This window comes from Phodopus roborovskii, unplaced genomic scaffold (assembly GCF_943737965.1).
Source record: "Phodopus roborovskii unplaced genomic scaffold, PHOROB, whole genome shotgun sequence".
NCBI classification, from domain to species: domain Eukaryota; kingdom Metazoa; phylum Chordata; class Mammalia; order Rodentia; family Cricetidae; genus Phodopus; species Phodopus roborovskii.
This window is the reverse complement of record NW_026126511.1, coordinates 11307522-11379610: the sequence shown is the minus strand read 5'-3', so window position 1 is coordinate 11379610 and position 72089 is coordinate 11307522.

Below are 72089 nucleotides of genomic sequence, written 5' to 3'. Positions count from 1 at the left end.
ACTAACATCCACATTCAGTGAGCCTGGGTCATTCCTATGCTGGTTTTCCAGCTGTCAGCCTGGAGTGCATGAACTCCTCCATGTTCAGGTCAGCAGTTTCTGGGGTTTTCTCCAGCCTGGTCTTGATGCCATTGCTCATCGCTCCTCCCTGTCTGCAACTGGATTCCAAGAGTTCGGCTTAGTGTTTAGCTGTGGGTGTCTGCTTCTTCTTCCAACAGTTACTAGATGAAGGCTATAGGATGCCAAATTAGGTAGTCATCAATCTCTTTATCAGGGAGGGACATTTTAGTAGTCTCTACACTATTGCTTAGGTTGTTAATTGGGGTCGTCCTTGTAGAGCTCTGGACATTTCCCTAGTGCCAGATTTCATTTAAAACCTATAGTGGATGCCTTTATTATGGTCTCTCTTTTCTTGCTCTCCTCTAATCTTTCCCTTACTCAATTTTCTTGCTCCCTCATGCCCACCTCACCCCTCCTCTTCCTCTTAACTCCCTCACCCTTCCCTCCATGCTCCCAATTTTCTTGGAAGATTTTATCCCCTTACCATTCTCCAGGGGACTGTGCCTGTCTCTTTGAGGGTCCTTCTTATTTCCTAGCTTTTCTGGTGGTGTGGATTGTAGGATGGTAATCCTTTGCTCTATGTCTAAAAGCCGTATATGAGTGAGTACATACCATGTTTGTCTTTTTGTGACTGGGTTACCTCAATTAGGGTGGTTTCCTCTAGTTCATCCATTTGCCTGCAAATTTCAAGATTCCATTATTTTTTTTTCCGCTAAGTAGCACTCCATTGTGTAAATGTACCATATTTTCTTCATCCATTCTTCAGTTGAGGGGCATTTGGGTTGTTTCCAGGTTGTGGTTGTTACAAAGAATGCTGCTATGAACATAATTGAATAGATGTTCTTCTTATATGAATGTGCATCTTTTGGGTATATGACTAAGAGTGGAACTACTGGGTCTTCTTGTAGACTGATTCCCATTTTCCTGAGGAATCGCCATATTGATTTCCAAGTGGCTGTACAAGTTCGCACTCCCACCAACAGTTTAAACTTTTGTCCTTCGCCTGTACATTCCATCCACGCCACAGTTTTAATTTCCTACACTTCCCCACCCCCACTCCTTTCCTCCTCCTAACCTTTTCCCTAGATCCATTCCTTTTCACTTTCCATTCAAAATTCTGAGCAGGTCTCCTGGAGAAATCCAGTGACTGCAACCAAAAAGACAAAATAAGACTAGGCAGAAATTCTCATATCAAGACTGGATAAAGTAACCTATGAAGAGAAAAAGGGTTCCATGTGCAGGCAACAGAGTCAGCCTCCTTCACCACCATTTTTGGGAGTGCCAAAAGAATACCAAGCTCCACAACCATAAGGTATATGCAGAGGAATTAGCTCAGACCCGTACAGGGTCTGTGTTTATTGCTTCCATCTCTCTTAGACCCTATGAACCTTGATTAGTTGTTTGCATTTCAAATTTTAAGAATAACATTGTGATATTTTACAATTTCTTTAAACTAGTGTTATTGGAGATTCTGGTCAATATGAGGGAATCGTATACCCTCGGTGACCTTCAACCTGATAACTACTAACAAAGTATCTGACATTGAAACCCATTTAAAGATCATCCAGGTAGATAATCTTCCATTTCTTTATTATTAACAATTTTATGTGCTTTTAAAAATTGAATGTTATGGGTCCTGTGATGCTTACAGGTGCAGATACTTAAAACTCCTAGACAATTTTCAAATTATATTTCATAAAAATTTAAAATAAGGAAAATTTTCATGAATATCAGCCTAACTAGAAAGAAATATTTCTTTAGAAGTAAGATCCAGTGAATGTTCTTAAATACCCACCTAAAACATAATAAAAATTTGTCTGTAGACATGGTGTTTCTTTTAATGGAAAAGCAATAATAGATATGCAGATTTTAAACAATAAACATTGTATTTGTGAAAATCTGTGAATATATTGTTATTTATGTGGTTATTCATCTGTGTATTAATGCTCACACATGTATATACACTCAAAGGCCTATGTAGGATGTCAGATGTCTTACTCTTTCATCTCTCCCTGAAACTGGAAGCCAGAACCATCAGAGAACCTATAGTCTCCCTCCTTGTTAGAATTGGAAAAATAGGCAACTTAAAAGAATCTAGCATATATGAATGCTTAGATACAATCTCATGTCTTATATCTGCACAGTATATGCAATTATACACTGACACATCTCTCCATACCTTAAACACAATTCTAACCCTAATATATTTCAAAAAATGAACCTATTTTAGATTTTTTTTTCACAATTTCAAATCTTGAGCAAAGCAGATTCTCACTATGTTCCAGCCTAGCTGTTGATTTCCTTTGGTGTGAGGTGACCTAACTAAACCTGTAATTTCTTTTCTTGTTCACTGATAATGAAGTACAAGTAGTGATTTTATTAACATATATTCATCAGTCCACACCTGTTCTAAGGATTATAAACAAGTGGTTAACGTGATAGTCATCCTAAACAAATTTCTAATTCTAAAATGAGACTAAATTAAAATGTTTCATGATTCAAGGTTGGTAAATGTAGATACTCAGTATGTCCAGCCTTTTTGTTGATTGCCTTTGGTATTCAGTGACCTAACTTACACCTTTAATTTCTTTTGTAGTTTGCTGATAATGAAGAACAAATGGTGATTTTATTAACATATACCCATCAGGCTACACCTGTTCTGGTGATTATAAACAAGTGATTAGTGAGATGGAGGCACTCTCTTTATGAGAGAATGCCATTCTCGCTTTCTCTGACACTTCATTGTGCCAGTCATCTTCAAACATAAGGTCACAGCTGTTCCGTGACATTTTTATACAATGGAAAAATCAGGGTGTTCCATAGAGAAATAAAAAAGGAAATTTAATAACCTGACATTTGAATGAGGAAATAAGCCATTTCAAATACAGGCAATTGTACATGGATCTTAGGTGATGTTTGAGAAATGGAACAGGTTGTTTTCCTGGGCCATTTCTAATACAGTGGCCTAACTGAGACATCATTGTTAGCCACTTTTTCATCCAGTGTGCGACATGATTAAGCTTATGATATCTCCGTGGCACCTTAAAACCACACATCTGTCTTTTATTTTAATACATAGTTAGAATTAGTGCTTACTTATAAATTTATAGCACACTACCAGTCATTTATATTTATTTCAATGTGGCATTGACATAAGCAGGTACTTTTTCAAAATTACAGATTTTACTGAACAGGATATACTTAGGAATATATATATATATATATATATATATATATATATATATATATATATATAAATCATTTAGTACAAGAGGAGGCCATTAATTTTAAGGAAATCAGGCAGGTGAAAAAGAAGGGCCATTATAAAAATATTTATGTATTTATTTTACACTCTACCTCAGTATATTTTACACTCTACCTCCTCCTCTTCTCCAAGTGCATGCCCCCCAGCCTTCATGACTTCCTCTCTGCCGCTGCCCCTTCCATGCCCTGTCAGTTTCCATTGAGAAAGGGGCATTCATCCCATGGATGTCAACATAACAAGCATATCAAGATGCAGTAAGACACAGCACTTTGCCTTGTGTTGAGTCTGAACAGAGCCACAAGATATGAGGCATGAGGTCCTAGAAGCCAGCAAAAGAGTCACCTATAGCCCCTGCTTCCAGTGTTAGGAGTCTCAAAGAACACCAAGCTACACAACTGTAACACATATGCAGAGGGCCCAGGTCAATCCCATGCAGGCTCCCTGATTTTCAATTCAGTCTCTTTGAGCTCCTACATGCCCAGGTTAGTTGATTTTGTGTGTTTTATTGTCATGTCATCACCTCTCTGGCTCCTACAATCCTTCTGCCCTCTCTTCAACAGGATTCCCTGAGCTTGGCCTAATGTTTGGCTATGAGTCTCGAAATGTTTCCGTTGTTTGCTGGATAAAGCTTCTCTGATGACAATTGGACTAGGTACCAAACTACGGGTATAGCAGAATATCATTAGGCTCCATTACATTAACATTTTCCTTTTGTACAGTCATGTTGTTTGGTTTATCCTGAACCAATGGGCTTAGGAAGAATGGTTTTGCTCCATGTCATTTTAGAACAAGTGACTGTACATTTTCCCTTTCTTAAAATAACTATACAGCTAGAAGCAACAGTTGTAAGACATTCCACAGGTTCAAACCTTTGTGAGAAAATTACTACTTGAGAGTCATTGCCAAGTAGAGGCCCCCCCAATAACAGGATGGTCTTCTCTAAGGGAACACGGGTGTAGGGGGTAGTAACCAAAGGTCAGTAGCCTATTTGCTGAGTAGTTGAGTCTTAAGAGTAGCCATTGAGGCCATAAGATGGTGAGTAGGCAACTCTGGAAGGATGTCTGTACTGAGGAGAGGTAGAGAGGATTTAAAATGTAGGGCCCACAGGAAACACTTAGATTAATAGAAATGGGTTAATAGCTAGCCATTAAAAAATGGTAGTAACAGGCCAACAGCTTTATATCTAATACAGTATCTCTGTGTGTTATTTTGGGGCTGACACAGCTTTGGGACAAGACTGGTGGGAAATTGTTTGTTACAAATGGATACTAAGAACTCACACTTAAAACTTGACAAAAGTTTACAAAGGGATTTTAAAAACAAACAAACAAAAAAGCAAGCACACAAACAAAAATAGAAAAACAAACAAAAACAGAGACATGCAAGGCTTTTTGGGAGCAGCATTTTCTCTGGTGAGCTCTGCTTTGCAACAGACAAGTAGAGATTCAGCAGCTCCTTTAAGGAAGGTTTCCTGACTTATCTTAAACAGAAAAAAAAAATGCAAGGCACTTTTAAGAGACCCCACTAACAATCAAATGGTGTGTATGAGCAGCTGGCTTTAATTTTAGCAAATAAAAGACTCACGGCCAGAAAAAAGATAAAGATTTACAGTAATGACAGATTAAGATAAAGAACACCCTCTAAAGGTTTAAAGTGTGTTTTAAAATATACATAAGCTTGGGAGAGAAAAGGAGACAGGATAAAGTGGTTTAAAAATTAGAAAGTAAGAGAATAACTGGGTGTGGTGGCACACACCTTTATTTCCAGCACTCAGGAGACAGAGCGAAGCAAATCTCTGATTTCAAATCGAACCTGGTGTACAGAGTGAATTTCAGGACATACAAAAATTCACAGAGAAACCCTGTTTCAGAAAATAAAAAAAAAAAAGTAAAATCAATAGAGTAATAAAATAGCCACCTAAAGATTAGAAATACACACAGAGTCTGGATACTGTATGCTATTGTGTTGTCTTTGAATAGCTCAGTTGCTATGGAAGGAACAATAATTGCTAAAAATCCACTTGATTGTTAATGCTGCTGAACTAATCCAAAATATATATTTTAAAAATGCTTCCACTTCAAAATTTAAGTCTAAGGTCAGGTTACCGGGGAAAAGAATTTCTATTGTATCCACAGAAAATAATTGTGTATCCTTCCGGACTGATATGGTTTGATCAAGAAAGACTCCCTGAAACAATGTCCCAGGTGATCCAACATTCAAAACAACTGGGACAAGGTAGCTTTGCAGATCACTGCAGCCAGGATTTCTGTGTCTTCTTAGGATCCCCAAAACAGCACCCCCTAACAGCACAAAGTAGTTTGGAAAGAACAATGCCCAAATTCCCAAATATTGTCTATAAATATTTGTTTTCATCTAAATGAAGTTGGTTGCAAATGGTTAATGTTCATACCAACCTCTTTTTAAAGGGCATTATGGAATAGAAATGAATGCTTTGTTTTGGAAATGATGTTCATTTATTGATACAAATTTAAGGTCAGTTTTGTGATATGTATATTTTCCTCTTGTTTAAGTATTGTGATTATAAAGATCATTTAAAAATGTAATGTAAAATTAAATACAGATTGTAGATAATTACCTATGATAGTCCAAACTTATATTGGGTTAGTCAGGTTTTCTATATAAATAGAGATGTCTTTGAGGTGGATCAACATTCTTCAAACATTTCAAAGACCTACAGAATATGGCATTTAAAACAATATATGGTTTTTCATAACAGTGAGGCCAACTACTCATGGCAACACCAACTGCATCAGGGAGTTTACTCCCAATATGGTAAGAATAGCCATTTGGGCAAGATACTGCACTTTTCTGGACTGTTTTACATTATGCTGTATAAACTGGACATGCAGTACCCACAGAAAAGTGACTGCTGAAATAAGATGACAGTGCTACATGGTTCCTGCTTCATGGAAGATTCTGCCAGATAGTCGACAGGACACAGAGAAAAGTGACTGACAAACTGCCAATACAGGTGGACATTTTAAAATTTCCTACTGTGCTGAGGAGTATGACAGACACACTGTGGCCTATAGTCTGAAAATGGAACTTTACAGAAGAACTTCAGGTGACTTCCTTGGCAGTGAGTTGTCTCTGTCAATTCTAGAGTTTATATGTTATTCTTCGGTGGTCTTTGATGGAATTGAAGATAGTTATGGTTATAAATTTCCTTAGTTAGAATTAAAGATAAGTTACATGTAAGACCTTAGACTCACAAAGATGGGATAGAGAATGGAATATTTTCTTTAAATCATTCTAAATGGTAATAGACTAAATAATGTTGACTGTAGTTCTTACTTGATAACTGTTTTGTTATATATTTTACTATGTCATTCTCCAAATTTGTTTTTCTAATTGGTTAATGAATAAAGCCCTGTGGGCCAATAGGAAAGTAAGATAGATGGAACTAAGAGATGAAGAGGATTCTGGGAAATGTAGTAGAGAAGGTTGGGAAATGTAGGACCAAGAGAAGTAAAAGGTCTGGATCCTCCCTCCAGTAAATTAAGACCACGCGGAAACACTTAGATTGATCAAAATGGGTTAATAGCTAAGACAGAGCTAGCAAAACAAGAAATGGTCGGAAGAGGCCAACATCTTTATATCTAATACAGTGTCTCTGTGTGTTATTTGGGGCTGATGAGGCTGTGGGACTACGCTGGTGGGAAACTGTTCATAACAGTCACCCACCATTCTCCAGGCCATATCTGTACATTTCCCATGGATCATTTTCAAATGCATATTTCAGATATCTTTTAATGGACTTAGTTATTAGTGTGTTTGTTGTATCAGGGATTCTGTTTGAACTCAGAATTGAACCCCACCATGATGTCCTCCTTGCTTAGATTCAATCAGTGCTGAATTCTGGTTCAATGACTAAAACACAATTAAGGTGTTCTGTCTATTCTGTTTTAAAGATAAATTTATTGTCTCTTAAAACTGACTGTAATTCATTTGATTTGTGGATGTTCTGTACATTTTATTTTCTAGATAGTTTTAATATAGGTTATTCTACTCATTTTCTGTGTTTAAGGGATATAAGCTGTCTCTTGGAAAAAGCGGCTAAAACATACCTGCTTCATACTGGAACTGCCCTTCCTTACTGCTCCCCTCCCCGCCCCACACTACTTGCCTTCTTTCTCCTGTTCTCATACCTTCTTACAAAGGCTTCTGTTCGGTTCGTGGCCTTTCCACAATCTGTGACTTTGTAAAATATTCTTTTCTTTGGTTACAAATTGCTATGATTTTGCTTAGCTCAATCTCTCCAACACTCCGGGTGGTTGCTCTGTGAAAGAAATATCTATCTGTCATTTGACATTGTTATCCGTGTACTCCCTTGCTTAAATTTTTAAATTCTCCATTTAAAATAAAATTGATTATCACCTTTAAAAGAGACTAAGCTGAAAACAAATGTGTCTGTATAAAGAACATTCACAGAAATTAATGTTTCTTGTGATACCTAACTGGAATACAAGGAATGTGGTAAAGACGCCTTAAATCTGAATTTTCACATTTTAGCTTATTGTTAATTCTGTTTTCTTTCTACTTTACCATTTTTATATGGAGTGGGAGTGATACCAAAATAAGAACAATGGAAACCGTTTATACGACTGTTTTAGCTACAATGATTGAGTTCAATAGAATGATTTTTATCCTAGCATAAGTATTTCCACGTGTGTTTGTGTGCTATCATCCTTTTCATTTTTCTTCTCTGTTTCCTCCAGCACTATTCCATTTTTTTTTTCACTTTTAGATTTAGTCCTGGACATAATAGTAAGAACATGATTTATTAATGTGTCTTTCCATTTTTGTCATGTTCTCTGCATTTTATTAAAAACAATGCATCATTTTATGCTCATCCTCCAGTAACATCACAGTCTCCTGGAGGGTGTTATACAAGTAGATAACTTGTATGAAGAAGCCCGGGAAATGAGAATAAGTACAGTAGGGTGAATTGTTCTTCCCTCAGAGGTCAAATTCCTCTACTGTTTTTCTCTAGACTGTATGCTGTGGTATCTAGAGACCACCTGAATGACTTTCTTGCATCACCCTTGATTTTCTTTATAAGCACAAATCATCTTGTCTTACTCTTACTAATACCTGGTGCATTAATATCTAACTTGCCTATTCTAATCATTAGTACAAACCCAAAATATTTCACAGCTGGGGTTGGCTACAAAAGAAATAATATTACTATCTATTTAAAAAATTCTATGTTAGAAATGTAGTCATTGAGGAAGACTTTTATTTGATTTCAGTCTATAGGAATTGGAATTTATGATTCTCCAAATGATTAGAACCTGAAACCAGATAGCAAATTGTGTACAAACCATTGAAATTAACAAATTTAAAATAATATACCAATAATTCTTTGAGGGAAGGGAACAAAATTTTTAAAATTTTTAAAGTAGAAATATCGTGTATAATTGGTTTAAGGTAAAAATAGATAAGTGAAAACCAAAGAGAAAAAGAGAGGAAGAAAAAAAACTAAAGAGTGTCCTGTCACATACCAAGATCAAGTAGTTTTAGGTTTGTCCTTTAGTGTGATTCATTAACTTTTCCAATCCATAAACTTCTATGCTGTTTTTAAAGGAGGGTTTAATTCTGTCTGGAATGAATTTACATGGATGCATTTTAAATGTTTGATATTTTATAACAAAATTATAAATTTTGGTAGACTAAGTTATGAACAATTTCCACAATGTTAATTCATATTCAGTTTTGAAAAGTGAGTATTTAATACATCCCTTTTGACATCATTTTTGTCTTAGTATTATGTGTGTTTCATTCCTGATAATATTATTTTCCACACTTTCTGAAAAGATGTACTTGTCTGCCTTGTGCTGAAGTGAACATTATTACCCTATTTGTATTTATTTTGATCTGAATTTTTGTCAGGTAACATTGGTCTTGACATGATTAATTTTTAAGACGTTTCTCTTATATTATGACTTTCTTATGCTGTTTATTGTATTGGTTTAATTAATTGAATTGCTTTTCAGAATTGCTATATATGTATATATTCAATTTCCACTTGTACTTAAAAATTAAATTTCATTCATCAAGCAAGTAAAATTAAGAATATTATGTCTACTTTGATACATAGTCATTTGTCTTTTATCTTTGAAAATGTTAATTATTTTCCTGATGATTCAGTTCTGTTTCTTATAACTGTTTTAGTGTCCTGTTTTGGGTTTTATTGAAAGTTCTCTTGTGTATCCTTTAATCATTATCCAGCTTAACATAACATTGAGTTGCAGTTTGTGGTATTAGAATCTTTGTTTGCTGTCTCTGAAGTGCTTTTATATACCTTACTAACTCTTTGTTTAGTTCCAAGATCAAAAAGGATAGCATTCATCATTTGCTTTGAGTCACTGTAGAAAGAATTACTAATTTTGAAATTCATTTTAAATATGTGTTTATTTTTGAGAGGTTTACTTTTGGTTTATTGATATATTTATGTTCATGATCATGTTATCATTCATAACTTTGTTCATATATCTGTGCTGGGCTATTTTTGACCTTGTTTTCAGTATAATATATTCATTTATTCTTCTTGTTCAGGATTTCTCAAAACTGCTCCTAGTCTTATTGAAAGCATTACCATTTTTGTTGTTGTTACCAGAATGACTGTATTCAATCTCCAAGTTATCTTATGCAGATACTGATGATAAATTCTCAAAAAGAGATTTCTACTGAATGATACTGTTTCTTATGTTAGATGATGCTTTATTTATTAGATGTTTTTCAATTTTTTTTTTTTGAGACAGAGTTTCTATGTATTATCTTGGAGCCTATCCTGGAACTAGCTCAATAGACCAGCTTGGAACTCATAGAGATTGGCCTGTGTCTGCCTCTGCCTCTGCATCCCAAGTGCTTAGAAAAAGGCATGAGCCACCAACACCTGGAATGTTTTTTCAAATTTTATGTTAATATTTCAAACACAGAATGAGGTAAAATTATTAGTATATATTTAATAGAAAAATAGTCACTTAGCAAATTACATGATAAGTATTCCAAAAGAAAAAGACCTGAGCATTTAAAAATCAAAAGAAGCAAAAACAAAACAAAACAAAACAAAACAAAACAAAACAAAAAAACAAAAAGCATATTTATACATAAATACAAGGTTCAATTGTAACTCTCCTATGACAAGGCTCACTTACCATCCCGATATAGTAAATTCTTCAATTAAATTTTCTCCACTCTAGATTTTTTGTCTGATAATTAGCACAGTCAATAATGATACACAAATCATTATATTATATTATATTATTAAATTATATTACATTATAAAAGCCATTTTGAAATAATTTTGTTTACTTATTAACTTGTCCATATATGATGTGTTGTACTATTTTTATTAGTTCTTATATGCTTCCTTTTGTTAGTCTTTGTCATGAGTTATACCAATTACTATAACTAGTCAATACACTCATTTTTGAGCATCAGAAACAAATATTAATGTCTGAACAAAGGATTAAATTCAGAAATATAGGTTTGTGGACTTTGAGACCAAAGGAATGAGATTAACCTATTCCTGGAGAACCACAGAGTACAATTATACATTTATTTCTTTTTGACAAGGAATCACAGTGCTATGATTGTAACGGCAAAATATAAGTCAAGTTTCTTTTAAAATTTCAGGTTTACAAACAACAGTTTTTTTTCTTTATTTTTATTCTTATTACTTTTTATTTAATTTATTATTTTACATGTCTCTCCCAGTTCCCTCTCCCTCCCTCCCTCAATCCCTCATCCCCTACCTCCCTCTCTGCCCTCTCACATGCACACTAACCACCCTCCCCTCCCATCCCCCCACCCCAATTCCATATGTAGGGGAATGTCATCCAGTTGGGGTCATGTAGATCTGAAAGGTCATGTGAAGTAGGGACTAGGGCTTCTCGCCTGTCTCTATGTTAAGGCAGTTATCCCTCCACGGAGGATATGTTACCAAGGTCCTTTTGTGAACCAGGGATACATCCTGGCTCCACTGTCTGAGATCCCTTAGACTACTTAGTCCTTCTGGCTGAGACCCATGGGCCTGAGTCAGCCCCATGCTGGATTCCCAGCTATCAGTCTGGGGGCCTGTTAGCTCCTCCTTGTTCAGGTAAGCTGTCCCTATGTGTTTCTGCAGCCTGGTCTTGTCCTCTCCATCTGCATCTGGGTTCTAGTTCGACTCAGTGTTTATGTATGGGTGTTTGCTCCTGTTTCCAACAGGTATTAGATGAGAGTTCCATGATAAGTTAGTTGTCGATATCACTAACTAGGAAAGGCATTTATGGTAGCCTTTCCATGGATGCTCAAATTGTTAGTTGGCAGCAGTCTTGTAGTTCTCTAGACCTTTCTTTGTGTTCAATTTTATCTTCAAACCAATATTGGCTCCCTCTTTTATGTTCTCTGTCTCTCTCCCCTCCCCCCCCCAGTCTTCTATTCCTAACCAGGCTCAATCTTCCTAGTTGCACCTGTTTTCCTTTCCTTCCTCTAGTTTTCTCCTACTACTCTCTCCATTCGCTGCCCTCCCACTTCCTCGGTGCTCTGAGGGACTTGTCCCTTCCCGGTTCAGTGAGGGACTTTATATGAATCTCTTAGAATATACCTTGTGTTCTAGTTCCTCTGGTGGTGTGAATTATAGGCTGGTGATCCTTTGATCTAGGTCTAAAATCCATATATGAATGAGTACATACTATGTTCCTCTTTTTGTGACTGGGTTACCTCATTCAGGATGGTTTCTTCAAGTGCCATCAACTTAATTTCAAGATACCATTATTTTTTTTCTGCAGAGTAGTATTCCATTGTGTAGATGTGCCACATCTTCATTAACCATTCTTCAATTAAGGGGCATCTAGGTTGCTTCCAGGTTCTTGCTATTACAAATAGTGCTGCTATGAACATAGTTGAACAGATGTCTTTGTTGCATAGATGTGGATCATTCGGGTATACGCCTAAGAGGGGGATTGCCGGGTCCTGTGATAAACTAATTCCCATTTTCCTGAGGAACCACCATACTGATCTCCAAAATGGCTGTTTTCAGTCAAATCTCAAATGGATTGCATATTTTAATAATAGAGTATTCACTTGTCCAACCTAAAAATTCCTACTATAGTTAATTTAAAGACAATAGAGCAGATTATGGCCTAGTCAGGGTACTAGGATTAGAAAAACTGAGTTTTTAAAGAACATCATTTAGTTAAATATGAAGCTTTTTTTTTTTTTTTTTTTTTTTTTTTTTGCTATAACAGTTGAAATCTCTTTTGAAGTGATGCTGTAATAGAAGAGTTTATGAAACTTTATGGTAATCTATTTTTTCTAGATCTGCTTTTCTTTCAAACTATACCAAAATTATAAATTTATAACAGAGGTCAAGGGTTTTGAGACCACTTATTTTCGGTTCATTTTCCTGTGGTGTTTAAATGGTAGATTTGACAGAAATTTGGGGATTTCCTTTTCCTGGAATACTAGTATTGAGATGTGATATGTGAAACTTCATTGATATGAAGTGAAGTTTTTGGACAAGTTGAAAATGAAGCATAGGTCTTATGATATGATACTAGTCTTCACTGAAGTTTGCTTCGCTGAACTTCACTGGGAGAAGTACAAATTGAGATTTGAAGATATCTTAGAAAACATACAAATTATATCCACAATCACATATTGATTTCATGTTGAATACCAATTTCAATATGTCACTAAAATTAATTTTATTTGTTTTCTTTGGACTTTTCTTATAGCTCAAAGCAAATTTAAAATTATGTTTACTTCTTTCAATTAAGGTTTTATTGGATTGTACTGAGCAAAAATTTAGCCTGTGGTAACTTGTCTAAAGTCCTCTAACTGAAGAATGCAGAAAAGCAAATGAAAATTTAAAACGACACATAGAATACTATGATGCATTTGAATACTTTAAAACCTTGGAGAGAATGTTGACAAGGAAGGAATTATTCAGAAAAGACAGGTACATTTTTAATTTGAGAAATCTATAAACACTTTGTAACAGCAGTAAACAAGTAAATTTCTAATTGAAAGAAGTTAAACTGATGTCCAACTATTAATCAGTCTTAAGTCATTTAGTATGTTTTATTGATGCAGAGAGTATAAAACTGTTTACCTGCTATGTTAAATAATTATCTGTGTTCTATTAATGCTTAAACAAATAGAAAATTGGTAGATCTGGCTGAAACATTTATACTAGTACAGTAGACTGTTTAAGAATGTTACAAGAACAGTGAAATATGTTCAAGAGACATCTATGAAAGTATGCTTTTCTCTCTATATTTGCTATAGGTAATTTACTATATATAAATATACTCATTATGTATGATTTACCATATTTTTGCTAAGATGATACAAGGCTAGTGTTCTTACAAAAATCAACTACAGCATTTAATTGTTGTCTTCATTATGAATTAAGGCACACCAGAATATTTTTATTTAAGTGGAGAGTGTATTCTGTTTAACAATGTGATGTGCTATTGAACATCAATGGGAAGGAGTACATTTCCATGGAAAAGAACATTGGGAGGGCTTTCTACATCGTTGTTGTCAAAACCCATGTTATTACTTGCAAATCTCAAAATAAATAATAAATTGTTTGAGGTAACACCTGTGACTCTGAACTCATGAGAAAATGACATTTCATTCATAACATACTACATTATAATGTGGGACTTCAAATAGTATTGATTAAACATCCTTTCATTATTTTCAAGAAAAAGTCACAGATCTTACAGAGAAGTAACACATGAACTAATGATCAAAATCCCCGAAAAGCTGACTATGAAATAAAAGGATGTGAACATTTAATAGTGAGCCATTCTGTGAAGATAAGATATTGAGATGAAATTCAATAACAATGTAGCTATTAAAATTTCTCTATGTAATATCCTGGAAACTAGAGTCTTAGATGAACACTCACTAGAAAACTATGGCATGATTCTTTCACTTATCCAGACAAGGATTGATATTCATGTATGGTGTTTTTTTTAACCTTCCTAATGAAGTAACCCTTTAATAAAGTTCCTCATGTTATGGTGACCCCAAATCATAAAATTATTTTAAATGTTACTTCATAAATCTAATTTTGCTAATGTTATGAATATTAATGTTATGAATATTAATCTATTTTTGGAAATAGAAGTTTGGCAAAGGGGCCATGACACACAACTGGTGTCTATTGAAAGGCTGATGTATCTGCTCATTTTATAAAGACCATATCAGTGTATGATTCATGCAGAAATTCAGGCGTACATCCAACAACTTCAAATAAAATTATCATCACAAGATTTTGAGTCAATAGGATGCCAGATATAACTACATGATTTTGGGAGGTGAATGTTTAATCAAGAGGAACATTGCCCAAAAGAAAGACAAAAGATATAGACACAGCTAATTGAATTCAAGCCATGATCACACAGGAATATGACAGTCCTAGATCTTTTACCTAGTAAAAACATAATTATAGAACAATAAATAGAAGACCTAGATGATGAAACATGTCATTCTGTAAATATTAAGGGAAGGAAGATGGGCAGGAATAGAAGAAAAGGAGGAATCTGGGAGATGTAGTAGAGAGGAGTCGAAATGTAGGATCCAAGAAGAATAAGAGGTCTGGACTCTGTCTCCAGTAGGGTAAGACCACGTGGAAACACTTAGCTGGATAGAAATGAGTTAATGTTTAAGGCATAGCTAGCCAATAAGAAATGCTAGTAACAGGGAAACATTTTCATACTAATACAATATCTCTGTGTGTTATTTGTGGCTGACATGGCTGGCGGGATAGTGGTCATAAAATATAGGGGAGGATATTGGGGTTGAAGCTTCAACCTGAAGATCAAATAAGCATTCCAGACAATCCACTACATCTACCTCAAACTGAAAGGGCTTATCCTGTCTCTAAAAGCTCTCACCAAGGCCTAAATCACGGCATCTCCTCAGCATAAGTGGAGAATGAAGCCCCACATGAGAGCCTTTGCCTTTTGTCTTTTAACCTCCCTAGTGCTGTTATTAAAACCATGTGATGCCAAGTGCTAAGATCATCTTTTTGTGAACTGTTTCTCTTTAGGACTGTATCACTCCTTTGTATATCAGCGTGACCTTGAACAAATAATGATGTGTCCACCTCTACCTCCCAAGTGGTGGTATTAATGGTGTGTGCCACCACCACCTGACTTCTATAGCTAACTGGTGTGGCTGCTTTCCTATTGCTATTTTTGTCTCCATTAGCTTTAATAAATCATAAACAATACATCACCACATACAATTACTTACTGTGGAGTTAGGTCTACATAAAGGCAGTATTGAAAAATAAATGAAAGAATATAGTTTCACAGCTCTTCAGTTAGTAGAGGAAGAAAATATTTTTGGAAAAAATTAAGGAAGCATTTTATTTTCTTGACTGAAAAGGTAATTCATTAGATGATATTTTTTTGCTTGAGGTTTTATGTCACTCAGTGGAGAAAAATGTTCTGATAATGAAGTAGATTGAGTGAATCCGCTGATAGCATATGGTGAAAGCTCTTGAATTCAATTGATTTCTCTTGTTATCACTGAGAAGAAAAAATGAAGTGGCACAAAGTTTTGGTAGTCATAGCAACTGTGATACTTCATTATGTTAGGGAAGTATCAAAACATAATTTTAGAAATAATTGAATGAGTGACTGAGTAAAACTCATTGCGATCTCATAGAAAACATAAATGTGGATATGCATACTGTGATACCGTGACATATATATGTATATATGTACATGTATAATTGCCTTATATAACACTATACAAAAGCTTGGTAAATGGAGACCATACTGTCTATAAATGTATTTGCAATACCTGTCAATATTGTTAAAATTAAAATGTTGTATTACTGTTAAAAGAAACACTATTATTTTATAATTTTCACAATACTTGAAATAGAATATGCCCAATATTTTACATTTACTGTCCCTCATAACCAAGCCTGTTCTTTCTGTGGCATGTTCAAAGAGTACATTGTAAATGCAACACTCCTGGATTTGTTAACAGTAAACATTTTATTTGTTAATTTCTACATCATATTCTTGGACATTGTTTCTCTTTTTCTTTGCTTGAAGAAAACCCATATTACCTAAATACAAGGCAGTCATCCTATAACATTGGGAGAAAGTTCTTCACATATCATGTATGACTAGGAAAAATGTTATGTAAAACACAAACATTGACTTAATACTTTAAGTTTTAAAAGTGGTTCACAATAATTGCATATATTTAATTGGCAGCAAAAGGACATTTCATGCTTATATAGGATAGAAATAATCATTTTTTTATCAGGCAAGATCCCATAAATCTGCAAGTTACTATTTCCTACCATTGGTATTTGAAATGCTTCATTGTATTGAATAAATACAGGTAGAACTCTTTTTTTTAACATTTTAATTTACATTAGGTAAGTAATCACTCACAGTTCAACCAGAACTCATTCAATCAGAATCTATATTGCATAAATGTTGACTGGAAATGAAGGTTTTTCATGGAATATCAGATCATGCTCTAAATACAGGTTGTTAAATGGAAATGTATATCTAGAGTGCAATCTACTACACTTCAAAGAAAGGTAATTCAAACTGATTAAATATTTCTTAATGAACTTTGAAAAGTACTAATGGATTTTAATCACTAACAGACTTATATATTAGTATATTAAAGAGATTTGATAGTAACAGGATTGATCTGATAATAGTCCTGCTTAGTAAGGACAAAATCTTGAAAGCTACTAGGCACATTCTCAGCTCCTCCAGTACTATGTCTGCCTGTGTGCCATCATTTTTCCTACCATGATAAAAGTGGAATAAGTCTATGCCCTGTAAACCAGCCACAATTAATTGTTTTCCATTATAAGAGTTGTAGTGCTCATGTTGTCTCTTCACAGAAATATAAAGCATTGATTAAGACAGAATTTGGTATCAGGAACTATTATTTTTCTGTGACATATTGGACCATGATTTTAATTGGAAGAACACAGAACACTTTAGGAGTTTGAACTGAAAAAGAGTTGAAGGTTTTTAGTGCTTCATAATGGGCCATATAAGTAGGAATGCAGAAGTCTGATTCTGAGGATGATTTCAACTGTGGGGGCCTAGCCCAAATGGCTTCAGAAGAGAAGAATTTTAGTATGTGGTTCAGACACTAATCTTGTGATATTTTGGTGGATAATGTGACTACTTCTTGCCCTTATAAAAAGAAGAAAAGAAAAAAGTAAAAAAAAAAACCCAAACTCCCTGAAACGAAAATGAAGAATTGTGGTGTATTAACAAAAACGGGAAATGGCAGAGGAGAGTTCAAAATAACTAGTGTAGGGGGTGTTATGTGGTTATTAGAGTTGCAAGCCAAATAAGAATAAAAAATTGTACTGTTAGAAGAGAAAAAGAGCACTTGGAAAAAATAAAGAAAGGAAGAAAGAAAAGCATGATTCTAAAAGGAATAAAGATTGAGGTGATTCAGGACAATAACCAACATAGCTAAATTTCCAACTTGTGAAAAAAAAAAAAAAAAACTCAAAGAAAATGTAAGGGTCAAGTGTAGTGAGATAGTCCTTCTGTGGCACTGACCACGCCCATTGGGGGTGGAGCCATGGGCGGAAGTGACCTGTGGTAGGAGGTCGGAGGGGGCCAGGAACGATCTCTTTCTGGCGTGACTCGGACAGGAGAGGATTGGGTTGAATTTCCTGGTGTTCATCTGTCTAGGTTGTAAGTTATTTCTCCCTGAATAAACATCTATTCGGCCTATTTGTTTATCCTGATCCTTATTTACCGCAATAGTCAAGCATTTAGAAGGCAGAGGCAGGCTTATATTTGAGTTTGAGGCTAGCCTGATCTAAAGAAGTAATTACAAAAAAGCCAAGCTTAAACAGTGGACAAAACCACCCCAAACAAAAAGTTGATGCAATTTCACAATGGAGCCATATTCCAGCCCCAGTAAACAACAGAACTTGACAGCATCGTTCATGTGGTTCTGGCTTTAAGCCAAAAATATAAGAAAGGCATTATGAAGTCTCTCTCGTTGACTATGAGAGCAATTGAGGTTAAAAATACATCAAGGTATCCCTGCATTGAAGGCCTATAAGGCCATTTAATGAAGCTATGAAGATGAAGCTTGGATGGCCTTGGACACCCGAAAATGTTAGAGATATGAGAGTTGTGGGAAACTGTCAAGGAAAACAGTCAGCAGGGAGTAGAAGCAACCTAAGAGAATGAAGGATGTTGCAGTCAACAAACCTGACAGGAGTCAAAGATCTCAAGAGCATTTTGACATCAGACATGGAGAAGCAGAACTTGCATTTTGCCTAGATGGTTTTCTGTCTTGCTTTACTTTATTCTATTTCTTTCTTCCATTTTGAACTGGTAATATATATATTGTGGCAATGCATATTGAAGGTAACCTATCAGCCTTTTCGGTTTTATTTTACAAAGGGTCATGATTTAGAGATTGGCGTTAGTACCAGACTTTGAACTGTGGATATGGGATAGACTTTGGGGATTTTTGAATTTGGAGTAAATTTGTATAATTCATATTGCATTATGATATGGCTTTAAGTCACCGGGGTGTCAGGGAGGCCTTTATCATTTTAGTTATGGGATTACTGGTGTTTGCCATCACACTTGGGTTATGCTGTGATAGGGCTTGAATCCCCAGGCTTTCCACACCAGAGAAGCACTCTATTAAATAAGGTATATCTCCAACAACCTCAAGGAGGCTTTTGAAAATGTGGGGAGGGAGGATCCCTAGACGGGATCTAGCCCAGGCACAGTGGAAATGTGAGCAGATCAAGAATGACTGAAGGCTCTCTACATATGTGACAGTTGTGTAGCATTGTTTATCTACCTGTGGAACTTATAACAATGGGAGCAGGGAATGTCCCTAGTGCTTTTTGCTAACTCTTGCGAACCTGTTCTTCATACTGCACTACCTTGGCTAGCTGTAAAATAGAGAAGGGTGTTCTTAGTCTTACTGTGACTTGATACACCATACTTTGTTGAAACCTATTGGAGGCCTGACAGGTTCTGAACAGCACTAGAGGAGAAACGGATTCTGAAAGAAGAGGGAGCAGGAGGAGAAGAGGGAGAGGAAACATTGGTCATTATGTAAAATAAATAGATTACTTAATTAAAAAAACGAGTGACTAATAGATCAGTAGGAAAAATTGCATAGGGGAAATGTTGGCAAACACAATTAACCTTGCTTGAATAAAAAATAATAGTGGGCACTTTTTCAACTTATATATAGTTTCTTTTTAATCATCATTTATAATTTTAATTGTACACATATTAAAAATCTATGTATTAAGCCATGTTCAAAGTCTAGGAAGATGGAGTTAAAGTCCAATAATCATAACATTTTCATCTACAATTGATTTCCATTTCTTTTCCTGTTGTTGTAATAAAAATTCCTGACCAAAGCAACTTGTGGGGAATAAATATTTATTCTGCATACAGTTAATTTGCATGGTCTATAGTTGCATAGAAGTCAAGATGGCAGGAATTTGAAGAAGGTGATCCTAAAATATGGGTCTTATAAGCCATATCAAGAAATAAATTCTATCTTGGTAAACAAACACAGCATCAGGAATACAGGGCAGCTCTAAATGGAATCTGTAGTTAGAAGGAAAAGAATGGTTACTGCTTGTGGCTCAACTTGATTTCTCACATTTTTCTATAGTTCAGAAACACAGCCCAACCAGTATTGTTTCCCAAGTTTAGTATAGATATTCCAATTTGAGTTAACTTAATCTTCAAAGATCCTATGGATAGATCTTTCCATTATGACTCAAAATAACATCAAATTGAGTATCAAGATTAACCATGGCAGTGCTTAGCTGCGGTAATCATGCCATGAGTTCATTTGCCATTTTTCTGTTTCAGTTTACAAAGCACAGATTTAAATTTGACAATTTCATATGGCATACTTTGAATGTAATCATTTGCTTCCTCAGCTCCTCCCAGATCCAATTTCTGCCTCTTCCTTTCTCTCTCATCATTGGATTCTTTCTGATTTCCTTGTTTTTGTAATTCTTTGAATCCAATTTTTGCTATCCATATTTTCTGGTATGTGGCCTTCTATTGGAGCATAATAAGCCAACCTGGGACTATTGCCATAAAGAAAATGGACTTTCCCTTTCCCATAAGCTATTAATTGCAACAGCTCCTCAGTGCTGGATGGGATTTTGTAACCAATATTTGTATTCCATACTTTGAATTTGTTGTTTGGTTGGCTTCTGTTGATAACATCACATTCTTGATTTGTATAACTTGGATAAAGCAAGATGATATTCATAAGGTTCCTCACTTTGGCGTATCTTCCATAGTGCTCAGAAAAGATTAGCATGGATATCAAGTTCAAGGTAATAGTGAATTTTACTGATCTGTAAACCTTTCCATATTCAATAATGAATGGCCAAAATGATACATCCACTGTATCAGTGGGATGAATAAAAAAGGGGGAACCAAACACTTTTCTTACTGCACTGAAGGTCTGTTCTATAAGACAACGCCCCCTCTTTCTTTCTTTCTTTCTTTCTTTTTTTTTTTTTTTTAGAAATAGATCATTTTTTTCATACAATATACCCTCTCTTTCTACACCTCCTAATTCCTCCTTCCCTGTCCTGCCCTCTGGGTCCACTCTCTTTTTGTCTCTCGTTAGAAAAGAACATAGCTATTTCTTTCATTTTTCTACTTTGCTCTTTACTTTAAGAAATGTGGTACATATTGTGATAAAATATTATGAAATTATCTCCTGTGTTCTAAGAGACTGTAACTTTGGCTGGACCTCATAGTCAATGTTAGCAATATACTTTCAGGTCACATAATATTTAGATCTGATCATTGCGTGTATTCAGCATGCTTAACTACTTTAAGACAAAAATGTCATGCTTTGCATTTTCCAGGTAATCAAAATTTCAACGTAATCTAAGGCATAGCTCTTATGTACTCTTCCATGTCCCTGAACAAAAAACAATGTATATATTAACATAATAATTTTCTTTAAAAAATAGGTTAAATAATCTTCATAAGTGAATATGTACCACAAACACTGTAAATATCATAAGATAATGCTTGACAATGATATTTATAAAAGTATTTGTTATCTGGGTCATTTGGAGTTAAATCAGTGACTTAATCCCTAGTAAAATTCTTTTGAAATTTTTTGTTAAAATATTGAAACTTCCATTCCCATGAGATGCTTTTTTGCTGTTCCTCTCTCTTTTATCGAACGGCATTCAGGTATGCAGATTAAGACTCATATAACAGAAAAACAGAAACAATTGAACATGGGAAGAGTTAAGAAAAAAAATTCATTTATGGGTATATTCTTGGTTAAAAAATACCAAGAAGAAATTATTTTGTTAATGACACTGACTCCTTATTTGTAGATCAGAGCTAATTATTAATGTGTTCTGGACACCAAAAGTATATCTAAGTCTCTATATCTCTAAAGAGATGTTTACTTCTGGAAATTATTTTTAAGTATTAAACATTTGTTTTATTTACCAAAAAACATGCATTTTGTTGCTTTAATTATCAGTGTCTGGGAATAAAAGATGTATAATGATCTACCCTTTATATTTAAGTCTTGTTTTATACTTCCACTCAAATGAGCCAATCAAAAGTAAAAAACCACTAAAGTAATGCATTCAAGTTGTTCTTCAGTAACAAAAATCAATTTTCTAGCATTCTGGGTTAAATTTACTTAGTTTAATCAGTAACAATTAAATTCTGTTGTTTGTGTATCCTTAGAGAAGCAGTTAACAGGATATTTTATTATTTGTTAAGGCTACAACTTCAGTGCTCTTTTTTAAAAAAAAATGTTTCTTCCTTTATAGTTTTACAAGTTTATTTAAAGTACAGGCTTTAAAAATGATATTATTCAGTGGGAGTGTGTGTGTATGTATGTGTGTGTATGTGTGTGTGTGTGTGTTTGTGTGTGTGTGCTGAATAAAGTAAAACTCAAAAAATAACAGAAAATATGCTAAATTTAACCTAGAAATATTTTTACCTTATCCTTTTTAGATACATGTAATGTTTACAACTTGTTGAATGGATGTGTCTTCTTGAATTGTAATCCAAAATCAACCTCTTAGTCTTTGAGTTGACTTTGTTGGATACTTTTGCCTGTTTTATTCTATTTATTTGGTGTTCCTCTTTGTATGTGAACTGTGCCGTGTGTGTGTGTGTGTGTGTGTGTGTGTGTGTGTGTGTTTGAGAGAGACAGAGACACACACACAGAGAAAGAGAGAGAGAACACAGGATACAGGAGTTGATTATCTCAATAGATTCTATATGTTTTAATATAGAACTAAGATTTTCAGAGTAGGCACTGAATATCAATGGTCTGTACCATTTGAATTATCTCACCAAAACACTTTTTTCAAGTCCTTTGCTATGGTAATTAGAAAACAACTAATACATATCTCATCATGTTCACTATTTCATCTTGCTTTCTTTTTCATAACTTTATATTTTTAATATTTTTATTCATATGGAAGCATTTTTAAGCAGGTTTAATGAAATAGTGTCCCAGAAATTGTTATAGACTGATTATGAAATTTAAGTTTCCATTTTGCAAGCCTTTGTATTTTCAACTTTCGGGGATTTATGTAATCAGCATTAATCATTTGAAACAGCATATGCTCAAGCAATGAATATATATGTTAAAGGAAAGACATTTTTTATGAGTGTATAGGTGTGTATCTGTGCACTAAGCATGTAGAAGCCACTGTTAAAGCTTGTGTGTCATTCCTCAGGCACTGCCTACCCTGTTGCTTGAGGTTGGGACTCCTCACATACCTGAAAAATACCAGGTATGCTAGACTGGCTCGCTGGTTCTAGAACACACAGATCTGTATGTCTCCATCTTTCTATAGGACAAGTGACTACAACTCTACTTTTAAAAATCTGAGTTTTAGAGATCAAATCCATTCTCTCAAACTTTCACTGCAAACCCTTTAAAACTGAGTCAGGTGGCAGACTAAGGAAAGAGATTATACAATTAACTTTTGTTAGCTGTTACAATGTACTTCCTATAAAGACACTGTAATGATGCAATTACACAAATTGTAGTTTGAATATGTGTTCAGCAGTAATTGAGGATGTCTGAGAACTTCATTCTTTTTATTTTGAAATTGATTCAATTGTCGCAAGCAATACATACAATTTTGATGTGTTTTCTCTACCCCCTCTTCCTACCCCTCTCTGGTTCCTGCAGCTTTTTTGCCATCATCATCTAAAAATGTGAAAACATAAAACTTGTACGCTCTGGAATACAAAATTGTATTCCATATTGATTTGGAATTTTCTTGTTTATTATTTAAAAGCAAATTCAAAGAAAACATCATACAGCATATAAAAAAAATAAAAATTTTAATGAGTCATACTATAGGCCTGACAAAAAAGAATATGTTTTTGTTTATAACAAACATCATTTTTTGTTGTTTTTTTGAGACAGGGTTTCTCTTAGAAAAAAACATCTTTTTAAAGAGCAATAAAAATTAAAGATAAAGGTTATACAGAAGAATCAACTTTACATGTATAAGTTATGAAGGAAGGTGAAAAAAGAAAAATGTAAAATGTCTTCAGAACTAATAAATCACTGCATAAATATCTAATTCTTGCAACTAACTTTCAGTTGAGGGCATTTTATCATACAATTCTAATAACGTGTTTATATTATTACTTTATCTTCCTAATTAGTAGTAACATGCAAAACAAAGCAAAATATTCTTATTTAAAATGAACCAATCGATACATAATATACTTTTAAAGACACACTCTGGGGTATAGCAGTATTCTACAGTTTGAAGTCCAAAATTCAACAAAAAGGAAAGAAAAAGAGAGAAGCACGAAATCTGTATTGTGACTGGATACAGTGTGGTCAGATACAAAACATCCCAGCTTTCACACCTAACTCCACCATAATGAACTGTATGGTCAAACCATGAGTCAATATAATTTTTTTTAATTTCCTTTTTTAAAAAGGAAAGAAAGAAAATAAATCTGAGCTAAGAAATTAGTAAAGATCAAAAAAACAAAACAAAGATAAATCCTTTGTGAACCAGAACAAAAAACAAGACATAACAAAACTAGAAATCATTCAGTACAATTGACACTAAAGACTTCAAAGGAAGGAAGCAACTAACCATCCTACAGAGAAAGGTGAAATCAAAGATTTTGGAGAACCTACAACCAACACTTTACTAAACCAGTAGAATCACTAATTACATATTAAATATTTCTCTTTCTGTCTCACTTAGAAAACTTCTCTTTGCAGCAGACAAACAACTTGAGAAACCCACAACCAATCAAGAGAAAAATATTGTGGAGCAACATTCCAATACATACATCTATACTGTATCTCTCACATCTGAGGCTGAGCAATCATTCAGAAGAGGGGGTAGGATGACTGTAATAGCCAGAGAAACAGAGAGTTTGCTAAGAGTGTGTCCTCTTCATATCCAACTCAAATATTAATCCATATAATATATTCATCTAAATTTTTATCATTTAAAAATAATCACTAAAATGGATATGCTTTTTATCATTTGGACATATAGGGAGCTTCAGTATATCATAGGTATTTTTGCTTTTTTGAGTATCTTACCAATAGGAAAGGAAATAAAGTTAGACTTGACTATTAACAAAAACACAAATTAACACGTTAAAGAAAAATTTAGAATACAGAGCTTATATTTTCCTATGAACACAGGTTACCTCTGAAATTATCCTCACTGGATCTTATATTTAAGAATATAGGGATTTTTGTACATAAACAGTCAATAGAAATAATTTAAATGTCACCTTAATTAATGTTAGTCAACTAATTTTATATATTTGGAAGCAGTACTAGTAAAAAGTAAAAATATATTTTGTGTACTTCTATTGAATAAGATTAAACTACTAAATAACATTTATATATGACTTAGAGGAGCAACAAGTGTATCTTGATTGCTTACTTAATAAAATAATACTTTATATTGTTTGGTAATGGATCATTTGAAGTAACTAAACCAAATGAAGATGTTCATCTATCATTATCCACTTAAATAGAGTATCTAAATGCATACAAATTTTTATTCAATATAATGAAAATACTAAGTTATCTTTATGCCTTATTAATAAAATGATGTGTGAGTTTGTGTAGGCTTAGCAGGATTGTTCTCTAGATTTATTTGTTTTCTTAATCCTAGGCTCTTTGCTTGGTTACTATTTTCAGTGGGTTAAAATAATTGCTTCATGTGTTTGGGAACATGAGTATGAATCACCAGCACCCATGTGTAAAGCTGACTGTGTCTTTACATGTCTGAAACACAGAAAATAACAATTAGACACATGTCTGCCAATCTCTTCCAGGTTCTATGTGAAATCATATTTTCTGGGAAAAAGATAGAGAGAGAGAGCCTGGACACAATGATTTACTCATGTTAATGTGTGTTGTACTCTCCCAAATACAGGAGTATACAACATGCAAAATTATGCCATTTTAGGCAGACTCCACTGTATTGGATTTCCATAATCCCTTACAGTAATGTCCTATTACTCTATCATCCCTTGCTTCCCATTTACTTCCCATTTTGATCCTCATGTTTCAGTCCACCTGCCTTATTGCCTCATCTAAACACTTCAAATGATTAAAGATGACAATTTTAAGAATATTCATACAAAGCTTATAGGTCTTTGTTTGGACATTTAAGGATACATACCAGAACTATAGAAAGATAATTAAAAAATAAAGGAATAAAGAAATGAGATGTCTTGTCAGTTTGATGACTCCAGAAATACATACTCTGATTATTTGCAAAGAACATTGTACAAGAGAGTGAAGCAATTTTTCCTGTCACTCATGGATATCAAAGTACAAAACAGATCTGAGATTAAATCTACAAGAGTTTAGAATTATAGTATAATTTAAATGACATTGTGATAGGAGTGATTGAAATCTTTGACATATTCTTTGTAATCTGACCACTGATTGATAATGAATTTGTGAAGAGAACTTTGGACAAGGTAGAAACATCTCAAGGTTCTTTTTTTTTCCTTTCAGAGAATACATATGAGCCATATAAAAATATATAGTGTAATGTGTACGGTTTTTCCGCCTGCCACCGCTGGTCTTGTCCTGCTGCCAAATAACACAGCCCCAAATAACACACATAGACTCTGTATTTGATGTAATGCTGTTGGCCCATTATTTGTTTCTTATAGGCTAGCTCTGTCTTAAGTATTAACCCATTTCTATGTATTTCCACGTGGTCTCCTTAACAGGGAATGAGGCAGGCATCTGGTCTCCCTGGTCACTCCATGCTGACTCCTCCTATCTACTTCCTCTTTCCTCCTTGTCTCCTAGTCCCGCCTATCTTCCTTTCCTATTGGCCAACAGTGCTTTATTCAGTAACCAGTATGAGAAACATATACAGAATGACATCTCCCATCAATATAGATTGATTTTAACTTTATTTCTGTATATGTATGTAGTAAGTTTGTTTAAAATGGTCATTCATGTGTATGCAAGGGAACATGTGTATTAGGATGTGGAAACCAGGACAGAATATTTTGTGCTTTGATGTATGACTTTGCACTTTATTCTCCTGAGACAATACCTCTCCTTAAACTGGAAACTATTTAATTCTAATATTTTGAAACTGCAGCACTTATTTTCTTATTGGTAAAATGTGAAGACATTCCTCTTTCCATGGTAAAATGACAACAAATATATAAATAATACATAAATAAAGTCAGAAGATTTTGGTCACACTCACATAAGAAAAATACAATCAACTCATTTTATTTACAAGTTTGAGAAAAACAAAATTATAAATTAACTAAATAATTTCAAATTTCCTGTATTAATAACAAGACAGCTCAAACTATACATTACTTCAATTGCTTTAATTGCTGACTTCATTTACTCACATTTTCTTCTGATAGAGGATGAACTTCAACAAAAGAGTTCTTTACTTCACTTCAAATTTGAGCTGAAGTCCATGTACTTAGAATTCCACAACAATATAGATATGAAAAAATAAGATACCTACTCATTGTAAACACATATGAGCAAAATCATCTTTAGAAAGCAGGACAATTAATTTTAAGATTAGACCAGCTTTTGAATAGAAGACTCTCTTCAATTTCTAAGAGATATTAAAACTATATAAATAAAGTGGACTTGATTTCTAGTCACAGAAATTGCTCACTACAAAATGCATCTTAATAGAAAGAAAAGAATATCAAAATATTTAGTTAATATTTGTTGAATTTTTCTCAAAATATTGTAAAATATTATTCTTAAAACCTGATAGACTAAAATTCAGCAGTAGATGAGGGAACTCAGAACGTTCCTTCTCTATAAAAAGGAAAATACTTGACCTTGAGGCCTAGGGGTTATATAATACTTTTTTATGTTTCTGTTTTATTGATTTTTGCTCTTGCTTTTGTGCATTTCTCACTATTTGCCCAGCCTATCTTAAAATTTGCAGTAATCCCCTGTCTCAGTTCTAAGGGTATTAGGATTACAAGGGACTCTGCCTCCAAACTCTTGGCTATCTCAATGTTTTTGGAGTACTGGACTTCAGTGTGGATTCTTGTGTGTGACTACATTTTACATATCTGAATTAGTGAAAGGGTAATAAAGGTCATCATGTGTAACATAGAGGCATTTCATTGACACTCCTATGGAATATTTCAGCTCATTTTCTGTTAGTTTAACTGATACAGATACAATAGACATAGAGACCTGTTTGTGCATTTATTGCATTCCTTTCCTTATGTAACTAAATTATGATAGGAAAGTGTACATATTGAATCTCAAGCCTCTGTTAATTCTTCTCTTAAGTAACAAATTAGGAATAAAGGCCTTTGTAGATATTTTGTTGCTTGTCATTGGAGTAAGGTTTGCTACTTTGGAACCTAGAAAATTCCTGGTTATATATGTATAATGTATATTAGAAGGACATTAATCTATTCAGAACCCTCTCGTTAAGCAGACATTATCCCACAGTTGTACATAGTGATATAATGTGTGTAGAATTTCCACCAGCACTTCCTACTTTAGCAAAACTACTGTTTTTCTAACATTAAATTACATACTTGCCTATGTAGATGTGAGAGTCTAATATTTGCATTCTAGATCAGGGAATGAATTGTCATTGCCAGAGCTTCCTCAGTCTTTAAAGAAAAATGAGAAGTATCGATGAAAACCCTTCTGAAATTATTTGAAAACTTACCTTCTTAATTGAACTTGCAAGAGTGACAATCATGTCCTCTTGAGAGATACAATATAGGACTACTGAAATGAGCTTTATATAATAAATTATATCTATTCTAATATTTTACCTTCTCAATATTTCAGGTTTCTTGCTATGTAGTCAGCTTGGAAGTTGCAATATTTCAATGTCATTGTCTACAAACCATCAGGGAGTTATATTTACTATCCTAGAAGGTAACAATTTTCCTTCCTGTTAGTATACTGTATCCTGATAAATTCCTCCATATTTAAACCTTATGCCAATCAAATTGTGTATATTGACTCCCTGGATTCAATATTTTCATAACTGATTTTCATATTGTCTTTGTTATCTTTTGTCAGTACAGATATCACCCAAATAGCAATTACAATTGGGCCTTATTTTCCTGGCTAATAGCCAAGCATCTTCATATGGAGTATACTGGATTGTATTTATTATTATAGTTATTAATATGAGATGAGTAGATGATTTTTCCTGGAAAAGGGCAGATTTATAGGTTTCATTTTCTAGGATTCACAAGTATTCTCAAAATTCTCTGAATGCCATTCTGAGTTTCACTTGCTCATTAGTAAATCATTTTACTGATACTGATATCTCCACTGATTTGTTTTGTTCTCATCATCTTTACAAGTATACGCAATGGTACTGTAGAGACTGTTCCTCACTTAAAAGCAACTGTAGCATTTGTAGAGAATCCAGTCCAAGTTCCCAGTACCCACATATCAACTCACAACCGTTTATCACTCAGGTTTTGGGGAAATCTAACTCCTTCTTCTGGCCTCTACAAACACCCAAGATGAAGGTGTCCACAAACATACACATATGCACAGACTCACACACATTAAATTCATATGTATGTTATAATATAATTGTAGCAATGTCAAGCTTGGATAATTTGCTGCTGTGTTTGGTAGTAAATACACAAGCCTCCATTCTGTTACCACTCTAAATTGACTAAGGGCAGTTTTATGATTCAATAACTTTATTATCAGTTATCAGTGTTAATAACATTGAAATTCTACCAACAAATATGTTACAGGTATCTTATGCTTATACTGCATGGAATCAACTGGCTAACTGTTATACAGTGGTATTTTCCTATATGCAGTAACAAGGATGTTCTATTTCTTCCAAGAAGGAAACACTTTTTGTATATATGTATACAATTTGATTCCACCTTTCCATTTTAGAATCTTTTCCTGTGATTCTAATATAATTTATCATATTGGTGCAGAGATATGACTCTCACATTTTGATGTACAGATGCACTAAAAACAATTTACTGGACCGTTGAGATGGCTCCATGGGTAAAGGTGCTTCATGCTGTCTGTGATCCCTGAATTGGATATTCAGGTCATAAAGATTGGGGAGAGAAAACTTAATCCTGCCATTTCTTCTATCACATCCACAAGGATGCCATGGAATCTGAGCACCAGCACCACCCAATACACTCACTACATAAATGAATGTAATAAAATGAAGATTATTGATTTTAATATGATACCATATGTTTAATTTTTTATTGTGTTATAACTCATTATATATAAGATTACTTTGTTACTTTGACAATGTCAATTTCATGGCTGTGGCCCACCAAAGACTTATTAACACTGAGAATACATGCACAAATGATTACAAAAGGTACATGGATAACAGATTCTATTTTTAATCTAGTTTTATTCACAGTAATCATACAACTTTCTAAAACTGAGAGTACCTTGTGTATAAACATACAAGTAAAATGAACAAATAATCCTGTAGACTATTTTGAAGCTTAGAAAAATTGTTCAAAATGTCTATGAAAAAATAAAGTTTTAATGAAATAAATGATTGGAATACAGTGTGCTTGACAATGTGAATAAAGAAATGAAAAAATATAATAGTTTTATTTTGTAGTTTTCATAGCTATATTGACTTAATTTCATGTATATCAGTTGAATTATATTATGCCAGAGTATCAGGAAACCTATGACTTATATTGCAGTGACATCTTGCCTTGCCAATGTACTTGTTGTGGTGGCCACACAATTTGAGCATGATTTCAGATATCAATATGTTATTATGTTTTATGTGCACTTTTTTTTCTTTTTAGTTTGTAAATTTTATTTTATTGGTGTTTTGCTCATGTGTGTATCTGTGTGAGGGTGTTGAATCCTGGAGTTACAGACAACTGTGAGCTTTCATGTGGGTGCTGGGAATTGAACCTTGACCTCTGGAAAAGCAGTCAGTGCTCATAACCATTGAGACATCTCTCCAGCCCCTCAATATATTATTAAAATGTCATGCTGGCTAGTGTTGTTTGTTCATGCCAGTACTTAAGTCCATATGGCTCCCTCAATGTTCAATGTGTGAGAGGCCACTGACATCATCAGACATTGCCATGGCATAAAGTGAAGTATCACAAGCACAATGCCCAGAAGTGCCAGGAAAACATATATTATTCTTTCCTCACATTGAGAAAAATTAATTATGCATTTAGATTCTAAATTTGCAATGGATAAAAGTAAAATACTTCTCCTTAAGCAGAGGATTTAGCCTTGGAAATCCTGGTGCAATGAACTTGACTTCATTATATGTGAACACAGACTTACTGCATAATCTCTAAGTCTTCTCTTTTGAACCAGAAATAAACAGACAAAAATAGGATAAAATGTTCCTTTGAAAGTCCCCATCATTGCAATGAAATAGCGATATGCAAATTTCTGTTCTTTAGGTAACTATTATATTGAGTTAAACAGAGTAGCTTTATTTTCATATCCTCTTAACAATGTCCATCAATTTTGATGTGTTTATAACGTTTATATTTTCAGTTTATTTGAAGTTCATGAAAATGATGAAAACTAGACGAGATTACTAAATTAGATATTTTTGAACAATAAATTTTAATGCAATAGTAAAAAAAAAAAAAGAGATACAGGCACAAACAGTAACAAACATATTAGTAGCATACACAGAAAGAATTTTACCCAATGCCTTAAATGAACACAGTAATAAAAATAATTCTTAATATTAACTTATAGGATGAATTAAATGGAGAGGTTTGCATCTCTGAACCCATACCACATTTAGAAAAAGAAAAGATTGTTTATCAGTAACATGACTATTGATATATTTTATGCAGCAGTAGAAAAAAATTTATTTTTGAAAATAGATTACTTGCCAAAGAATACATCCTATGCCTGCTTTCCACTACTTTCGCTCTTTCCAGCTCTCCCAGCTTTTCTCTCTTGCCTGGATCCACTCTTCATCTTTCTGCCATTGGAAAGAAGCAGGCCTCATCGAGAAAGCAAACAAACATGCCAAAAGAAACATACAGCAAGACAAGGCAAAAGCCCTAACACTCAAGCGGGCCAGGGTGACCAAACAGGATGAAATGTCTCAAAAGAAGGCAGAAGAATCAAAGAGAAGCGGGCTCCCACAATACCCCCAAGGTAATAGCATGGAATATGTTAATCCTCACCAACATTAGCTGTCAAGTGTGTTACTCATCTTAGCTATTCTGACAGTTGTTAAGATGGAACCTCAAAGTAGTTTTGATGTAGATTTCCGTGATAGGTAAGAATGTAGAAATTTTCCTTTACACTTTCTCAGCCACTTGATAATCCTTTATTGTTAATTTTACTTAGACCTGTGTCCAACTTTTAAATGCAATATTTGTGTTTTTTGGTAGTTTTTCATATTATGGATACTATTCCTCCATTGCAGTAGAGTTGCTGAAAATTCTTTTCCCATTCTGTAGCTGCTGCTTTTCCCAGTTGATCATGTCCTTTGCCTTACAGAAGCTTTTCAAGTTCACGAAGTGACATTTATTAACTGTTGATCGCAGAGTCTGTGCTATCAGTGTCTGTTCAGAGTGTTATCTCTTTTGCCAACGTGTTCAAGGTTGTTTTCCACTGTCTTCTATCAGGTTCAGTGTGTCTTGTTTTATGTTGAAGTCTTTAGTTCATTTTGACCTGAATTTTGTGCAGGATAATCTCTTCATCTGGAATTCAGCTCAGGTCATGAGATTATAAGGTAGCCACTCATCACTGGCGTTGGAACCACTGGGTTTGGCGGATTCAGCTAACTCTCTCATTCAGATGGCTCCATTCCCTGGCTTCCAGCGATGTTAATTTCTCCTGCATATCCCGTGTCTGTCTTTCAGCTGACTCCCTCTATACATGGGTTGTGGGCTTTCCCTATCGCGCTATGAACAAATCTGAGGGATTGTGTCTAGGGGAAGAGAATAAGCAGAAAAGATTTTGGGGCAGGCATCTGAATAATTGCTTTAATATATTCTTGTAATTTTAGTTTTTTTTTCTTGCATTACTAAAGGCATACTACTTGCTAACCACTATTCTAATTGGTATGTATTAATTTAAGTTTTATAAAATGATACTACTGCTTTATCACTTTTATATGTTAGGAAAGCAGTCTCAATTCTTTAATTATTTTGATATTCAACCATAAAATATAAACAAATTGTTAAATATTTTTCTTTATATTATAAATCATGTTTGTATGTGAGAAATTTAAAGACAGATTATATTTTTTTCATGAGTAGTTTTCTATTGTACACTAGAATATTTTTGTATTATATGTCTTTCGTATAGTAATGAAACTTTAAAATACATGTAAATACTCATTGATTGAAAATATATTTCTGATTAAGTACGCTAAGTATACACTAATTGATTCATTAGTTAGTCTTATTTTCTTCAAGCTGTAAGCCTCTGAATCCCGCCTCTCCAGTTTGTAACCAATTTTGTTGACAGGATCATGGTTAGATATGACAAGTAAGAATCCCCAAGGAAAACACAATTCAATATCATGCATGAGTGTTTATCTTGTAGCTAACATACTGAAAAAGGGTAGGAATTAAAACTCATTCTCATGTTGAAAAAGTGTCAGCAATGATGCAGAGAGAAGCACAGAGGGCAGATGTCTGCCCTCACCCAGAAACTTGGTCAAATAAATTTATTGACCCTTTGCTAGAAACACTCTGTGTAAATAGAGTTCTAAATATTCAAATCAGACAAAGAAACTTAAGTGACTGTTCATTTTTTATCATTTTAGTCATATTACATTAGAGCCCTTTCTAGAATGGTCTGATATTATGCAGCACTCTGGTGTGGTGGGTGGGTGAAATCTTTCTGAATTCTAATAAGTTTTCATCTCACCACCTCTTTACACTTCAAAGTTATCAGCCTGAGTAGAATTGTTACTATCAATCATAGTGTCATGAAATTCTTGTAATCAGGAGTCAATTTTATGTATTTGAATGAAATTCTTCATACAGGAATAAAATTCAAAACTGTGTACTGTTTTGTTCTCTGTTTCAGATAATCAATTTATATAGATTTTAATTATGCCATTTTTATGTTATTTTAATTAACTAACTTTATAAGATATATTTAAACTTTATCAAATAGAAATACACACATATCCATCAATTTTATCACAATTTATATCAATAAAATAAATACACTTGTTCCTTTGTCTACTCATTTACATGTACTATATACACTGTGGCCCCTTGTCTTTGTGAACAAATTAAAACTAGAAAGTAGTGGTACCAATATCCTTTTAAACTTTGAGATTATTAGGGAGCCTACATTATGTTTACCCAATACTAAGGCTGACATATCTTATAGTATATATAATCAGACAATTTTTCCTCAATTTCTGTTGTTTTACATTTCTTTGCAGCTATGTATGAAATTGTTACTTTAGAATACACTCACTATCAATTTAATATTCCAGATTATTGTTTCTTAAACTTCCTAATTCTCCAGCCGACAAATACAGTTCCTCACGTGAACCCTAATCATAAAATTATTTCAATGATAGTTCATATTGTAACTTTGTTACTGTTGTGAACAAGAATATAAATATCTGATATGCAGGGCATCTGGAATATGATCTCGCAAAAAGGGTTGGTTACACATGCAAGTTGAGAACCACTGTTATAGATAGTTCTTTACAATCTTATGAAATGTATTCACACACAGAGAACAGGTTTCTGCTAGTGAATATTGAGAGGGTCCCTTTGGTGTCAGACAGGAAGCCATTCCAGCGAGAAGATGAGAGTGAAAACACAGTACAGACTGACCTCAAAACCAGATAATATTTCAGGGAATCTAATTATAGGTGCTTTATTTCCAATGTACTTAAGGACAGTACAGATCGGTAAAAAAGTTCCCTGGTGTTATATGACTAACCCCCATTGCTCAACTCAGGGACATGCCATTTCTTCCAGGAAGATGGTTTCTAGAGATATACACCCTATATTAGCTTAAGGGCCTAAAGGTCTGGCCTGGTCTCGGTCATACAGATTGAGTGGAGGTCATTTGAACTATACACCACCTCTGTTCCTGGTTGTGAGAGCTTTGGGTAATATTTGACCGAAAGGGTAATTTGACTTTTAGCCCCCTCCTGTTCTCACTCTAGGAACCTGACATGGCCTGACCGGATAGACAACACAGATCACTAGGCTGTTCATCACTTCTAATGATCAGTTTTCTTGATTGAAGAACAGGTTTTTCCAATTGGAAGACAATCCTCTATGCTTGACAGTCCTGGTTTCTCTGTGGGCACTAGGACTTTTGTGCTATGTTGCCAACAAAATATGTTTATAGAAATGAAACCACACCACTTTCTATTCTTGACATTCAGCCAGAACATGTGTACTCTTAATATTGAAAAATTTCAAATTTGGATATTACCCACCCTTGTTCGTAACTACTTTCTGAGAGAAAATACAATTTGTAAATTGATAGGTTTTGCATGTTGAGATCTGGGAAAGAAGGTTATCCAATGTAAGACATTTGTTCAATTTAGTCACCTTAACAAGACTAGTTGGAAATGGAATTGCATGGGCTCAGTGGAAGAAACAGGAAACTTGATGGCCTGGTAAAGCCTAAACCAACCTCATATGCAAGCACACTGTGAGCATCCCCATAGGAGATGCCATATTAAGGACCAAATCCTAGGACATTATACAACTGCCACAGAGTGATTAACTTTGAATTGTCAAAAGAAATAATTGACATCACTTTCTAAAAGTCGGTGGAGAGAAAAATATAATTATTGAAAGATTATCTCTGGGATTTGAGATCAGTCATGTTCAAAGTCCTTAAGCACTCTAGATAGTCTTTATTCAACTTTTCTGAGTGCAGCTTTTCTGCCAGGTCTGCCAAGATGCTAGACAGTTAAAGAGAGAAGGTTAAGACTCATCAAATCAGTGACAATGCCAGCTAAGTACGCTGAGAACCTTGTGTGGCAAAGGCTTATTACAGCTCTATGTTACTCAAACTTAAGCTTTTAGTTCACTGTGTATACAAATTCACAGGATGTCTCTTGTAATAAAACCCATTAATACTTGTCTTATTATAGATATTATTTCATATTAGTAGCAAGCATTTAAATAGGTAAGAAGCAAATTTACACATTTTTTTATGTTTATGTTGTGTTCATCCACTTCTAAGTGCAAAATTTAATTGTGCTTTCAATTTTTATTTAAATATTTTTAGAATTTTTAAATTTTTATGAATATCATAGTTTTGCCACTTCACTCTTCCGTTTTTACATGTTACTCCTCCAATTTCTCATACTTCCTCTTAAATTCATATCTTTTTATTTAATTATCATTGTTTTATACACATACAACTTATTGAGTATATTTAGTGTTTCTCTTATGAATAAGTGATTATTGCTGACCAATATGAATTTGATTAAAGGGGCCTTGCCCCTGGAGAAAAGTGATAAATTGTATTACTTATCTCTCAGCATCCATTGATTATCTGTATCAATTCATTTAGGAACAGACCTTATTAAATGTTTCCATGCATGGTGGAATGTTGGGAATGTTGTTGATTGATTTTTGTCATAACAAATTTTTTTTAAGTATCCATATTGTTTTCATGAGCTCATCTTCCCTGTTTGTCTAGAATTATACTATCTAGAATAATTCACAGTCTTTGGTCAAGGGTGACATCATACATTTCATACATTTACTAATTTTTGTTCACTACACACTACTTTATTCTCTGAGTTATACTAGTTGTGGATATCTGCAATAGGTCCCATAGGTTGTAAAATGAACTTCTTTGATAATGAGTGAGCTAAACTTATCAGGCTTGGCTGGTACATGATTACAATAATACCAACTAGCTCTTCAGTGTTTTATGTTTCTGTTTGCACTTTATTAGTTCTTTGAGAATTCAATGCATGAAGCAAGCTAGTATAAGCGTCTTCCCTTCATGGCCTCTGAATCAGCTTCTGCCTCTAGATCCCAGAACTGTTTGAGTTCCTATTCCAACCTCCTCCAAAGATGAAGAATGACCTGAAAGTGTAAGCCAAAGAAACACTTTCCTCACCAATTTGCTTTTTAGTCATGGTGTTTCACTGCAACAAAAGAAATCCTAAGAAAAATTGGTACCAGTCTTGTGGGGTTAGTGGCGTATTGCTTACTGACATGGCCATGTTCTTGAAGGATTATACAAGGACTTTAGAACTTATGGTTAGAAGATCTATTCAGTCATAAAGGTTCTTTGAAATGTTTTATGGCAGCTAGGAAGAGAAGAATGTTGAGAGCATTAAAGAGGATGGAGGCCATTGACTTTTGAGGAGAACATTTAAAGATTGTACTTGGACTATGTGTTGATATTTTGTTTGCTTGTTTTTACTTAAGATTCCGAGGTTCTAATTATCTGGAGCTGAAGAATCAGCTGTGACTAAGAAAACATCAGAATTAGTAAAGTGAGAATTGATGCTGGTCAACAGGTGCTATGAAATTTGCAGTGATTAAGAAGAGACTGGCATCATTGTCGTGAAATATTCTGATAAGTGTTTCTTGAGGGCAACCAGAAGTTGTGTTCCAGAGGTGGCCAAAGTTGTACCTTAGGTTGGCAGCCAGACTTGGTACCATGTGTGAGTCATCCAGGTGGTACTGGTTTTGTAAACTTGAAGGGGAAATGAAGAGCTGCTCAGACCTGACAGAGGAGGGCACTGATGAAGATACAGACACAGTGGCAGTTGAAGACCCAGGATTGAAGGGGTCATGCAGAGAATTTGAGGCTTGGCAGCATGAAGATAGCTAATGAGAGGCTATTTGTGAAAATGCAACCCAGTTGCAACAGAAGACCCAAATGATTTGGAGATGCCAGTAACATGGAATGATCACCAAGTACAGCAGCAGCAATAGAGTGGATCCAGATGGAGCTTGGAAAACAAGGTATGTGTTTAGGGTGTGTCAAAGCTAGAGAGATTTCTCAAGCCCTTTGGAGAAGTCCAGAAAATTATGAGTTGATCCCAGATATTGGAATATTGGAGTTTGGTTTCACTTTGATTTAATTGTGACTGTGCCCTGATTTTTTTTTCCTTTTGAAGTAAAGTATTTTACTGGAGCCAAAAATTGAGATTCTTTGAATGTTATATGATTTTGGATATTTAAACATATTAGCTAGAGGGAACTGGGATTGATATGTAAAATAAGATAAAAATAGAATATATAAAAAAAGAGTTGAAAGTTTAATTTGTTGAGATTTGTAAAGACTTAAAGTTATTCATGTTTTTAATATAAGAAATTCGGAATGGATAAGCAAAGAAGGGTTGTGTCTTAACAGCAACGTTTTTATGTCAAGTTGAAAAGAGGTTGATTTTATTGGCTGGTTTTGCATGCCAACTGATCACAAGAGTTATCAAAAATGAAGTCATCACTGTGGAGGAAACACCTCCATAACATCTAGTTGTAAGATATTTCCTCAATTAGTGATCAATATGGAGGGTCCAGCCCATGGCAGTAGTCCTGGGTTCTAAAAGGAAGCAGGTTGAGCAAGCCATGTTAAGTAAGTCAATAAGCAGCTCTGCTCTATGGCCCTGGCATTATCTCCTGCCTCCAGGTTCCAACTCTGCTTGAATTTGTATTCTGACTCACTCCAATTATGGACTATCATCTGGGAGTGGAACCAAATAAATCCTTCCTTCCCCAACTTACTTTCTAGTCATGGTGTTTCATTGAAGCAATAGAAACCCTAACTAAGAATCTAGTAATGAATCTCCATACTTATCTCCCATCTCTATGCTAGGATTTGGTATGGTTTGAGCATGCACAAGACCTGGGCATGTTTTCACAACTGATTTTTGTTTGTATGTGCATCTGTCCTATTGTGTCTATAAAACATTGCTTCTTCATAGTGAGCAAACTCCTATTGTCCATAAAATATTCCCATCTCTATTTTTTTGTTTTGACTTTTTGTTTTATTTTGGGTTCTTTATATATTCATATTATTAATCTACTGTCAGATGTGTAGCTGGCAAAGATTCCAATTCTGTGGGCTTTCTCTTCACTTGGTTGATGTTTCTTTAGCTGTAAAGAGATTTTAATTTTATGAAGTCCTACTTACCGATTGTTGAGCTTATCTTTGGCAAATGAAGTCCTAGTCAGAAAGTTCTTTCCTACATCTGTGTCTTGTAGGACACTTCCTATGTTGTCTTCCAGATGTTCTCATGTTTTATCTTTTAGTATTTAGGTCTTTTATCCTTTTGGAGAGAGTTTTTGAGCAAGGTGAGAGATACTGACCTAATTTCACTCTTCTACATGTGGACATCCAGTGTCCTCAGCACCATTTATTGATGATGTTTTCCTTTCTCCAGCATTCTTATTCTTATGTTACATTTATTCCCAAGATAATCAGGGAATACCACATTGAATATAAATGCCCAATGCCCGGGGCATTTTGTTCCTGGGATTTAGTCAGCCTTACACTTTAAAGCACAGGCTCCAGTAATTGATAGTCGTATGCAGATTAAAGTCGAAGTCTATAATCTTTCTCTTTATTTTTGGTGAAGTTATGGGAGGCTGAGCTTGTCACAAGAATATGTATGGGAATTTTTATATTCACAGCAAAAATTAAAAAAAAAAAAAAAAAACAAATCTGTGATACATCCCAAGTGGCTTGGATCCTAGAACCCTGAGTAGAGGCAGCAAGAGAAAGAAGTAAGGGCAGAAATATAGACATGTACAGTAAAGTCAGGTGGAGTCTTCTGCCACTTAAACCACAACCCAGAACCTCAGTTGAGCTTGCTCATTAGGGATATCTTATAGTGTCTGTCTGCCTGTCTGCCTGTCTATCTGTCTGCATATCTGTCTGGTTAAGAGTATTTGGTGCTCTTATAAAGGACCCAGATACCCACATTCGGGAGCTAACAACCACCTACAATTCCAATTTCAGGGGAGTGGACATTCTCTTCTAGTTTTCACAGGCACTGGATGCATATAACACACTTACCCTGTATAAATACAGGGTAAAAAATTAATATTATATTTGTGAGCTAAGAAGCATATTTTTGTGCTTGGAGGACTGGGGATGTTTGAGCGAGGTTAAGTATTTTTAGATGGAGGTCAGCTAAATTCAAGAGAACATCTGTGATACTTGCATGCAACATTCATCTCAAAGTATTAAAAAATTGATTTGGCTTTTCACTTAATGACAGTTGCCTCCGGGTGGACTCTGTGTCTAAAGAAAATTTTGCTGATCTTGAAGATCCAGCCTGTAATATACTTTACCTTTGAGAAGCCCATGCATTGTGCCTGAAAGAACATCAGTATTTTCAATGTCATAGACAGTAGACATTTGGATGGCAGGGGTGTGTTCAGAAAAGTGAGGTTCTAGTGGATGTGTTCAGATTTAGGTAAATAACTACAAATCTTCTTTTAGTTTTTTTTTTATTTTACTTTATTATTTTTTTCTTTTTATTATTACTTATTTTTTTTATTTTACATGTTGATCCCAGTTCTCTCTTCCTCTCTCCCTCTGTTTCGCCCTCTTAACCTCTCTCCCCACTCACATGCACCCTGACCACCCTCCCCTCCCATCCCTCTACCCCCATTCCACATGTAGAGCAATGCAATTCAGGTCAGGTCAAGGCATTTGAAGTAGGTACTAGGATTTCTCTCCTGTCTCTAGGTTAAGGCAGTATCCCTCCATGGGGGATGTGTCCACAAGGTCCTTTAGTGCACCAGGAATGCATCTTGCTTCTACTGTCTGAGGTCCCTTAGACTGCTCAGACCTTCTAGCTGAGACCCATATTCAGAGGGTCTCAGTCAGTCCCATGCTGGCTTCCCAGCTATCAATCTGGGGGTCCCATTATCTCTTCCTTGTTCAGGCCAGCTGTCTCTAGGTATTTCTGTAACCTCAGGGTAGGAATAGAAGACAGAAGAGAGAGAGAGAGAGACCATAAAAGAGGGAGTCAGTATTGGTTTGAAGAGAAAACTGAAACTAAAAGACTGACTCCAACTAACAATTTGAGCAACCCTTAAAAGGCTACCATAAATGTCCTTCACTGATAGTGAGATCAACAACTAACTTATCCTCCATGATGGAAACCTCATCTAGTACCTGTTGGAAACAGAAGAAAATACCCATAACTTAACACTGAGTCAAACTAGATAGAATCCAGATGCAGAGAGAGAGGACAAGACCAGGTTATTCCTATCTCTTTTGCTAAATGATCTGTGAGCATTGGGGCTAGAGGGTCCCACCTAGGATTTCACATTTTCCTCTCTTATCCTCTGTCCCTTAATAACATTTGGATCTCTGAGTTAATTACAATTTATTACAATTAGAAGCTTCTATGATGAGTTTTGAAATATATACTAGTTTATGAACATAACAATAATTAATTTATTAGGAGTATGATTAATTCTATGTCTATGTAACAAAGTGTTAATAATAATAGTGTCTTCTATAGGGACTATGACTTACCTAGTCACAGGATTCTGGAAATAACAGATAATTATTATGAGTGTCAACTTGTGCAGTGGCCCTAAATCAAATCACAACCTTGTTGGTTACTCATATGACATTGTGCCATCACTGCCCCAGGAGGAATGTCTTTTCTGTGTAGCCTGTCTAGTTGTTACTATAGTTGTTCACAGATGGGTTCACTGATAATTACTTTTATCCTTTAGCACTTTCCCTACTACCTTCAAGCAGTGTGAAAATTTTCCAGTGAATTCAAGGCTCCCTGATAAGCACAGCTTGATAGGTCCTTGTTATTTTTCTTCCTTTTGTTGAAAATAGATTGTTTTCTCCTGCAATATAGTTTCCTATCCCTATATTCCTCACAGTTCTTCCCTTCTTCTCCCCTCTGTATCCACCATCTTTCTGTCTTTCATTGGAAACCAACAGACTTATAAGGCATGACAACCAAACATAATAAAATAGAATATCTTAAGGTGAAACAAAAGTCATCCCATTGAAGCTAGACAAGTCAACTGAACAGAGGAAAAATATTGCAAAGAGTATCTACAAATATCACAGGGCCCCACGTTCACATGAGCATGGGTTCCATAAAAGTACTAAGCTGAAAGCTATAATGCACACACAGACACACTGATGGGGAATGGTCTTCTGTAATATGTTTCTCTTATCCGTTACTGAATGGCCAATGCATCAGGAATATGGGTGGGTCTAGGAGATGAGAAGTACATCATGAGATGTAGGACACAAGCAGTAAGAGGCCTGAACCCTTTCTGTGGTAAGACCACACGGAAATAGTTAGATTGAGAGAAATTGGTTAGAAATTCAGACAGAGCTAGCCAATAAAAAGCCCTAGTCATTGGACAACAGCCTTATAACTAATAGAGTATCTGTGTGTTATTTGGGGCTGACATGGCACTGGGACCAGGCTGGCGAGAAAGAAATTATAAGGTGAAGCAAAATCATCCTCCTTGTGAAGTGTGGGTGGGTGGGAGGGGAGGGTGGTCAGGGGGCGTGAGAGGAAGGGAGGCAGTGAGAGAAGGAGGGAGGGAGGAAGAGGGAACTGGGATCTATATGTAAAATAAGAAAAAAATAATAATAATCACCATACAGAGACTATACAAGTCAACTGAGCAGAGAAAAAAAAGATCCCAAAGAGCATCAACAAAAATCAGAGGCTCCCATGTTCACATGAGCATGAGTTCTATAAAAAATACTAAGCTGAAAACAATAGTACACAGACACAGACATATTTCTCTCTGAGAGACAGATAAATGATAGAGAGACAGACAGACAGACAGACAGACAGATAGATAAAGAGGACATACACAAGTTGGCAAGATGCTAGTTGCTTCGGGCTCTTTTTTTATATGAGCCTTGCCTTGCTTAGTTTATGTTCAAGTCCTTGTTTTTCTGATGTCCTCCATCCCCTTTGGCTGTTGTGTACCCTCCAATCCTTCCCTGATTCCCCCACCAACCTCCATCCCATCCCCTTTCTGCTTCCCAGGGAGGATGAGGCCTAGGCCCTCTCCCATGTGTCCATTCCTATACTAGGCATAAATACTGATCCAATACCAGAGGCCCCATAGACTTCCCAGTCCTGCTAACTAACATCCACGTTCATGGGGTCTGGTTCTGCCCAAGGTCACATGTTTTTGTTTGTTTGTTTTGTTTGTTTGCTTGCTTGTTTTTACTGCTAGCACTGAGAGCATGAACACTGTCTCTTAAAGGAGCTGTGAATTTGTTCACAGCTAGCAAACTGAGCACTCCTGAGGAAAAGCTGCTACAAAGAAGCTGTGCTTGACTCTTTTCTATGGTGTCTTTAGAATTCCTTTTTTAAACTCTCTTAGATTTTATGTGGTTGTAGTTGGGGAATGTTTGTGCAGAGTTTTCATTCCCCACAGTCACTCTCAAATAAACACACTGAGGCTTCTATTAATTATAATTACTTGGCCAATAGCTCAGGCTCGTTAATTGCTAACTCTTACACTTAAGTCAATCCATATTTCTTATCTAGTCCTTGCCATGTGACTTGGTACCTTTTGCCAATACAGAATTATTATCTTGTTTCTCCCTGCATGTGCTCTTGTCTTCAGACTATACCCTTCTTCCCATCATTCTCAGTTTGACCCTTCTACTTAACTTCATCCTGTTTAGCTACTGGCCAGTCAGCTTTATTATTAAACCAACCAAAGTGACATATATTCACATATGTGATGTAATATTCCACAGTAGTGTTAGAAGTAAAAGAGCAATTACTTAAATAGGAAGTCATAATTTATTTCTTGTTAAACTACAGATCTAATATCTCATAGGAAAGAAAACTTCAAATACTGGGGAAACCTATACCAATAGAATACTTAATTTCCCATGCATGACTTGGGGAACATAACTAAATGAGTTCTAGATAAGAAAAATATGTAGTATATCTTTATTTTATTTTGTTTTGTATGTGTTGCAATTGGGCATAAAGAACTTCTCAGAAAGAGAACTGGAAATGTGTGAGTACCTTCATAACTCCTTTAAAAACCTTTACTTACTATTGCAACACATTCTGTGTATAGCAGTGCATGACTTGATGTCTGGTGATTAAATTTTCAAGGCTAAAACACAAATAGAACAGGATTATACATGAGATTTGTTTTAACTAATTTTTAAAACATTCTTTCTTTTAAATTTTTAAATTATAATATTATCATTTCCTCCTTTCTTTAATTCATCACTATCTACATCAAACTTTGTCATCACTATAGCTAGAAACCTTGAATTTTCATTAACAATGGTTCTTCTATCTATCAACAGTTAGTTATTCAGAGATAACATTTTGTTCCCTGAGTTTACAATATTTGTTCAGGAGTCTTTTAGACTTTGTTTTGAATGTGTTTTAATGGTCAATGAATACAAGTTGACACAAAACTTAAACAAACAGATAAAAAATATTTGAACATCATATTAATGAACAATGATTTTATATCCCCACATATTAACTTCTAAGTTAACAATGCAGAGCATATGTCCTTACTCAATATATCTATTTTATCTGAGCCTATCCTTGTAATGTTTTTTTATTTGTTCAGTTGCTATAACATGATTTCAAGAGCAAAAACCAGTTATAATAAAAAAGCATATCACTGAAATTTCAACATTCTATTTTATTTAATGTTGTTAGCTCTGGTATGGTAAAATTATAATGTTTACTTCAATGTCCTTTTCTTTTAATTCAAAATGTTATACAATCTTAAAATGCTAAATCAAAAAGGCATAGTACTATTATACAACAAAAATATATTATTCTATATTATTATGCCTTGATTTGTAGTGATTAGATAAATGTTACCTAAAGAAATCACAGTTGATATAATACAAAATATTATTTAAGACAAGCTATCATCTTTGCAATGAAATATTCTGGATTTATACATGTAAATATTTTATGTAAATGTACAATAATCATTAAGTATTGTCCTTGAAGCTCTACATTGAAAATTAAGTTAAGAAATTGATTTTTAAAAGTATTCAGAAAAATTTAGAATTAATTTTATTAAAAAGAAACATTTCACAAAAGAATCAGTTTTCCACATTGTGAACTATCTCTCCATTAGCTACTATACACTCAGGAATGTTACACAATTGATCATATATTCACTCTGCCTTTGGTGATCTTATGAGAACCGCTGAAAGCAGGGCTCAGACGATTAAGAGTATAAGAACTAGAATGATCACTCATAGAATTGAAACACCACAACAGGAGAAGTATGAGGCTTTCCTTTTCATTCATTTTCCCCGGTTTCCAAGCCATGATTTATTAATTCAATTTTTATTTAACATTTTAAGTTCTACTGTTACTCTTAACTCTTGAGAGCTGTGATTACTCTTCTCTTTCACACTGAGCCCCAGGTCAGTAATGGTAAATTAACCATTCCCCTTTCAATGTCACCAAAACAATAATATAGGCAGCTAATTTAAACATTTTATGTACTGTGCAATGGGATAAAATCATATACACGGACATTGTTCTGAGGAGAGGGTTTTCTGACAAAATACAGAACATGGTATGCAGATAGTATTTGATCAAAGAGGAAAGGGCAGGAGAATAATGAGTTTAAGACCAGCCTGGTTATAAAGCTTTATTTATCTAATCTATTTTACTAGGTCCAATGTTGACCTAGTTCCAGTAAGACTTTAAAGAGCAAGAATTGCATAATATGCAAGGCTATCAGGCTTACTAACACTGAATGAATATTTCTTTTTTAAGTGAAAACAAGCAAATAAATAGATAATTAGATAAATGAACAAGTAAATAAAAATCCCTGACATTGGACTTTTTGCATAAATGTGTTTTGTTTTTGTTTTGTTGTTCTTTCTTCTTCTTTTTTTTCTTTTACCAAACTTAATGATCCTTACAACAACAAGTGGGAGAACAGTAATCTTCAATCTTACATATATGTGAAGTATGCAATCTACAACAATGTCTTTTCCACCAGGTGTGCTTACTGGTACACTAGGAATGCAAATGATAGCGCAAGTAACAACTTGCTAACTGAATTACAGTCTTACCCTATAACATATGCCTGAAAACATTATGAAAATCCAGATACTGTGGTTTGATAATTCATAATGCCTAGGTGAGAAAATTTCTAAATCTTTCCTAAAAGAAAAATGTATCAAACCAATCCTCATGACTTACTGCTATATGTGTATAGAACACCATTTCTCAGCTCTTAAGGAAAAGTTTTTTTTTTTTTTTTGAATTAGCTTGTGATTAACAAAGAAAGCTACAACTGATCAATTAGCATAGAATAAAATATTACAGACTGCCTAGAAACGTGTTGGGAACCATATCATATATTACCACTTCCAAGAGTCAGGGATCATCACATAAAAACTATAGGAAACATGGATAATGAATGACTACAACAAAGAAGTATTTTCTAAAATAATGGGAAAAAAAGATAAATTTGGGGTCAGTGTCATCATCATTTATTTTATAATTACTCCATTTTTTTTATGCTTGTAGTTCCTATAACAAATACTGACACCGGATCTCAATTCCACTTTAACTTCCAAGACTATTCTGAACTATTCTTCAACTAGGCTAGAACTTTTTACCTGAAACTTGGGATGGCATGAATAACGTTAATTTCAGTAACGATTATAGCAGATTATTCTCACCTCCCCAATATAAGGTGTCCATGTTCTTTATAGCAATAATAATGCCTATGTAAATCACAATCCCCTTGCATGCAACATCATTATAATAAAACCTAGAAAATGTTTCTAAACTTTTTCTTTTTGCTTTGATGCAAAAGTCAAAGGCCACATGATAAGGTTAAATCATACTAGATTTACTCTTGTTACTAGTTTTCTGTTATTGTTTTATTTGCTTTGCCATTGTGACCAAAATAAAAGGCAGAAACCAATTGAAGAACAGTTTATTTTAATTCACAAATATGTATGGTTTAGCCAGTCATGGAGGAAAAGAAGCTATGGAAATTAAACTATTCCCATTTTAGGACAGAAAACACTAATGAGGATTTTTTCCCTCTTCTTTCCAACTCTTATTCCATCAAGTTTCCATTCTATGAGAACCATGTTACCCACAATGGGAGTGTGTCTTGTCCTACCAACTATTTTTTTCTTGAATGTAATGCACAATTTACAAATTCTTCTAAGTAAATATAAATTGAGGTAGACTGAAACTGAATCTTATCTGTTGTTCTGTTTTACTCAAAACAAAAACATAGTTTGGGGTCATGCATTTATATGAACTACAATTATTTTAACAACTATGTTGGAGATGAGTAATAAAATGAAATGAACAAGATTTAAAGCAATTATAGTACTTGTGTGAGAAGTCATAACACCCACAATGTTTACAGTAAAGAGTATATTGAAAGTGGTGTGTTCTGGACATGTTTGACAAATGGAGTGTGTGGAATTAACAGAAAACTTATTTTAAAATAATTGAATGTTTTGATATTGGGTATATGTAATCTCACTACTAAATTCATCAAGATGACATTGGAAAAGGAAAGAGTTGGGTACAGTGATTACAAGTTGAATTTTAGTAATGTCACTCTCTTAGAAATTGGACAAAGAACAGAGAAGTAGGTTTTTAGAAGGGTGGGAATGATGCAAAGGAAATAGAGAATTAGGTAAAACTGTCATTACTCTTATTTTTGGCCATGGTAAAAAGAATATTTAATACACTGTACATATGATATTTGAAACCTTCACTCATAACTTTAACATAATATGGCCTCTTAACTATTTGTATAATGTTTCATCAAATCTACCCCTTATACATTCAATGGCTCAGGTATAAAATTAAAGCAAGTAACCATAATCATAATTTTCTAGATTCAGAACCCACATTATTTCACTTAGAAGTAATGTAAAATTAATGTCTAATTTAGATAAAGTACAAACTTAAGAATAATTAGAAGAGAAAATGATGTTTTGTTCTTCCTAAAGAATAACTAGTCAGAGTGGGTTTTTTCAGATAGTGTTATACCTGCTTATAGTAATTTCAACTTTCAAAATGAATTAGAATATGATTCAGTATGACAGTTGGTGGAAGAAAATAAAATAATGTTGACATCAATAAAAGCCTGTTTTCACTCTCTTTCATGCACAAAAAAGAAGAGGAAAACATCCATTTTTACCAGAGATAGAAATTTAATGTTGAACTAAGCAATATGAACCAGCACTAAGTGCCAGTCTCTACCTTTAAAAAGAAAGAAATTGACTTTCAAAGCCACAGATGAAAGAGAAATTTACAGATAATGCCATCAATTGACAGTGTGATGTTTATTTCACATAATTATTTGATAGCATATTTTTTTCAAATAGCTCAAATTTTTAATGTGTCATTTAATGTGTCAAGTATTCTTAGTATTTACCTGTTATTTTCTATAATAGTCTATTTTGAGTAGAGCAATTTTCCATTTTCTGTATAGTATGCAAAACTATTTTAATGACTAATACACACATGATTGGAAAGAAGCCATTTAGAATTTATAGCATTAGTCAGAAATATCTGATTTTCAGTCTGGAAGCCAAAGGTCCCAGGGATAATGTAACAGGGGAGTAAGAGAATGTAATCAGGCCATTATAAGTTCAGGCCATTGTGTGTTTTCAAACTAAGTGTACACAGGAACTGAAAATAAAAAGCTAATCTGCATCCTCATGCTAATGGCAAGCTGACAACAGGAAAATATCATGCAGTTAGAACTTTCTACACATGGGTAAGCGTGGAATAAAACTCAGAAGCAATTAAGAAGGAAACATTCCTGTTCATTGCAGTTAAAGAGCTATAACAGGTTATGGTGATTATGTACCAAGGCTGTTCCTTTATTTCCTGAAGGCTACATAATAACATAGAATGTAGCTCAGTTATGTTCATAAACAGAAGAAACAACAGGATAACCAACAAAGCAATGCATACATAGAGGGCATGGTGACACAAAATGAGAATTTTCATAAAGAGAAAGTTCTTCTTGTGGAGATATTATAAAAGTAATTTAGTATGATTTCATTTATAAAACACATGAAATTTTACTGCTAAGCTTAACATAGTGTGTTAAAATAAAATGAAAAATCTGATTTAGTAGCAAAGTAATTGTTTTTGAAATGATCTCCTATGAATAGAAGAAAATACCTATTAAAAAGATAAATTTGATCACCCATGTTTATTACTGCATTCTTCACAATAAATATTGTACATATATTCAATGGAATGTTATGCAGCCATAAATAAGAGTGAATGTATGATATTTGCAGAAAAAAGGATAAAACTTGGCATAGTTAAGGCAAACAAAAGATGTTAAATGCTCTATTCAATCTAAAATATGGCTAGGCATAGTGGTGTACACCTGTATTCTCAACACTCAGAAGGCATATGAACAAGGATCTTTCTGAGTCTGTGACCATCTTGGTCAACAAAGAAAACTGTAGGACAGCCAGGACAACAGATTACAAAGATAGACTATTTTTCAAAAGCAAAACATGGGTATGTCATTATGTGCTTCTGTGTGTGTGTGTTGTGTGTTTGTTTGATTTAAACATCTTTTAAAGAAATGTAATAAATGAGGAAGAATTCCAAGTCACAGTAGATAATCTTTCACCTGTTTATAATTCCTACAAGCCTTGGGAAGAAGCAAGAGTATTGCAAACAAAAGGCAAGTGAAGTTCAGTTGGTGAATCAAAAAAGAAGGGATAAAAGTGAATACAAACTCAGATGACTTTATGAGTTTTACTAATGAAGGCATAAAAACTAAGCACTCTGATAACTCATGAAGAAAATTAACTCAAAAAAATCTTATGCTGAAATTCTCCTGGGTTAAAATCATGCCCCCACACAAGAGGAGAAATTCTTATACATTCCTCTTAATATATATCTATTTTCATTTTCTAGTGTTAAGATTGGTGACTTATGTTTTTGGTTGTGAGTCTAGCCTTTAACGGTTGAGCAATCTCTCCAGCCCAATGACAGTGCCCCTTACCAGCAGGAAGTAGTTTGGAAAGAACGATGCCCAAATTCCCAAATATTGTCTATAAAGGTTTGTTTTCATTTAGATGGACTTGGTTATATAAAATAAATAAACAAAAATAGAAATCCTTTTCCACAGTAACCCTTAGATTTAAATTTTTGAGTCAAAGCATTATTTTTAAAATATATAAATTGGATTGATACAGCAGCATTTGTTTTAACAGTTGTTAATATTTCCTCAGCATTCAAACAATACAAACAATATAATACTATACTGTACAGTATCCAGATTCTCTCCATCTTTATGTGGCTTCCATTTTTCTTTCTTTCCTTTTTTTTTTTTTTTTTTTTTTTTTTTTTTGAGGCAGGGTTTCTCTGTGTATTTTTTGTGTGTCCTGGAAGTAACTCTGTATACCAGGTTTACTTTGAAATCACAGAGATCTTGCTTCTGTCTCCCACATGCTGGAATTAAAGGCATGTGCCACCACACTCAGCTACTCTCTGTGTTTTTAAAACCATTTTATTCTTTTTCTCTCCCAAGCCTACATATATTTTAAAACACACTGTAAAACTTTAGCAGTTTTTTCTTAATGTGAATCTGTCTCTACTGTAAATCTTTATCTTTATGTGGTCATGAGTCTTTTATCTGGTAAACAACAACATTGCTAAATGAAAGTCATAGCTGTATTAGCCACAGTCTATCCAAGATGGCTGCGGGTACATTTACTGACAGAAATGAGAGCTGTGCTCACTGCTTTGGTCTATGCTGCCATCCAGCAGCATGCTGCTGGCTTGGGGATGTGGTTGCTGCCATTGCCAGCTCTCATACACACCATTCAGTTGTTAGCAGAGCTCTTTAAAAGCCTTGTGGGTTTTTTTTTTGCCACTTATACTGAGTCAGGAAATCTCCCTTAAAGGAGCTGTGCAAATCTCTGCATTTCTCTGTCTCTAGCAAAGCAGAATCCAACCTAGAAATACGGTGCTATCATGAAGCCTTGTTTTTTTCTGTTCTTTTGTTCCTAAAATCATTTTTTAAGCTTTGTTAAGTTTAAAGTAGAAGTTCTCAGGTCCATGTTCAGTGTTATGGTGTCATTATGTTAGAGTAAGGTTTTTCCAGCAGCCTGGAGCCACCATTGCCAAAGCCCCAAATAACACACAGAGACTCTGTATTTGATATAATGCTGTTGGCCAGTTACTATCAGCTAGCTCTGTCTTAAATATTAACTCATTTCTATTAATCTAAGTATTTCCATGTGGTCTTACCTTACTGGAGAGAGGGGCTGGCATTTTGCTCTTAGTCCTCCTTCTTGGATCTCCTCCCTACTACTTCCTTTCTCCTCCTTGTCTCCTTGTCCCATCTATATTGTGTTCCTATTGACCAACAGTGCTTTATTCATTAACCAATAAGAGAAACATATTTACAGAATGGCATCTCCCATCAATGTTTAATCTCAGAAGATACTGAACATGTAATTTAATATCTCTGTGTTAATTAATTTAGAGAACTACTTGGCAACAAATCTTGTATTTTATCAAGTTTTAACAACCATAATCATAATGACTTTCACTTAAGCATTATATTTAGCATGGCATTTCATTAATAACTGGGATTTATGTTTTCAGTCAAGGAATTGTGAATCAGGGTTTTCTCCGTGGCCTCTTGAAGCAAATAATCCAAATTCATAACCAAAAATAATCTTTCTGGGTACTGCAACCTTTGCTGTACATGTATTTTATCATGTCAGATAGACTATATTGTATTGTGTTTTAATGCTTATTCAAATCCACTGTATAATAACTAAATGTGAACTATTAACTAAGAAGAAAGTTCAAGCACACACACAAAAACATACACACACAAACATTTCTTGCTTTTCTTTACTCTTTTGTTCAGATAATCTCCAGATTAACCTAAGCCACATTTTCTGGGGTCACTTTCTCCAGTATTTTTTGAATGTCTAATAAGCAACTCTGTTTATTTTGTTATGGCACTTGGCATTAAACTCTAGGTCTGGTTTTTAAATAGTATGTAACTCAAGATAAATATACAAGGAATGAAGAAAAGTTTAAAATACAAACTTCTCAGAACAGGAACTTTGAACTGTGTAAGTATTTTGAACATATCTGAATGCACATCCAGAAAATGTATGGTTTCTACCTTGCCTATCTAGTTCAATTAACATATCACAAAATAGTTGAACCACGCTTGATATGCTTACATAGTATAATTTATGTAAACTATCCAGAATGTTGCAAAATAAGGAATTTTAAATTGATGACTAATTGCTAATTATGTAAATTTGGGAGAACTCCTTGTGCTTTTTGCCTGAACTTTCTGAGAAGACTATGTTGACAAATATTCTAAACAGAATGAGGAGAGGAATGAAGCATCTCTTCATCTTTGTTTGTGACAGGAAAAGACAGGAAGTAAATTGAGTCTCAAGAACACTTTTTTTTCCTCCTCATATTATCACTCTCTCCTTTCTGGTATTTAACTTATAATAAAATCAGACACTAAGAGAAAAGCCAATATATTTAATAAATTAATTGTGGAAAAACTTCCCAAGATTGATAATACAGATTGAAATAATCTGATTATATTGAGAGTCTCATCATGAATTATTTTATTAATAGCAACATTTTAGATATGTATGAAAATGAACATTGAATAAAATCATTATAAATTTGTTTTCATCATCTACAAATTTTGGTTTTCATTTAATGTTTGATTTGTATGCATTGTTAATTTTAAATTCCTTTATCTGACACATACCAACATAGAATTAGTATATACTACATCTGGGGAAATAGCATGCTTGATAAATAGCTTACATTGTGGCAGGTAGCTATATTCACATAACTCACATTTTAAAAAAAAAAGGAAGCTGGGTGTTGGTTGTGTGTGTCTTTAATCCCAGCACTTGGGAAGAAAGGGCAGGTGGATCTTTGTGAATTTGAGGCCAGCCTGGTCTACAGAGCTAGTTCTAGGACAGGTTCCAAAACAATACAAAGAAGCCCTGTCTCAGAAAACCAAGGAGGGAGGGCAGGAGAGAGAGACAGAGAGAGAGAGAGAGAGAGACAGACAGACAGACAGATAGACAGAGAGAGAGAAGGAAAGTAAAATAAACTCAGGCATCTATCTCTTATGGTCCCAGAATAGGGTTAAGGACACCAGCAATCCCTAGGGTTCACTGTCCAGTTGCCGCAGTTGACTTGCAAACACTGGGATAGTGGGACATCCTGTTATCCCAGAGCAACTTGAATGACTTTCAGAAACAACACCTGATATTGTGCAATGTACTCCAAGCACATGAGCATGCACAAGCATGTACACACAATATTTCATTTAAATGCATACAAAACAACTACATATAGGTTTATTTTATTTGTGATAACCTACATGATGCAGAATGCATGCAACCTTCATTTTCACATATATTGCAATAATAATAATGAGCACTAAATTATTCAAATTAAGCTATACCAAAGAATTGAATTATTATTTACCATATTAATCTCTGGTTTACTTGCCATGCATCCAAAAATCTCAATTTAAATATGCACCATTTTCAGTAAAATAATATTTTCTTGAGGCTTAGCATATTCAGTCCATTCTTCTACATAGCTTCTTACAAAGAGATGCTAAAATAGACAGAGCCATTATAGATTTAAGGAGAAATATGGCACTGGGGAAATGCACAGAAACCTACAAGAATGAACCTAAGTAACAATCTAAGCAAAATTGGAGGGACTATCTTAAATGCCCTTTTCCTGATAATGAGATTGATGACTACTTTATATGCCATCCTACAGCCTTCATCCAATAGCTGATGGAAGCAGAAGCAGACACCCATAGCTAAACACTGAGCCTAACTCCTGGAATCCAGTAACAGAGAAGGAGGAGTGATGAGCAAAGAGGTCAAGACTAGGCAGGAGAACCCCACAGAAACAGCTGACCTAAACAAAGGGGAGCTCATGGGCTCCAGTCTGATGGTTGGAAAACCAGCATAGGACTGACACAGCCCCCCTGAATGTGGGTGTTAGCTAGGAGAACTGGGCAGTCTATGGGGCCTCTAGTAATGGATATATACAAATGGACTTTGGGAGCACATCCCACATAGAGGATTATACCCTTAGCCAAGACACTTGGGGGAGGGTCTAGGCCCTGTCCCAAATGATGAGACAGACTTTGAAGACTCCCTATTGAAGGCCTCTCCCTCCCTGGAGAGCAGAAAGGGGATGGGCTGGGATTTAGTGGGGGTGGTAGTAGAGGATAGGAGGGTGAGGGAACTAAGATTGACATCTAAAACAATCTTGGTTCAAATTTAAAGAAAACGGGAAAATTGCCCCGACTTACGTGCTAAGAAGTAAATATGCAATCATGGCCTAATAGTAGAACCATACAAAATCTCCAACTTTCCTAATATATTATGAATCACACTTCAATACTAAAACTGTCCCCCTATGGCAATGGCAGTTTGAAGGTATTTCATAAAGTAAAGTTTATCTCCTTCTGTGGTTTGGTTTGAATCCAAATACATTTATGTGTATTTTTAGGTTTGAAATCTAGTTATCAGTGCTTTGGTATGAGCCACTAATGATGTGATCCTGCTGCTGTTTTCTTAGCTGGGGTCCATCAGCAGAAGTTTACTTCTAGAATTTCTAAATGACATGTAGCATATCAGAGCAGAAAACACACACACCAATAGAAATCGTAAAGTCCCGGTTATTTTTTGGTAGTGTTGGCTCTGTTTCATTCAATAACATTTTGTAAAATTGTCTTTATATTTCAAAACTTGAAAAGACTAAATCCAGTGTGTTATATATTAAGTTGATATAAACTTGCATTTCTCTATAAAAAATTGCATTTTTAATAAGAATTTAGCTAGGCCTCGTCGCAGTGACACGCAACTTTCCAGCACTCAGGAGGCAGAGACGGAGGATCTCTGCGAGTTCAAGATTAGCCAGGTCTACAAGAGCTTGTTCCACAGCTGCACAGAGAAACCCTGTTTGAAAACACAAAACTGAAAACAAACAAAACAATGATTTTAGCTACTGTAGACATACCATGTGGTATGTATAATGGATCATCTATAAATCTTTAATATGAAACTAAAAGCAGTATGAATATCTATTTTATCAAACTATCATCATTTTTATCGTAAAATATTTTCTGGAATTTTGAAATCAACAACACATTATCAGTTTCTCTAGCCACCCTACCTTGCAGTTTTACCTTATATATGTGTTGCTGGAATGAAAGAAGTTAGCTGTTCTCCCTATGAGGTTTAGCCATTTTCTTTTAGTCAGGAAAGAGAATTTATAGTGAATGGGGTTTCAAGCATAACATTGAAACTGCATAACAGGAATTTTTACTGTGTAAAAATTCAGGTGGCAGAACGTCTTAATGCATTAAATTCTGAATAATCCAGACTATATATCTATAGTTATAGCAGGAGGAACACAAACTTCTATTAGTTATATGTTTATGTAAAACAAATGAATGTCTGTGCAGTCTAGTTTTCTGTACTTGATTATTGAAATGCATCATGAAAATGATACATCAAGCAATTTACCTGGCTACAAATTGAATTAGCTAGAATTATCTTCCCTGTATAACCAGCAACCTCAACTAACTCCAGTCTTTCAATACAATTTGTTCACATTAACTACAATATTGTTTCTCATACACAGGTGCATCACTATAATACACTCCAGCCCTTAAGTTTAAAATGTAATTTATCAAATAAATATTCAGACATTTTATGTTATGTCTCTCTCTCTCTCTCTTTTCTTTAGTCTATCCCTCCCCTGACTTAATTTTCCTAGTCCCACATGCTCTCCTTCTCTTTCTCATAGCTTCCTCTCCACTCACTGCCCCCCCACTTCAAATATGCTCAGGAAATCTTGTTCCTTTCCCCTTCTGTGAGGGACCTTGCATGAATTCCTTCAATTCCTCCTTGTATCCTAGTTTCTCTGGTGGTGTGAATTAAAGGCTGGTGATCCTTTGTTCTATGTATAAAATCCATATATGAGTTCCCTGGTGCACAAAAGGACTTTGGGAGCACATTCCCCATGGGGGGTTACTCCCTTAACCTAGAGGCAGGAGGGAGGGCCTAGGCCCTACTCCAAATGACTTGCCTGTTTTTGTTGATGCTTCCTGGAAGGCATCACTCTCCCTGTGGAGTGGGGGCAGGATGGGATGCGAGGGTGGTCCTGGGCATGGTAGGAGGAAGGTAGGGAAGGAGTGAGATGGAACTGTGTTTGATATATATAATAAGAAAAAAATAAATAATAATAATAATCAAATCCATATTTCCAATTTAATTCTTCACAAATATTGTGTTTTCAAGGAAGACTCAAAGTGGAAGTTTTTTCCACCTTCTGATTGGTGGTATTTCTTCAGAGTCCCTCAAATGGACAGTGATACATTCCTTTGAAAATAGTGTTTTGGCGAATATTTCTAGTCATTTAAATTGAAACACATGAGTGAGTCTGTTGAAACACATTTGAAAATCAAATGTTCAAAAGATGATTTGTTTGTACATTTGCATCCATAAATAATAAAGACTTAACAACTCCATTCACTTCAGGCATGGCTCATAAGGTAGCTAAAAAGAGGCAGGAGGTCTGGCATCACTGGCTGCATTGGGTATCTGTCTCCTTTCGCTCAGGTCACCTACTTATTTAGAAGTTAATCACTCAAGAGATGTCCTTCCCCAAAGTAAGAGTACCTAACCAACCTCATTCTCTTTCATGGCTGAAGGCACAAAGATAAAAGTAATTGAGGCATCTCCCTGTCAGCATTTTACCTAATAGCTCCCAGTCACTGTCCTAACCCTGTAGTGTCACCTTGGATTTTAGAAACAACAAAGCCTCCTAAGAAAGGCCAACTCCCAGCTTTAGGCAATTATCTCAGATAATGAGTCCCTTCACTTAATTAGTTTGTTATTATATGATTGCTGGGTGATAATGGATTTCTTTGTCATATGTTGCAGAAGAAGACCTGAGTAATGAACAAATAGATCACACTTGCAAACCACTTAATTATGCATTTCTCTTGTTCTCCCACTAGTCACTCTTCTATTTAAATCTGAAGCCCCTGTTTATTCCCAAACAGGAATTTCTGGTTGTTGGATGTTTGTATATATTCATATTCAAACATGCACATTACAGGAGCCCAGCATGTTGAGGTTGCCAATTCCTGACTTTTGTACTGAAACTCTACCAATACTTATCTTTTAAGAATTTATTCAAATTATAGAAATAAACAAATTTCACATTACCACAGATTTATATTCTACTGACATACACAAGGAAATAAGGTCATGATTGTGTAATGAAATTTTATAACATAAACAGCAATTGCTTTCTTTTTAAAGAGTTTTCTTTTTCATTTTAATACAAGCATATGGATAAATAAAAATTGTACACATTTAGGATCTGAATGGCCCACTTTTTCATCCATTGTAAAATAATCTCCAGAATATAGCTAATTGACATATTTTAGTTCACCCAAGTAAATTGTGGGTGTGGGTATGGGTGAGTGGGTATGATAAGAACATTTGTCATCAACTTCCTTAGTGGATTTCACGTATGCAATACTGTGCAAATGTGATATTTCTTTTTTTTTCCTTAGTAGAAGTGAATGATATTTCACCTTCAATACTGTAATCATAAAAATGCAATTAGATGGAGATATGTTACAGGGCATTAAATGCTTACAAAACCACATATATGGTTAATTCAGAGTGAGCTAGTAGCTTATAAAGAATCCCTTCGAAAGGAATGTGGAATTTGTCAATACTGGAACAAAAAAAGTGATATCAGTAAAGAATGTTGCCTGGGAGGGCTAGGACAGTATTCTGAGGTAAGGTCTTGATAACTGTGTGTGGTATGAGAGGAAAATTATTTTGATGTTGGCAATTTAGGGAGGTGAATGAAAAACAGGGCACAAGAGCCTGTTCTCTTTTTAAAATGTAATTCTCAGCAGAATGCAAAAACAAATAACAAATGGAAAAACAAAACAATGCAATAAAGGAGTCTGGAAAATTCATGCTCAACTCCGAAGTGAACCACATTTTTTCATCATGAAACCCACATTCTGGGTTTGGCTGACCGTGGAAACTCAGTTTGGATACTATTTCTCATGAAGGAAGAAACAAGCATAATGGTAAACAGTAGCATGTGATCACTTGAGAGAACCTTTTTACTGACCACATAGTTTGGGCTTTAAGCAAACAGCTTTGTTTAAGTATTGTAAAACTATATTTTGTGGTGAAACAGGTACCTTCTAACTAAACACTTACCAGAGTCCACCTGTCTGTAATGACTGTTTCTTCTCATTAGGAAAAAATATTTAAATACAAAATAGAAATGTGTAAATAATCATACTTTATGTCATCTAAGTTTCTGACTTACAATATGAGGCTTAATATAAAGGAATTACTTCTAAATATCCTTAAACTAAATTTAAGTTGAAATTCATGGCACAGCATTCTGAAAACAAATAATTATTTCACAAATGTGAAGCTATATTAAATTAGAAACTAAAAGGAATACAAAAATATGTATAATAAATATTGAAAGCAACTTAAAGCATTTTTTATTCATTAAATACTTGTTTGTTACTACATTCTAGATATTGTCTAGACACTAGGGAAAAGTGGCTGAACAGAAAATTAAAAATTATTGTGATGTTATCTATGGAAATCTATCCAGGATATTATTTACAATCTATCCAGGATATTATTAGTTTTATTTGAAGAAAAATTTTGAAAATGGAATAAAAAGTTGAGAGTGAAGATTGGCTGTACTAAATTTCTGTAGAATAAAGAAAAAGATATAGTTCTATGAACATAACATTGAAGTTTACTTTTTCAGCTGTTTTGGTACATACAGAAATACATTAACACGTATAAATTGTAAATGTCTCATATGTTTATGATATTTGGACCTGAGGATCAAGATATATATATATATATATATATGTATATATATATATATATCCCTTATAATTGGCTATATATTCCTTATAATGTTATATATATATTCTTTATAACATATAAATTACTTTTAATTTTAGTACATATTTTTTATGATTTAGTTGATGTAAAAACCATGAAAATTTTTGTTTGAAATTTTAAAAATGTTAAAGTATTTCAAAGGATATGAAATATATTTTGTATCCAAAGTTCTGTTAGTAGATGACTTGGCAGTAAATTTCTGAGAAAATTTCCAGGAAAAAATAGAGAAAAAACAAAGACCACATAAGACAGACATTTATAGAAAAAGCCATGTCAAAATAAAAATGGTAGTATATGTGTAATTGTGGATTCTGAGTTAGCATTCATGATCGTTAGCAAGAAGTCCAACATAAACTGAGTGAACTTAGAAAAAAAGTGAAGATAAATACTAGCAGAGAATGAAATGGGATATCAGAAAGTTCATTTCAGTAGGGCATCTGATTTCAAAAAGGAGTTAAAGCAACATGTTCAGGAGAGATATGAATTGAACCAAGTTATGTTTTCACAGAATTATTGATTTGAGAAAGGCTGGTTTCATCCATTTCTTAATAAGCATGCATGATGACATGACAGAAAAAATGATGTAGGTTGTGGGGTCTCATTCCCCCAAGACCTTTTCTGGAAAGAATCTGGTAAAAGGATGTAGTATGGAAGGGTTTGGTATGAAGCAACATTAAGAAAACTTTCTGCAATTCTTTATGTTGAGTTGAAATGACAATAATACTTTGAAGTATAGATCACTGAGAGACAGTTCAAGTGTATATTCAGAATGAACTTGAGTCTTACAGAAAATCAGCAAGAGCTCTTAACCATTCAGCCAACTTTCCATGTAACCTAAATAAATATTTAAGAAAAGATAAATTCTATAACTATATGATAGTTCTTATTTACATAAGGCAGGTCCCTGTAATGTGTCTTGCAACAGTATTATTCCAAAGTTGTTGATACAGAATATCTAATTTGCCCTTCATCTCACCCATTAGTGTGGGGGCTGTCTTGCAACCCTCCAGATCCTCTTGTCCATGTATTATAGTACTATAGACACTGGTCATATGAATTTATGCTGTCATGTTTCTTCTGCAAAGCACTTTGCCTACTGATTACAATGAAGCAGAAAAGAACTCACACAGTACTTTAAAGATGATAGAAAATATAATTCAGTCTAACCACAACAATAAGCAATACAGTTAATTGAAAACCATTCAATTATTCAACTTAGGGAGACAGGGTTCATATAATTTTTCTCAGAAAAAATACTGTCAATAAAATCCACCCAACAATATTCTTATTTTATTCTTATGCCTGAATCTATATTAGTGACCATTGTACAATCTACTACTGGAGGCTATGTCAGTGTCTGTGTCCAGATATTCATTTGATGGCATGTATTGCCACCTGAGGCCATATTGATTTATGTGACTGATGCTGCTGCTGAGGACCATGGTCCATTGTGTACCCTAGGGTGTTTGGTGTTTGTCCTTCTTACCACAGAAGGCTATGAATATGTCTGTGCTATCACCTGAAGTCATATTGATGATCTCTGGCACGTTGCGGCCAGAGGCCATGTTGATGATTCACATGGTCTGTGTGGCCACATAGGTCCTGTTAAGGTTTCTGAACTGAGATGTAGCACAGGGCCCTGTTGATGTCTGTGGTTGCCAGAAGTTCATGATCTGTGTCCCCCCTGGCTGTTAAGAACAAGGGTTTAGCAGTGATATTGATGACTGAAGATATATAGTTGAACATGAGAGATATTGAAGGCTTCTGTGACACCTCTCCCCAACAACCCAAAACCCAAAACAGGAAGTCTAGACATGAATCCATTGGTGAGAGCTCTTCAAAATTATGATTTGCGTGCAGAATTGTAGCTTTTCATGGTTAATAGCTTTTGGAAGATTTTTAGAAAAGGACTAAAATTTCTTTAAAAGCCTGGTCACTGGGTATTTGACCATGTGCCAGTGAGTATATTGGCAACATAAATTAGACTTGGTGTGCTTTCCTTTTGTATTTTCTCTTTTTTTTAGGAAAGGGCACAAGGGCTTGAAGTGGACACGGGGAGATTGGAAAATGTTATTGGGTGAAATGGATGAAATTCTATAATAATCAATGAAAGTACTATGTCTAGAAAGCAAAAATATAGCAATAATAGCAAAAAAATCCACCCACATAAGAAAATAATGGCACTCAACCATAGAAACTTCTTATTTATTTTCTTGGTTATAAAGCTACATTCCTTTGACCCATTTCTATAAATTTATTTAATATTATAGGATTACTGTAGGCACTTAGATGGTCCTGAAAATAAATGTCATAAATTGAGATAGACTAAGAATATTAATCATATAAAAAAAACCAAAATTAAAGTCTTTCATATCATTTGGAGCAGGGCCTAGGCCCTTCTCCATGAGTCTAAATGAACACTTAGAGAATTCAAACATGGAATAATTAATATCATCTTTGATATCACATGTGTATGTGTATCCATTAACACTGGACCACTGTAAAATATAATAACCAAATTTAATTTAGTTTTCTTGATTAATCTGTAAGTAATACACTAAAATAATATAACATTTCTATCACTTAGCATGAGCCTTTAACTTATCAATATAACTTCAGTGATCTTTTCCTTGGATTTAATTACTGCTTATGTGAAAAGGCATCTCAGAAAATATCTTTTTAAAAAATGTGACTTTATTTAGGACCTAGTAGCATTAAATCACACTTCATATAATTTATTTTCACATTTTATTAATATATTGCATTTGATAGGTATAGTTTTTCTTGATTGAGAGCTGCTTTTTGAAAATATTTGTTCTTCTAATCACATATTCACTTGATATGTATTGTTATTGACTCTGAACCATAGAATTCAATGTTTTCCTATTATCAGTTGTGGATTTTTCATCCCTTGCCTTATGTACAGTAAAATTGTGAAATTTTGTGCAAAGAATATATTTTACCAGAACAAAAGTAAAAAGAAGTTAAGGACTACTGAAAAAACAATAGAAGTTCTTTAATGAATAATGAAAAATGAACAAAGACATTTATCAGAGGACTTGAAACACACTCAATAATTGTGAGTAAGAACATCTAGAAGAACATTTAAATAAGACGGCCAAGCTATTAGTGTGTCTTTTCAAAGGACAAAACTGTGTTTTAAATGGAATTTCTTGGCTGCATGTGAGGAGAAGGACATTTACTGCAGCAATAACAATTTATACCAATAGCAAAACATACCACAATCAATAGTTCTTCAGGGAGTTCTTGACAAAATATGGCAAAATCATGTGATGATCATAGAGGACACAGTTACTGAGAACTTTACTCTGTTGAGCATAACCACTTTATAAATTTTTGGCATCATTATGCTCATATGCAGCACTTAACTATGTACGGGTAAAGTTATAAATATGCAGGCTTAGCAAGATAAATTTTCACAAATGAACATTAGGGAATTTTAAAGATAATATCATAATAAGCTGAATATCTATACTCACTTTCTCGAGTTAAGAATAATCAACTATTTATGAATTACAATTACATATATAAATGAAGCTATGTCAAATTTATATCTTTTAGTTTTTGAAGATGAATGTTGAAGTATTCACAATTGATGACTTGAGAGACCTAAAGAATAACTGAAGAAAGCATTGAACTTGACACAATATTAGTTTATTTTGTTATGTTTATTAGATATTGAACTTTCTAATAATTGTTACTGCTCATGTATATCCTTGGAAACAGAGGGATTCTGTATATGTAATTTGTTTCATGGATGACCTGAAGGTTTTGAGTTGTTAAATTCTTGAATATAACAAGCTTTTCTGAAAACTGGAATGTTTCTTTCCATGTATAAAAATCTGCTTCTTTCTAACAAATTCAATTCAGTCTCTATCAAAATTCAAGTAAACTCTTCACAGTTCTTGAAAGAACAATTTCCAGCTTCAATGGAAACACACACACACACACACACACACACACACACACACACACACACACCAGGGATAGTTAAATCATTACTTAATAATGAAAGAACTGCTGGAGGTATCATCGTCTCTGAATTCAAGTTTTATACTAGAGATGTTGTAATAAAACAGCATGGTATTGACTCAAAGAACTTGTAGATTAGTGAAATTAATTGAAGACTAAGATATAAGTCCACACACATATGCATACCAGAATTTTTATAGAGAAACCAAAAGTACACTCCATAAAAAGACATAATAGTCAAAATTGATGGCTTCATGTAGAAAAATGCAAGTAGATACATATCTATCACACCCACAAAACTGAAATCCAAATGGATAAAAGACCTCAATATTAAGACCAAATATACTGACCTTGGTAGAAGAGAAAGTGGGTAAAAGCCTTGAATACATTGGTGCAGGAGGCAACTTCCTGAGCAGAGAACCCATAGTGCAGGTATTGAGATCAATGACTACTGCATGAAAGCATGGGAAATCATGACTTGGAAAAGCTTTTTTTAAGGCAAAGGATACCATTGCTGGGAAAGTGCAAGAACCTATTGATCATCAAAATATTTTTACCAACTACATATTGATTGAGAGCTAATTACCAAATTATATAAAGAACACAAAATTCTGGATAATAACAAACTCATAAACAAATGGACACATAGGATGGGATCTCAACAGAGAATTCTAAACAGAGAAAATGTAAATGACTGATAAACACTTAAAGACATGTTCAACTTCCTAACACAATAGGAAAATGTCGATCAGCACTACTTTAAGATTCCAGTTACACTCATCAGAATGGCTTAGATAAATAAAACAAGTGAAAGTTGCTATTGGTGAAGATGTAGAATAAGTGGAAACTGATCCACGGCTAGAGGGAGTGCAAACTTGTATACTCACTATTGAAATCAATATAGCAGTTCCTTGGGACTGTGGGAATTGATCTACCTTAATTTCCAACTATACTACTCTTGGTCATATACCCAAAAGGTGCTGGCATCTTCATCTACAGAGACACTAGTTCAACCACACTCATTGCTGCTCTATTCACAATACACAGAAATTGGAAACAATCTAGATGTCGCTCAACACAAGAATAGATTAAAAAAATGAGATACATTTATACAACAAAATATTATTTAGCTCTTCAAAAACAATATGAAATCCTTAGGTAAATGGATGCAACTAGGGAAAAAAAAAAAACATCCAGCTTGAGGTAGTAAAGAAGCAGAAAGACAAATAGGGTATGCTTTGCTTACATGTGGTTATTAGCTGGTAAGTCCATTGTAACTGGCTACAATCAATAGAAAAATGTAGGATTGCTATAGAGTAAGGGATTGTGGGGGCAGATTTCTCTCTTCAAGAAAATGGATTAGAATATATATTTATGGATGGGTCTGGGTGCTAGAGGAGAAGGACAAAATGGAGAGATAGAGGAAAGAGTGAATCAAGCAAAGGAATACCAGAAGAGACAGGTAAAGTTAAAGATCATTTGAAAAACAGCATGGAACATACATACAAACGTTTAAAGAACAGTTTGAGGATTATGTCATAACTTAGGGACTTAGAAGTATTTTGACAGTATGCAACTAATATGAGACTTAATGACATAGCTTATCATCACATTTTCTTTTTAAAAAGTTTGTTCTTTCCTTAAAACTTTGTAATTTGGGGAAATAGCTGATTGTTATCTTACTGATATCAATTTTTATTTCAAACTTCCCTTTAGAAATGACACAGAAGTCTTAAAGTCCCGGAGTTGAAATCTCTAATAGGATTACAATGATTATTTTACATAAAGCATACTCTATATTTAAAACTGGGGTGCTCAATTTATAGTTTAGGAAATGTCTCTGGTCTAGATCCACTGCCTCTCTGTTTCTCTTTAGAAAACCAGTAGACTACTATAAAATAACAACATTTCATATTGTAAAAATATACATTAAAATAACAACAGAATTAAACAAAATTATTAAATCTCAGATGCATAAGGAAAATAATTTGTTTGGCCAACACATAGTATGCTGACCTTCCTGTGAAATAAAATATGAACCCTTAAATAATAAATACTAAGTTTAAAACATCATACAATGAACTAATTGTGATTGTGCTTTCCATACTTGAAATAGTAATGTTAAATTAGCTTAAACAATAGATCTTATTCTCATCTGTCATTTGCTACCACTGCCTGTATCTCAGTCATCAATCCTTTATATTCTTTATTCAGAAAATGTTTTAAACTCAATATTGTTTCGTTAAATGAGACAGAGATTGAAGATTTCCTGAAATTAGTGGTTCATGGAAGTCCTAGTATGAATGAAATGGGAGGAATAACTTTAGGGAAATAAATTAAATTAGTAATAGTAGAACAAAAGTGATGTCTTCTGTCAAGGTGACTCTTCACAAATATGTGCTTTGGATAGCTGGCTAGAAAGAAGAAACTGAAAATAACTTACTCTGTCCAATAGTCTCAGATTTTCTTTTAAATAAAAAGATTAAATTTCACTTACCACCCATGCATCTGGACTTGTTTTAGATGCTTGTAAAGACCCAGTGAAATTAGTAAAGTTTTCACTATTAATAGATTTGTTGGGAAATTACTGAGACTGGAGACAAGGAATACACACTGGAAACAGTTGATTCTGGGATATAATGAAGTCAGTTGGGACTTATACCTCTTTTCCAAAAGAGGATAAGTACATGAGAGGCTAAGGAAATTACCCAATACTTTGTAAATAATGGATGGCAAAGCCAAGGGCTGAATTCTCTAAGTAGATAATCACAGTGCAAGCTCTTAATAATTTTATCATCTACTTAAACAGACCCATTGTTATTATTATTGTATTAGTAAAAGAGACTATGAGAACTATAATTATGAGTGCTGACAGTTACGATGCATAATTTCAGAAATTAGGTGGTAAAGAAATTCAGAATATTTGTACATTTCTATGAAAATATGAAGTACAATACTGAATGTTCATCAACTAAACACTGGATTAAAAATCAAAAAGCAAAGCTGGTCTGGAATTCCATTGCTAAATTTCTCTTTTAACAAAGATGAACTTCTATTTCAAAATTTTTATGGTAGGTAAAGAAATATAAATTATTATGAAAACTCAGGTGATGATAGCATTATAAAATATTTATAATGCTATTTAATAATGCACTTACATTACATGAAAACAGGTGAAGTTGTGTGCCTCCCCCTGCCCCCGACACTAGATGAAAAAATGGTCAGCCAAAACAATCAGGACAGTGTGCAAGCCAAAGCCAGACTGGCAGGCTAAGCAGCTGTAAGCATTGGGAGATTACAGTTTGAAACCTTGGCTCTTCTTCAAAAATGGATGTCCATGTTGTAATTACAATTCATCTGCATTTTGTATGTCATAAATCTCTTTAGCTACATTTAATATTAAATTTAACAAAAAATTTCAGATATTCAGACATGAGTGTTGATTATTAAAATCATGTAAAATACTCTTCTTATATGCTGACTATATATAAGATAATTACTTTGGAAACAAAAATCAGCTATTTATTTGAAACATATATATATATATATAATCATATATTTTGAAAATAAAACATTTAACATATTGATGATGATGGAGAAATTGTTGTAACCCAGGAAGATCTCATCCACTTGTTTTTAAAAACCACTAAAACTATCCTAAGAAAACAGGTTTTTTCAGACTTTGTAAGTGTTAATCCTTGTCTAGCCTAATACTTTAAGCAAGGAAAGCTCTTCAAGATTTGTGTCAACAACATAGCACCCTGTAAGTATGAAGCAACCTCGTTTACACTCTGGGCAAAAATCTCCAAGCCTTTCTCCTGTTTTCTTAGCTGGATCCATCTGATTCTACAGAGATTCTATTAACTGCACCCCAGTCACCCTACAACCCAACACAGTCAATGGAGGAATTAATAACTAAAAAGATGGAAACACATTGGTTACAGAATCATTACAGAATGTTCATTGCAAGCAGCTTTCAATTGATCTGCAGCTGTCTCCATATTTTAAACTTTACCTTCTACATGACAGGCTTCAGTTTTATTTTCCTTACTCATACATGAATTCATAAAATTTTTATTATGCAAAGGATAAAAATTATCTTGAGTATTATTAAGCACTATTATGTATTTTTTTTTAGTCACTCGCTGTTTGCACACTCTGTGGTTTATAGTGCCATAAAGTTTAGCTATTATTTAATTGAAAATAGATTCTTCTCTCATATATTACCCTGAGACTAGTTTCCCCTATCTCCACTCCCTCAGCTGCCCATTACCAGACCTCTCCCCAAGTCTACTCCCCGTCCTTTTCACTTCGGAAAAGAGCAGGCCTCCAAGAGATAACAACCAAACATGACAAAAGAAGAAACAATAATGCAAAACAAGGCAACTAAATGTCCCTAAAAGAGTTTGCAAGAGCAGTGACAGATTTATCTTGCTTCACTGCTAGACGTCCCACAAGACCACCGAGCTAATTATAAGGGTGGTCTCTAAGTACAATGTCTTGCTGTGTAATACCTCTATGATGATGACTGAACAAGGAACCAACGTTTTCATTTTATTTGTTTTCTTTTTGCCAGTCGTGTTTGAATCAGGCAGCACAATGAATGTAGAGAAGTGAAGCTGATGTCTCCATGGAGACTTCACTTCTGTGTTCTAGGCTTTTCCGTGCAAGAAGGTACTCTGCAGACTACAGTGAGAGAAACCTGGACGCCAACCAGGGCACAAAACCCTCCACCTATAATCTATCCTGCCTGCAAGATGAGTTGAGTCCATTACAGCACAGAAGTTGTGGGAGGGGCCTCTGATTAGACTCAAGACCCACATCACCAGAGAGCAACCATGCCCCGCACTGACTGGATGGACATCTTTACTCATTTTACTGTGGATGAAACAAAGAACTTTGGACTAGTATTACAGGTTACATGTTATTTGTCTTATCATGAATACTTTTAGGGATGACATTTTGGTATTGGACAACCAATTGGTGTACCCTTTCCTGTGGAAGACTATTTCCATCTCTCAGCAGTACTTATTTGGCTGTCTACATTACCATGTTTATTGGTGTGTCCTGCTTTTGCTACGGTTAGGTATGATTAGATGAGACTACTTTGAAAGGCAAATGATTTTTTTATCCACTCCCCTCTTGCATACTGGGGTCATGTCTGACTTGAGTTTGTCCAGGTCAGGTCCTGTGTGTGCTCTTATAGTGCCTGTGAGTTTGTATGCACACTCCCTAATGTTTCTGAGTATTGCTGTTGTTTTGGAGTTGTCTGACATCTCTGGATTTAATAGTCTTTCTAATTGTTCCTTCCCACATACCCCTGATGTTTGGGTGATGGGGCCTAATAACATTCTGACGAAGTGTATACAATCCAAATTTCTCACAATGTGCATAATGTATACAATTACAAATCTTTGTATTAGGTATCATCTACTGCGTTTTTCGTTGTCTACACTTATTAAAGAATATATCTGATAAACACGATAATTTTTAATCATTCAAAACTGTAATACGAGACAGTATTTTGCTGTTTTGTGATTATACATGTGAAAATAAAACAAAATTATTAAACATATTTTACATCATCCAATTACAGCATGCATATTTACTATTATTATTTTTTAGCCTCAATGTTAAATAAGCTTTTGCCTGAACCAGTAAGGCTTGGAAATCACTGCTTGTTCATTTAACTGAATGGGAAATTGCAAGTTGAAGACAAAATATGCCCTTTCTAAGTAATAGTATCATTAATGATTAATAAAAAATGGAATAGTTTAAAAATGCATGAGTCAATGTCAAATCTGCTGATGGAAAAAAAGTATTTGATGGAAGTGTGTGTGTGTGTGTGTGTGTGTGTGTGTGTGTGTGTGTTTCTCTATGGGATTCTTCTGATAGCACTCTCTTAAAGGTATGTGTCACAAAAAACGGTAAGTGAAATAGTAAAGCCATACATTGTTTCCTTTTTTTAAATCCCAATCTCATTTACCCCACTATAGTTTGATAATTAATTTTCTGTGCCTGTACTTAAATTTTACTATTTACTTAATTCTTGCAAACATTTTCTGTCAAGTATTTAAATGTTAGTGATCATACTGTGTAGTTTTCTCATACATTAAATGTTTATTCAGTCAATGCTAGAGCACTGCACCTCAAACCTTTCTCTTCTGATATTATTATAAGAAAAGCAATTCAGTTTCACTGCAGCCTCTTCCACATCATAATATACGAAATGATTTTAGTATCCTTTGTATTTGCGTGATAGAGAACGTTACTCAATGTTTCACCATTTTGGAAGTTTGGAGATCAGGGTAGTGATCTGGAACTTAACTGTGCTTTTGAGTTTGGGGAACTGTGGTTTGAATGATAGTGCCCTCCTTAGGCTCATATATTTGAATACTTGTTCCCTAGTTGGCATAACTATTTGTGGAAGAAAAGGAGGTGGGGATCTTATTGAAGGTGGTGTGTCACTGATGGACATCTTTGAGGTTTGGAAAGATGTGTTATGGTCCCAATATACTCTCCTTGCCTCATATGTGTATTACACTCTCTGCTTTTGCCCCTGTGGTGACTTTCCTCTTCCATCACGGACTCTAATATCCTGAAACCAAAAGTCAAATTCAACACTCTTTTATGGCTTGCTTTGGTCACGGTATTTTTTTCACTGGGAAGTAAGGTGACTCTCCTGGGAACCGTGACCTCCCCTCACAAGAGCAACTTGTGAGAGAAGGGACAGGAGCTTTTCACAGCTGTCTGCATTCCTGTTATTTTCTTCTATCCACGCACCATGAACAACAGCTGGTGGTTTGTGTAGATGGAGGTTCCCTCCCCATCTGCTCCCACAACTTCCATCCCCAAATATACACACAGAGATTTACATTACTTAGAAACTTAGAAAATGTTTGCCTAATGTCTCAGGCTTTTTTTTTTTTTTTTGGCTAGCTCTTTCTTAATTATTTCATGAGGCTGTGGCTTACCTGTAATGCTCCAGCATGTTACTCCTTTTGGCTGCTACATGGCATCTCTCTCGCAACATCTCTTTGTGTCCTCTGCCCAGAATTCTCTTCTCCTAGCCTTGCCTATACTTCCTACCTGGCCACTGGATAATCAGTGTTTTACTCATCAGCCAATAGGATAAACACATACAGAAGGACATTCCCCCATCAGGTTTTTTTTTTTTATATATATAACTTGACTTTCCATACTTGAATTGCTTATCTAGCCTTTCTTTCTTGACACCATGCATGTAGCTATGTAGGCTTGTAGGATTACTAGGACTCTTTTTCAGTAATGACATTCATCATATTTCTCAGGGAAGATTCTTTCTCATTCACTAATACAGTGCATCTGAGAGGGATATATTAATGTGATTTGACAAATATCCTTCAGTGTTTGATATGAATTTTCATCATCATCATGGTTTCTGTTGGTATGACAAAATGTATAGTTGTTGCTGTGGGGTTTCCTTTATATGCAGGATAGTTCTTTTGTTTTCTCTGCTTTCTACGTATCTTTTTCCAGATACTCAGTGTTTTGACTGTAAAATGACATGAGAAGTTTCTTTTCTAGTTTCATCTGTTTGCTACTGCAGACATCTCTATAACTCTGTGGCCATCTTTACCCAGATTTGAGTAATTTTAGTTTACTACCTTTACAGTAGATCATGTACATCTTAAGCCTTTAAATCTACATCTGTGAACAAAATTCACATGTTTTGTGCATGTGTGCATGTGCATACATCCATGCATGTGTGTATGTTTGTGTGTGTGTGTGTGTGTGTGTGTGTGTGTGTGTGTGTGTGTGTCCAGAAATCTTTATTGTTCTGTCTATTTCCTTATTCTTTTCTGAATGATCCAACTCATTAAGGGGGATTTTTTAAGAAATATTTCAACAAATTGATGTGAAATGTTTGGCCCAGAAGACTTAAAGAAAGAAAAATGTGTCACTGGCATATATGGCCTTACTGATTAGCCACAGACACCAACTTATCTTTGTGAATAAATGAAGAAATATTTAGATCATATTCATTCATATGTAATTGATCAAAAATGCACTTTTTGTTAGAAAACAGAGAGTTGAATTTGGCTACTCTGAAGACTTTTTCTTTCTTTTGCTTAATCAAACATTGCAGCTGATATGTTCCTACTACCTATATTTAGGGTAACATCTCACTACTTGGTTAAATCATTCCGAAATATTTCACAGATGCATCAAAGAGTATTAAATGATTCTAAAACCCGCAGATTTAACAATTTGGATTAACCATCACAAATAATAGTTAGATATAGATGTATAAATTGAACAGAATTTTATTTCAAGCTGTAATGACACTGAATAGAGTGGATGTCATTAAATGGAAATAAAATTGGATTTGTTTGTTATTTTATATCAGTTTCAATTTTTTGAAACTATATTCTATTTTACTCATTCAAATCACACTTCTTTAAAAATAATAAAGATTAGACATATATAAACAAACTACATTAAGCAAATATGCATTTTTACATACACACCCCCTACACACACACACACAGGTTCAGATGCACACAAACATATACACACAGAAAGAATGAGAGAAAGATACAAAAACCACTGAACAATAAGAATGGTCAGTGTATATTTAACTCAGGAATGTAGAAAAATACAAATAATCCCAGACTGTTTGTTATACTTTCACAATTAACAATTATGTGTTTCTCAGACCAGATAAGTATAAAGTTTTCCACATTGTTCAATGTTTTGCAGCATCAGCTATTGTAAGGAGTTCGGTTTTTCTGCCCACCGCCTGGTATTGTCCCGCTGCTGCGCCAGCCCCAAATAACACACAGAGACTCTGTATTTGATACAATACTGTTGGCCCAGTTACTTGTTTCTTATCGGCTAGCTCTGCCTTTAATTATTAACCAATTTCTGTTGATCTATGTATTTCCACGTGGCCTCCTTACCGGGGAGTGGGGCAGGCATCTGGTCTCCCCAGTCTCTCCATCTTGACTCCTCCTTACTACTTCCTATTTCCTCCTTGTCTCCTAGTCCCTCCTATCTTCCTTTCCTATTGGCCAACAGTGCTTTATTATTAACCAGTATGAGGAACATATACAGAATGACATCTCCCATCATCTCCTCTTTTCTGTCTAAATAAAAAGAAGGATTTTAACCTTAGCATAGCAAAATATATAACACAACAGTTATCAAATAAGAATCACAGTTAATAATATTTAGTTCATTAACATTTAGCAAGATT